The following is a 71,562-nucleotide window of genomic DNA, read 5'->3' as shown; positions in this document are numbered from 1 at the left end:
GGAGAAAGATCACTAGAGCTACTGAGTTTCATTTGGTTCTTATGTGGCCATTGATTGACTATTTGAAAACATTATTTTTTAAAGACTTCATTTTTAATTATACGTATATGTATATGTGTGTTTGAGCCTGTAAATGCAGGTGCCCAGAGGGGCCAGAAGAGGGCGTCAGATCCCCCTGGAGCTGGATTTACAGACAGTTGTGAGCTGCCTGATGTGGGGCCTGGAAGCAGAACTCAGGTTCTCTGAAAGACCAGAACATCCTGTGGTATTAACCGCGGAGCCACCTGTTTAGTTTCCGTGGGTTGAATCTTAAGAACGTTTTAATAGTGTGCCAAATGGCCCTGGAGTAACACTCTTCCCACACAAATGGGAGACTTTGATTGGTCCGTCTTCTCCACCAGAGCAGGTGCCAGTTTATGAATCCAACTCTCCCAGAATCCTCTGTTGAGGGTCCCTTGTTAGAGCTAGGCTTACGTTGTCTAACAGGGTGGCCAGCAGTCACGTGCAGCACAACACTCCTGCTACAGCAGGAGATAATACTAAATGCTAAACATCCATGCAAAATATGCTGCCAGGTCCTAGGTAGGGTGCCAGCAGGAAATAGGGGTTGAGCTAGTAAACCTCAAATGGGTTACTCAGTTCATCAACTATTTCTCAAGTTTACATGAAGTTCACAGCAGGAAGAAGTCACATCTTTTGGCCCGCAAGGTACCCCAGCATGGGATGCCGGGTGGTGGTCCTCGCCTGTAGGTTCCATAGGCTGATTCATATGGACCTCTTCTTGGGCACCAACCAAAGGATAAACTGAGTGAGTGAGTGAGTGAGTGAAGAGTGGGTGAAAACAAAGTGCCGGGTAGCCCTACCACCACCACGGACATGACTGCAGGCAGCTCTCATGGAAACACCGTTTACTGTGTGTGTGATTCAGGCTCAGTGTGCTTAGAACGATGGAGGGAAACAATCAAGCTCCCTCCTAGGATCTGCAGGGAAATCTCTCCTTGCTGTTTTCATACAAACCTGAAAATGATGTCATTTAAAAGCCTTCTTGTTAGTATGCCGATTTCTATGCAGTGAATTTCAGTTTCACTTTCTTATGATTTTTAACCAAATGTAAGGTTTTGTTTTTGTTTTTGTTGTTGTGGTGGTAGTGATGGTTTGAAGTAACTTATCCCTCTGATCTTGGCACTATAGTCCCTACTTTCTTTCTTTCTTTGGTTTTTAAGACAGGGTTTCTCTGTGTAGCCTTGACTGTCCCGGACTCACTTTGTAGACCAGGCTGGCCTCGAACTCACAGCGATCTGCCTGCCTCTGCCTCCCGAGTGCTGGGATTAAAGGCATGCACCACCACGTCCAGCTTCAGTACTTGTATTTCTTAGACAACATGGAGCCTTATTTTTCTTCTTAAAAGAATTATATTATTTATTTGGGGCGTGTGTGTGTATGAGTGTTTGTCTGTGTGTAATGTGTCTGTGGTGTATGTGTGTTTGTGATGTGTCTGTGTAACTGTGTGTTTATGTGTGTCTTTGTGTGTGTCTCTGTATATGTGTGTGTGCATATGTATGCAGGTGTCTGTAGTGTGTGTGTGTGTGTGTGTGTGTGTGTGTGTGTGTGTTTGCACGCACATTCGCAAACTGTGAGCCGTCGTAAACCTTTCCTCCCTTAAGCTACTTCTTGTCACCTGTCATTTGGTCTCAGCAACCAGAAAAGCAACCAACACACCAACCAGGGTCAATCCATGTTCATGGAGGCCAAGTGACACTTGAAGCGCTCTCTCCTGCTGCCAGCCCCGCCTTGGCTTATGGGTAAGCAGGGTTACCAGCCTGTGCCAGCATGCCAGAGCCTTGTCCATTCCCAGAACACATTTACTTGTTGGCATCATACACATTGACTGTGTATGGGCTGGGGGCCTGGCGGTGGGGGAGATGGCAGGTGTAAGCTGCTCCTCTGTGTGGGTGCTACTGATCTCTGCTTTAGGACTTTTCTTATCATCGTGTGCCAACTTGGCCTTTGTCCTAGCCCAGTGGTGCTGGCTCCTGGATTCCATATATAGAGCTAAGCCTTTTTGAGGGGAGAGGGTGGTGCCGTCCCTTGAGTACTTTTTGCTCTGAGGACAGAGTGTTGTGTCTCCTGAGAAACTGTCATTTCTTGTTCTCACGGTGTCAGAGGTGGGGGGAGGGACCATTTATGACTATCTCCTGAAATGAGTACAAAAGTACTGGACAAATCCGATCAGGAAGAAACCAGTTTGGTCAAGATTACTTCACTCTTCCTCCTTGCAGCAGGGGGAGGTGGGGCATACAGCTGTAACCCCAGCACTTGGCAGGTGGACTTCAGCCAGTCTGAGCTACCTGAGCCCCTGTCTCAAAACCAAACCAAACCAAACCAGAGTTCCAGCCCTCCAACAGTTTCCATTCTATTCTGCCCAGCAGTGTAATTAGTGCGGACCTGTCTTTGTGTTTCCTAGTCAACTGTAAGCTTGTGCTAAGTGAGTGTAGTTCTGTGTGGCTGTAACCTGGGAGCCCATACAGGAGGGTCGGTAATTAGGTGTCAACTGGAGGCATCCTGTGGATGCATTGTCCTAGTGAGGTCTCTTGTCTCCTCATCTTCCATGGCTTCTCTTCATCATCTCTCTTTGGCCACATCTGCCGGGCAGCGCACAGAGTGTCTGTGTGATTTGAGTGTATGCCCTCAGCACCCAGCTCACAGTGGGACTCTGGAATTGTTTGGGGGCTTGTGCGAGCTTTGTTAGACAGACGGCATCTGAAGTCTGCCCAAGGCAGCCAATGTGACAAGGGACAGCGTTAGCTTTTGACTCACTGTCTAACCTACTCCAAAGCCTGTTTTCTTTCTGAGTCTTGGTCACTTGTCTGATGTGTGTAGTTTGTAGTAGCTCTCTGTTGGAGAGCAGCATTGATGGGGAGACTAGAAAGCTGAGGAAAGGAAAAGATGAGGAAGCTGAGTGCTGGCAGAGGCTGACGAGAGGCGAGCTGCTGTAGCAGTGCCCTGGTCCTGGCCCCGTCCCCACCCTCAGTGTATGGACTTGCCCACAGACCCCATGAGGGAAAGGTCACATAGGGGCCGCTGAGAAAGCCTTTTGTTGCACTTCTATTCACTAAGAGAGCGACAGAGCTGAGACACTTTGCTGCTCACCCAGACATAAACATGGTGTCAACGTGGAGACTCCTGACTTTATTCTATGTGGTTAAGCATTTACTTAGAATGTTTGAGTCTGAAATGAGATTGGGGGAGGCGTGTATAACCCGAGCCTTCCTACAACCTGAGCTCTATTCCTTGAAAGACTGGTAGGAACAGGGGAGTTATGGGCACACCTTTGACCAGCTCCCTTCTGAAGGTGTGTGGTGCCCATTTGGGCAACTTTGTTTAACAACTTTTTAAAGTGGACAGCTTTACCAGGACATAGAGCATCTCTCCACTGTGGACACTTGAGCATGCTTTAGTATGTTCTTGCCGCTGTGTGACCATCAGCGCGGCTACTTTCAGGACAAAGTCATTGCCTTAAAAATCCCGTGTCCACTACCAGCCACTTCTGCTTTCTCGCCCACCTACCTACCTTCTGTCCCTTTCATAAACATGGATGTTTATAATATGGATGTTTACAATATGGATTTATATCATTCATGAAGCCTTCTTTCACTCAGCACACTGTTTTCGTTTTTTTTTTTTTTAAATGTTCTTTTAAGAACTTCATTAAGATTTTTCTTAAATATCATATATTGGTCATATTCTCTCCCCTACCCCAGCTTCCTCCAGGTCCTTCCCATCTCCCTGTCCACCCCCAAATATTTATTTTTAGTTCTCTATTTATTTGAAACAATTCAGTCATAGCATGGAGGCTAGAGAGGGTGTTGAGCCCCCTGCAGTCCGAGTTATAGGTGGCTGTGAGCCTCTGAACGTGGGGGTTGGGAACTGAACTCAGGTCCCTAGGAAAGGCAATGACTGCTCTTAAACAATGAGCTGTCCCTCCGGCCCCTAGAACAGTCTTTTCGGGATCCATGTGTATTCTAGCATGTATCAATACTTAGTTGATATTTTTTCTTGTAAAGCAATGTTCTATTGTGTGAATATATCTCACTTAATTTCTGCACATTTGAGGATGTTCCTCCCCTGCTTTTTGGATATTGTAATGCTGCTGTGACTTTGCAAGTTTTATGAGTGTTCGTGTGTGTTCTCACACTTGTGTGGGCATTCATGTGTATGTGCACAGGCGCACGGCTAGACCGGAAGTCAACGTTGGTGTCGCCCTCTCGCTCTCCGTCTTATTTTTGAGACAGCCTCTCACAGAACCTGGAGTTTCCCATTTCTGCTAGACTGGCTGGACAGGGAAAAACCCACGCACATTTGGCCTGCCTCAGCCGCCCCCACCCACCCACCCACCCCCAGGTGCTGGGATCACAGGTGTGTGCACTGTGTCAGGCTTGTTCTAGTGTGCTGAGAATCCACACTTAGGACTTTCACAAGCACTGTATCCACCAGGCCGTCTCCATAAAAACCCTTTTAAATTTTTGTGAGGTCATGGCTCTATCTCCCTTGGACATGTGCTAGATCGTGTGCTAACTGTCTTTTCAATATTTGAAGGAACTGTCAGCAGCATGCGTGGCCATACCATGCTCCAGCAGCAGCACGTGAAGGTTCTGATTTCTTGTCTTAATTAACATATGTTGGTTTTGTCTTTTGTTGTTTTGTTTTTTGAGACAGGGTTTCTCTGTGTAGCCCTGCCTGTCCTGGAACTCACACTGTAGACCAGGCTGGCCTTGAACTCACAGTGATCCGCCTGCCTCAGCTTCCCGAGTGCTGGGATTAGAGGCGTGCGCCACCACCACGCCAGGTTGTTTTTGTCTTTTTGATCATAGCCATTCCAGTGAGTGTTGGGTGAATTTTGTTGTGATCTTATTTTGCATTTTTCTGGGTCCAATAACATGAGCTTATTCAGCCTCGTGTGCTTTTTGGGCATGGATGGATCTTTGGAGAAATGTCTATTCACTTCCTTTACCTATTTTTAAATGAGCTTCTTTGTCTTTTTGTTATTAGCTTATGGTAGCTCTTTGCCTATTCTAAATAAAGCTATTAGCAGAAATATGCTTTACAAATATGTCTTCTCCCCATTTCATGGCCTGACTTTTTATTTAATTACTTGTTTGTATTTTCTGTTTTTTTTACCTTCAGCACAGGGCCTTATATTAGCACTGTGCTACTGCACCACAACCCATAGTGCTTATACTCTGTGTTTATGGGGAGGGTACACGCCACCTCACTTGCTTGGAGGTCAGAGGCCAGCTTGCAGGAGTTGTGCTATTGTCACTGTGCTATTGTCATTTCTGACTTTAGACTGTTGATTTTCGTCTGGTAAGCCCATGGGATGTCATATTTGGTCATGGTGCATAATACTTTTTATATTGGTTTGGCGTCATCTTAAAATATTTATTTATTTATTTATTTGTGTCTGTGTTACCATGAATGTCATGTGTGTGGAGGTCAAAGGACAACCTGAAGGTGTCCATTTTCCCCTTCCAACCTATGGGTCCTGGGGGACAAAAACAAAAACCCATATCAGCATGTTTTACCGATTCATTACCTTGCCAGTCCTCTCTGTTAGTTTGAGACATAAGGGTCTCATGTGGCTTAAACTGGCCTTGAATTCTTGATCTGCCTGGTTTGTTTGGGTTACTTTAAATTGTGATGATAAAATATCACAACCAAAGGCAACTTAAGGAAGAGTTTATTGTGGCTTATGGTTCTAGAGGGAGAGTCCATAATGGTGGGGCGCCATGGTAGCAGGCAGCCAGAGCAGGACACGGGCCAATCACGGGTGCCCAGAGCAGGACACGGGCTGATCACAGATGCCCGGGGCAGGACACGGGCTGATCACGGGGGGCGGGTAGGGGTGTGTGTGAGCTGCTGTGTGTGGGTGATGGGAACTGCGCTTGTGTCCTCTGGTAGAGCACCAAGTTATCCTACCTGCTGAACCATCTATCATTCCAGATTTCCTATTTCTTATTTTTGGAGCTCATTTCCCCTAGAAATGTGTCTATTACATGTAGGTTATTGAGTTAACTGGCAAACATTGTTCATAGCATTTCTTTATAATCCTTCCATTTATTTCTTGGCATTACCAGTGGCGTCTTCTCTGTTTTCCTGAGTTTGGTAAGTTTTTCTCTCTTCTTTGTCATTTAGCTACAAGTTTGTCAATGTTATTTATCTTTTTTGAAAAAAAAAAACCTATTAACTTTTGGATTTTGTTCATTTTATTTTTACATTTTTGTATTTTTTTAGTTTCTTGAAAATTTGATGTAATGAGTTTTGACCGTATTCCCTATTCACTCCCTCCCCCAACTCTTCCCAGATCCACTGCTTCCTTCCCTACCCACTCAACTTTGTTTCTTCTTCTTCTTCTCCTCCTCCTCTTCCTCCTCCTCCTCCTTCTTCCATTCATCAAGTCCAGTTTGTGCTGCCCCTGTGTTCATGGATGTGTAGTCCTCACTTGCAGCTTGCTGTTTTGTTTTGAGACAAGGTTTTACTATGCATGCTTGGCTTGCCTGGTATTTGCTGTTTTGCACAGAGTGTCCTTGAACTCCCAACCTGCAGACTTCCCTTTACAGACTGCATCAGAGAACTGAATACATAAAGGTGGCACACAGAGTTCCTGGCCCATTGGTCTCTCACCCCACTGTGATGGAGTTCATGCAGCATGCTGGTTCTAGGCCCAACACATAAGTTCTGGGGTCTTGTTGACTGAGTGTGAGTCTCCCTCTGCGACCAACAGCTATGAGACACTGAGCAATGTATTTAAGTCCTCTGAGCCCCATTTTCAACATGTGTAGACTAAGGTAGTCACTACATCATTGTGAGGGTTAATTAAGACTAAGGCATGTAGCCAGGTATGGTGGCGCACGCCTTTAATCCCAGCACTCGGGAGGCAGAGGCAGGTGGATCGCTGTGAGTTCGAGGCCAGCCTGACCTACAGAGTGAGTCCAGGACAGCCAAGGCTACACAGAGAAACCCTTCAAAAACCAAAAACCAAGCAACCAAACAAAAAAGATTAACAGGCTAAGTAATTAATATGGGCTAGCTGTTCCTAACTTAATGTCACTGTGAACAAACATAAACCAATGCCGAGTCGATGCCACAGGTAACTGTCCAGTCTGGAATTGTGACTCCATTCGTTTCCACATCTCTGTCACCACCCATGATGTCCACTTCACCACCTGGCTGAGACACATCTCCCACTGCAGCCTGATAGTCCTCTAGGGAACTTCAAAGACCTTGGCTTATTCAGTCGCTCATCCACATTGTAATCATGATGGAACAAAAGCAGGAAATGGATTTTCCTAAACAAATCTGAAACAAGCCGAGGGGGCAAGGTCCATAAATTATGAAAATGGCACTCATTTTTTTTTTTTTAATTCTCATTTACAGTTTCTAGCTCCCTTTATGAGAAGGATGGCAATGCCTTCTGAATTTAGCAGGCAGACGGTGTTGAAGTCCTGTCGTGTGAGGGAACGTGCCTGAGGGACCGTGCCTGGAGCAGTTCTGTGCTTTCAAGGAACTGCTCAAAAAACACACACAGTCTTATTCTCACCCTGCAGACAAACAATGGTCACACTGTTACAACAAGAAAATAAAAAAAAGTATCTGGATTGTTCCTTATTATGAAACCTTCAGATAGCCTCCTTTAAAATTAAAATGTGCCTGGGTTTTTTATGTGCACATATAGTCCTCCTCTCAGGGAAGCGGGGCATGTGATAGGGGATTGATGACTTTGAGGCCAGCCTGGGCTACATAGGGTATAGCCTTGTCTGAAAAGCCCAGTGACAAGCAAAAGAATCCATTAGTTATAAGTTAAAAACCGTCAGTTCCATGAGTCCTGGTATATGTATAAATATGGATTTTGGTTTTATGGATGGGATGAAATTTTCGAAAGATGAACTCAAGAGTAAATAGTTAAAAGTGCTGGGACCTGGACTCGGGTCTTCTGCAAGAGCGCGCGCTCTCTCTCTCTGAGCCGTCTCTCCAGCCTCCGGGATTTCATCTCCTAGTCATGCACTGTTACTACTGTTGTATTTAAGATGGCTGCTGCCTTAGCTGTGTTCACATTAGAAAGCTACTACCATGAAAACACCAAGCGTTCGTGAGTTAAATAAATCTTGACATAGGCTTAGATAAACAGCACACTCCATGGGAAGATTAATGCGCACTGTAATATGTTCACATTATATGCTTGATACTGTTTGTGGATTTTGGGTTTTTTTCGGTTTGGGTTTTTGTTGTTGTTTGTTTGAGACAGGGTTTCTCTGTGTAACAGCCCTGGTTGTCTTAGAACTTGCTCTGTAGACCAGGCTGGCCTCAAACTCACAGAGATCCACCTGCCTCTGCCTACCAAGTGCTGGGATTAAAAGCGTGTGCCACCACTGCTCGGCTATGGTTGGTGTTTTTGAAACAAGGCCTCATACTTTAGTTTAGGCCTTGGCACTCACTATATAGCCCAGGCTTGCCTAAAATTTATAGTAATCCTTTTGTCTTCCAAGTGCTAGGATTACAGGCTGGCACACATCTTACTTTGTGTAGCTAGTAGCTCATGCAGCCCAGTCTATCTTTGACTTCCTTTGAAGCCCAGGATGACTTTGAACTCCTGATCTTCTTGCCTTTACCTTCCAAGTACTTAGGTTCCAGGTATGTCCTGCTGTGTTCGCTAGAATTGGTCAGTTTGAATAAAGAGGTGTTACCTGGGAAGAGGGAACCTCCTCAGTGTAGGAGCTGCCTCCATCAGATTGGCCTGTGGGTGTGTCTGTGGGGGCGTGTTCTTCATTACTCACTGCCTTGTTACTTTTCTGTTGGTGTAAAGTGACATCACAACCAAGGCACCTTACAAAAGAAAGCATTTAATGGAAGGTTAGCTTACACTGTCAGAGGGTGACCAGCTCATGATCACGGCAGGGAGTGTGGCAGCGGGCAGGCCAGCTCTGAAGCAGTAGCCGAGAGCTCACACATGACCCACAAGCATGGGGGGGGGGGGGAGCGCTAAGTGGGCCTTTGAAACCTCCAAATCCACCCTGAAGTGACCACTACCTCCCAAGGCCACACGTAATCATTCCTAAATAGTTCCACCAACTGGGAACTGAGCGTTCAAATATGAGATGGCTGACACAATGATGTGGAAGGCCTGACCCGCTGTGGGTGGTCCTGCACTGTGTAAGAAAGCAGGCCGAGCAAGCGCACAAGCCATGAAGAGCAGGCCGGTGAGCAGCATCCCTCCGTGGTCTCAGCTTCCGTTTCTGCCTCCAGATCTACTTGGGTTCTCGCCCCGACCCATGTGTGGGCTGTGGTGTGGAAATGTCAGCCTATAATGTGTCCTTTCCTCCCCAAGTTCATCCTGGCCACGGTGTTTATCACGGCAACCGAAAACAAAGTGGAATGGCAACTGTGCCTGGCTGGGGTTCTAGTTTTTACATAAATGTACAGTGTGGTGTAGTAGTCTGGGAACAAAGACCCTCTAGGCCTTCGCTTGTTTGGGGTGCTAAGGATCTAAACCAGGGCTCTGATCCTGCTAGGCTGGCACTGTACCACTGGACTACACTCCTGGCCCCATTTAAAATTTTTAAGATGAAACACCTCAGACTGTACTTAATCCCAATAAATACTATATCCTATGCCAAGTGCTGTAATGGGGTGTTTGACAATCTAACCATCAGGATAAAACTATGGTGCCTTTGTTCATTCGGGCCTGTGGGAACTTCTGTGTATCCCACTGCCTTTCCAGTGAGCTATAATTAGCTTTGTGGCCAAATGTCATTAACACTAGTAACAAAGCTATGTGGCTGGCTTCAGTGCCAATGTTGGTATACAGGATACTGCCTCAGTGTTGTGGGTACCTGTGTGTGTGTGTGTGTGTGTGTGTGTGTGTGTATGAACAATGTCTTCCTCTTACACGTTAGTCATGCACTGATACAAACAGTAATTTTGGCAAAGCTTTGGGAATTCAAAATAGTACCAAGCAGGATGGTGAGGTGGCTTTGTCGATAAAGGCATTTGCCACCAAGCTTGGTGGCATGGCTTGGATCCTTGGAAACCTCATGGCGGAAGGAGAGACTTGATGGCTGCAAGCTGTCCTCCGGCCTCCACACATTTGTGCCCACCCCCCAAATAATTAAATATCATCAAGTATATTTCTAGAAATAGTATATTAGTCTTATATGTAAAATATGGAGTGGCTTGTATCACCATGGCTTCTAGGGGTGCTCTTACGTATTTCTATGAGTTTGCTCACACAGAAGGCTGCATGGAGTGGCAGAACAATGCCCGCGTGAGAAGTAACTTGTCTTTCTTTTTGTTGGTTTTTCGAGACAAGGTCTCTCTGTGTAGCCTTGGCTGTCCTGGACTCGCTTTGTAGGCCAGGCGACCCGCCTGCCTCTGCCTCCCCAGTGCTGGGATTAAAGGTGTGCCACCACACCCGGCAACTTCTGTTTCTTTTCTGTGACTTTTTTTTTTTTCTATCTTGTTTGACTCTACTACAGACAGCTTTGTTCAGAGCCAACACATGAGGATTTCACTTGTTTTTATTTTGCAGGCAGGCTATATGTGTCATCATAATTACTGCTTCTACATATTCTGTGAAAAGCTATTTGCTCTTACCACCTAAGTCTTTTATTTCTTAATGTCAGGGCTCTGCACATGCTGAGTAAACACATACACACACACACACACACACACACACACACACACACACCTCCCCCAATCCCCGCATCCCCCATTACACTCAGGTCCCACCTCAATTACCATTTTTTTTAAAAAGATGCACTTGTTTACGTTTACGTGTGTGGTGTTTTGCCTGTGTGTATGTCTTTTTACACTATGTGCTTGCTGTGGCCACAGAGACCAGAAGATTTTCTGGAGCTGGAGGTGCGGTTGTGAGCTTCTGTGTGGATGCTGGGAACTTAACCTTGGTCTTCTGCAAGGACAGCAGGTGCTCTTACCTGCTGAGTCATCCTTCTTGTATAGAAACAGATTCTGGGCTAGAGCGAGTGCCACCAAACCTGCTAACCTGAGTTTGATTCCCGGGACCCACATGGTGGAAGGAGATACTTAACCCCTATGGGTTGTCTTTTGACCTCCACATGCTCACCGAGGCACGGGAGACACACTAAATAAATATTGAAAAAAAAAAATGTTTCTGGATCCTATTTGTAGTTAAGAAACTTAAATTTGTTTAAAAAAAAAAAAAAAAAAAAAAAAGACCATGCTGGCCTTGAACTCAAGAGATCTGCCTATCTCTGCCTCCCAAGTGCCAGAACTAAAGGTGTATAACCACCACTGCCTGGCCTTAAAAGTAGTTTTTTAAAATGCTGGCTTAGTGACTAAGGAGTCCTTTGGTTTTCCTTCAGTTAGCCTAGGAGTGTGGTTTCATGTAATATTTAAATTTTATAATCTTAGATATGTTTTGGATTTTGATCATTTATTAAGTCACTAATGTTTCTCAGGATTGATCATTTTATCTAGAAACATTAAGACTTTCTTTTATGGGCTGTCGTGGTGGTGCACGCCTTTGATCCCAGCACTCGGGAGGCAGGGGCAGGCCAATCGTTGTGAGTTCGAGGCCAGCCTGGTCTACAAAGCGAGTCCACGACAGCCAAGGCTACACAGAGAGACTCTGTCTTGAAAAAAACAAAAAACAAAAAAGAAAAGAAAAAGAAAAAAAGTCTTTTATAAGATATGGATAGAATAGACTGAAAACACACTTGTCCTTCTTGTCTTTTGACCTCCAGCACCATGCACTTCATAAATCATATAATTCAGTCAGGTGAACTAAGGCACAATAGCCTCTAAGGGAAAACTTGAGGTCATAGCTTTGTCTGATGGTTGGTATTTGGGGATATGGGCTCATGTAGCTCTGGCTGAGCTTGAACTAGGCATGTAGTCAAAGATGACCCTGAACTCCAGACCCTCCATGCCACTACCTCCCCATGCTGGGATTACAGAGACACACCAGTAAACCCAGCTTCCCTACACCCATCCAGGGATTCGATCCAGGGCCTTGAGCAGGCGAGGCACGGACAGCCCCGCTGCTCTGTGCCGCCCCAGCTCAGAATGCTGTGTCAGGAAGACTGGCAGCTTCTCATCTCTTGACAGGCTGTGGTGCTCAGTCCCATATGTGCTCAGAGTGCCGTGTGCCACAAGGTGTCAAGACCCACCATGATTTCCCTTCGTCCTCCTCTGATTTCCTGACTCTGCTTCCAGAGGACCCTGGACGAGGTTCCGTCCCTTAGCCCGTGAGACAGAGCCCGTTCCACCAACCTCTTTGTCTTTCTGTTTCCCCCACTGCTTGTCTCTGCTTTTTAATGGGTGAGTCTATTTCAGCCTCAAGTTAATAAACAGAATAAAATGAAGGTCTAGTTCATGTGGGGGTTTTTGGTTGGTTGTTTGGTTGTTTGGAGAGAGGTTTTCCCTGTGTAGCACCGACTGTCGTGGACTCACTTTCTAGTCCAGGCTGGCCTCATACTCAGAGAGATCTGCCTACCTCTGCCTCCTAGAGTTCTGGGATTACAGGCCTGTTCTGACACACCCAGATGCATATTTCTTTTTTTAATCATATTTATAAATATTGTTTTTGTTAGTGACTGATTGGATGAGATAGAGTGTCCAATAATTCAAATTATCTAGACTCTATGATAAAGACAGGTGGGGGGGGGGGCGGGAGGTGGGAAGCAACATTTGCAAAAACTCACCATTTTCAAGAAATTAAAGGAATATCCTGTTTTTCTTTAAGACTTTTGAGGCAGTCTTACTCAGTAGATTAGACTGGCCTTGAGCTGTTGAGCCTCCTACTTCAGCCTCCCAAATTCAGGGAACAGTTAGAACTGTGTGCCACTGCGCCCAATGTCTCACAGTGTTATTTTTTTTAAAAGAATTTATTTTTTTAATTATTTATTACTTTTGTGTATCTGCATGTACTCCTGCATGCCAGAAAAGGCCATTAGATAACATTATAGATGGTTGTGAGCCACCATGTGGCTGGGAATTGAACAAGGTCCTCTCGAAGAGCAGACAGTGCTCTTAACCACTGAGCCATCTCTCCAGCCCCCACAGTGTCATTTTTTAGTACTTTCTATTTGCCAGAAATCTTCTTACTCGCTTAAATGCACCCCATACAAGGTAGGAATTTACTGTTTTTTGTATTTATATTAAGCGGTACAAGAGCATTGGGCACCCACACGATTCTCCAGAAGATGACTGGAAAGAGATCCGCTGATTTCCTTTTAGTCGTGATTAGAGTTTGGGTAGAATATTTCAGTTAGATTTCCTTCCTATGAAACGCCAGTGTTTCTCTCTCCTTTCTGTCATCTCTTTGTTGGAGTAGGTTTTGCACTAATTTTCGTAAGGCCACTGAGCGTTTCCGAGTGACAGCTGTGGCCCCTCCCTGCTCTCTGAGCCTTCAAACTCATTCCTGGTGTCCTCAGCAAATGACTGCCAAGGCCAAAGCCCATTGGCCAGTGCAAAGCCAGGAGCCTTGTAGGGTGGAGTCACGCTGTCCCTGGGGTTGGGGGCAAAGGTTGCTGAAGCCAGGCTGCGGTTACAGTTAGCCTGCGCATCCTGATTCGAGACTGGAAAGGTAGGGAAAACTTACTTATTTTCACTGAGGTGAGGAGGAGAGGGTTGTGTTTGGTTAAGGCAATTTAGCTCGGGTCTACAAAACGATCTGTTTTGTTTTAATTAAAAGCGGCATATAAGCCTATACGTTCGTAAGAATTTTAAACACTGCTCTACTTGCCTTACCAACTCTCTAGTTATAGGCCTCATTTTAAAGCCATCGTTGAGCCTTACAGGTCCTCACTTAATACACTTAAGGGGAAAAAAATCTACATCTTCACAAATTTATTTTAATAGCTTTGCAATTTAAACCATAGTTTAGTAAGGATTTGTCAATGATGTCTCATAGGCAGTCTTTAGAGAGGAAACTGTAACTAAAAGTCAACTAAGCATTAGGTGTATGATAATGTATAAACCCGGAGCAGTGGTAGTTCCTCTCGGATGTGCTTGAGTCACTTTTTCTCAAACTGAGTTAAGTTTAAGAAATGAAATGACTTAACGGTAGATGCTACGCTCCCTCCCTTATATGTGACACTTTGGTTCTACTTTGCACGCTCTGTTCTAATCCTAACTACAGCGACCAGACAGCAGAATGTCTTTTTCACCTTTCCACCTAAAAATGAAGCAATCTGAATAGCACCCAGAAACATCTTTCTGGCCACAGGGAGCCCTCCTCCATTGTGGTGGGGAGCGGTCACTGTGATCAGTAGGTGATGCTGTACCAGAGACGCCTGCCAGCCAGTCCACTGTAGTGTCAGCCTGTACACGTAGCTGTCCGCTGTAGTGTCGGCCTGTACACGTAGCTGTCTGCTGTAGTGTCGGCCTGTACACGTAGCTGTCTGCTGTAGTGTCGGCCTGTACACGTAGCTGTCTGCTGTAGTGTTAGCCTGTACACGTAGCTGTCTGCTGTAGTGTCGGCCTGTACACGTAGCTGTCCGCTGTAGTGTCGGCCTGTACACGTAGCTGTCTGCTGTAGTGTCGGCCTGTACACGTAGCTGTCCGCTGTAGTGTCGGCCTGTACACGTAGCTGTCTGCTGTAGTGTCGGCCTGTACACGTAGCTGTCCACTGTAGTGTTAGCCTGTACACGTAGCTGTCCGCTGTAGTGTCGGCCTGTACACGTAGCTGTCTGCTGTAGTGTCGGCCTGTACACGTAGCTGCTACACTGTCAGTACCGAAGGTAAACTCGTCTGCGACTTTTTTTCCCCATGGCTATATTGTTCTAAAAGTGGCTCAAGGTGGGTTGGTGTTTTCTAACAGGATAGGGAGTTTATTTAATGGCCAAGACATGGTACTGTTGGATCAGAGCATTGCAGCACAAAGCATTTAGTATTTGTTATTTTTGCCTGATTTGTCAAGGGAGTGTTAGTGTGCTTGTCACTAAGTTGTGTGTGTGTGTGTGTGTGTGTGTGTGTGTGTGTGTGTGTGTGTGTGTGTTCATGCCATGGTGCACATGTGTAGAGTTGGTTCTCTCCTGCCTTTGCGTGGGCTCTGGAGATCCAACCAGGGTGTCAGGGTTACTCAGCGAGTGCTTTGCTGACCGAGCCTTCTTTCTGGAGCCACATTACCCTTTTCTTAGTCCAATGTATTTATCAAAGAGGTTTTCACCTGAAATATCCTACTTTTTCTAGATTTGCCCAAAAGCTCCCACCCCGTCTTTTGTTTGTTTGTTTGTTTGTTTTTGATAAGTTCACATTCATTATTGCCTTCAGTGCGTGGTCTTCTGCCCTCACTGATCTTTTCGGGACTTGACTTCTAGGGGACAAGAGCAGTCACAGCGTTAACTATTTACCTGGCTTGGAGAACAATTACCAGCCACCTTCTTGCTGTTTCTCCACTTAACTCCACGCTGAGGTACAAAGGTTCAGAGGAACCTCGCAGATCAGGGGTCACACACGAATTGCTGCAATTTGGAGCTGAATTCTGCCGATATGACAGAATTTCACAGCTACAATGATTGCTCGATTCTGCTCCTGCACACAGGCCAGGCTGGGCGGTTAACAGTGTGATTTGTACAAGTCAGCCTTTGGCACCCAAGTTTAATAAGTAACTAGCTGGTGCCTTAGGTTTCACTGGTACAAGGTGCATGCTGTAATAAAAAGGGTCAGATGTCAATGTGCAAAGATGAAGGAGGTGAGGAGTGACAATCTCATAGCTACCACCCATGAAACTGAACATAAAGATTCAGTCATCTGTGATTAGCTCATATTTCTATAGTGTAAATTTTAACATATTCATTTTCTAGGTCTTTTTTTTTCAAGACAGGGCTTCTCTGTGTAACAGCTCTGTAGACTAGGCTGGCCTCGAACGCACAGAGATCCACCTGCCTCTGCCTCCCAAGGGCTGGGATTAAAGGCGTGTGCCGCCTCCACCACTACCCGGCATCATATGTCTTAAAGAGACATATCTGTTTGTAAAATGTTAGTAAGAAAGAGACGCCCGCTTATGTATTACGAGCCAAGAAGTAGAAAGTGGAGTTGAAGACTTCACGTAATCACTCGATCATCTCATGGGATCTTTTATTTCTCAAAAGCTTTCCAAAATGTGATGGCTTTAAAAAATTTTAAGGAATAAGAGGTGGTGACTCAGGCCTGTAAATTCTAGCACTCAGAAAGCTGAGGCATGAAGATTGCTGATTTGGGCTACACAGTGAGGCCCTGCCTTTAAAAAGGAGGGACGTGTTGTTTTGCCCTGGTCCTTAGCAGCTACAGCCCGTGACTGATCGGCTCTGTTGCTTTGGGCCTGTGACAGGGACACACATACATCTTGGTTCGCGGTAGAGCCAAGCTGTTTTCCTCATAACCAAGAAGAATAAAAATAGGGCCTGGGGTGCCGCCATCTCCGTCAAGACACTCTCAATCAATCACCTAAGATTTCCCATGAGCCCTCACCTCTTACCACTTCCCAAGCCTTTTGAACATGGGCCTTTGAAGAGACCCTGGAGACCTAAACTGTAGCAATCTCTCTCAATCTCTCTCTCTCTCTCTCTCTCTCTCTCTCTCTCTCTCTCTCTCTCTCTCTCGTCTTTCGAGACACCGTTGTCCTGGACTTGCTTTGTAGACCAGGCTGGCTGATCCTCCAGCCTCTGCCTCCCCAGTGCTGGGATTAAAGGCGTGCGCCACCATGTCTCTCTGTCTGTTTGTCTGTCTCTCTGTCTCTCTGTCTCAATGGGAATTTTCAAACTCTCCCAAACGACCAGTTGGACTCTCTCACAGAGCTACTAATTTAGCGCTCAAATTTCTCAGGCTCCCTGGGCTTGACTCTCAGCTTCACCGTGTTTGAGGTCAGCCTCTCTGTTTTTTGTGCTGTTTCCCCCACCCACCCATCTCTCAAATGAGTAGAATCATAGTTCTAGCTTCCTGAGATCATAGCAGCAATTACGTAAGATGCCGTCACTCAAGAGATGCTTAGCATGACGTCCGATGTACAGTGAGGATTCCAGGACTGAGCTGCTGTTGTCACCGGCTCCCAGCTGTGACTTGGCCTTGCCCACCTGAGCCTGGCTTCTCCTTGATCTCTTCCTTTCAGGAGGGGTAAGACAGAGGTGCGTGACTAGGTGAGGCAAACCACTCCGTGGCTGCTGTGACTGCTGTCATGTGGGGAAAGCTGTGGTAGGCAATAACTTCAAATCACCCAGTTTCCCGTGCAAGCTCTTTCCATGCTGCCAAGCAGTAAGCAACACTTGACGTTTAAAATAAGTTCATAATGATGCCTAATGGATAGGCTGCGCCCTATTCTTGGGATATACATTAGGTTGCTATGTTAACTGATCTCATATTTTGCAAAAAAAAAAAAAAAAAAAAAGAAAAAAGAAAAAAATGGCAGCTGTGAATATGTTACCTTGAATTCTTTATTCTCTTGAAATATAGTAGCTTTTGGATAAAAATATAATTTGAACTACCAATGTCAATAATAAAATTCAGTACTTAGCATTAAAAAAGTCACAATGACATCTCCCATTAATTTGAGTTAAACCAGCTCTGGGCCAGGACTGAGCACAAGCACTGGGTTCTAGATGTGAGTCGGACCAGATTCTGCCTTGGTAAAAGCTTTTCTTTAGCTGAGGATGACCAGTTACTTAAACCTCGTACCAGCATTCTACCATGTTTGCCCTTCAGCGCTCCAATTTCCTGCGGCTTGATCTAGGGTCACAAAGAATGCTAGGTGACACTGTGGGTCTGTGCCGGAGTTTCCCCACACTGCGTCATGGAGGAGGGAAGGTAAGGCTGCGTTCAGCCTGGCCAGGAAGGGCATCTGGGGGGATCTGGAGAGCCGGGGATGAAGGACCTGTGAGGGAGACTGGGCGAGACGAAGCTGCGTGAGGCCTGAGACTCCCCAGGTCGTATGAGGATGCTGACTTCATTCTAAAGACAGTGGCTGAGAACATGTAGAGCATCCAGCAAGAACGCTGAGAGGACCAAATGCTAAGACTTTAAAGGCCGCTGTGTTTGCCTTTGTCAGAGCTGGATTTGTTGTAGCAGGCAGGAGTGGAGGTGGTCCGGAGGCTACTGAAGCTTCTGGCTGGCTGTTTACAGTGTGCTTCCAAATGTGGGGTCCTTAACTAACGAAGTGAGGCTCACGTCCAAGATACATGTGAGAAAGCCGAGGCCTAGAGAGCCAGGAGCATGCTGGAGGTCAAGCGGCAACTAGAAACCTGATGTCCAACCCACGCAGTTTCCTGGCAGCTCTCAATCCATGCGCTTCCTCCTAGAGAGTGGGCAACTGATTTATTTTTAAGAAAGAACCTGTTTTCAATAGAAAGTATTCCTGCCAGGCCTGGGGACACACAGCAGTTATCTCGGTACTGGGAGCTGAGCCAAGAGGATCAGGCTTTCAAGGTCATCTTGAGCTTTGTAGTGAGTTTGAGGCTAACCTGGGCTACATAACACCCCGTCTTACAAAACGGAAGATATAAATGACTAATTCATTTTAATTAGCGTGTAAAGTAGAAGATTTCTTTTTTGTTTTTGTTTGTTTTTTTCGAGATAGGGTCTCTCTGTGTAGCCTTGGGTGTCCTGGACTCACTTTGTAGACCAGGCTGGTCTCGAACTCACAGCAATCCGCCTGCCTCTACCTCCCGAGTGCTGGGATTAAAGGTGTGCGCCACCACCCCCAGCTCGGCTTAGGGGTTTTATTTGGAGATTTTTGTAAGCAATCAGAATAGCAAATATTGAAGTATATGAAATAAACTCTCTTTAGATTCATTGTGGATAGTCAGATTTTCTGGAAATGTACAATTGAGACGGCCTATTATGCTTTAAGGAATTTTGCTACTTACATATCTCCTCAATGAACCTTCCTTCCCTCAGTACAGCATGAAACTGAGAATCCTGTCTTTCATTATGTATTAATAGTCGCTTTCAGGTTATGGGGTTTCTGTGTCTACTACTGAGACATTACATTGCTTAGGGAACTTTTTTTTTACTAGTATACACAATGGGAAACCTCAAAGTTCTGTGCAAATACTGGAGGCTTCATAAATATTTCCCGTCAAAGTTCTCCACTCAGCAAAGCTGAGTTCGCCTGCAAGTGTGGCGTAGGAATGTGCATCTTATTCTGTTGTCTTGACACTGCAGTTAACTTTAAATCACAGCTTAGAATTTTCACCTTACTTTCCAAGGCTTTATCAAACTGTGGCATTGGACTGGCTGTTACCCAGTTTGAGACAGTCTTTTTTTTTTTTTTTTCAGGGTTGGGTAAAGACTATGCACCGAGAGGCCATAGCTGCAGCTCTCTAACTTAAGGCCGTGCATGGCCTTTTTGCCCTATGAGGAAATTCTTGACGATAATGGTTTGACTCAGGCCTGGCTGAGGTTATCTCTTGTCTTCTGGTAAAGGCACAGATCCCACAGAACACCAGCCATTCCAACAGAGATGTGTTTAGTTGGCCTTAGAGGCCAGCTAACCCAGAAGATTGCACACTCTGCTCTGTGGCACTCTAAAGGCTCCACAGTGCCCCCATGAAGCCGCTGGCTCTTGTTTTCTTGGTTTTGTCTCTTTACCTGGCTAAATTTTCATGGAAGAATCCATGAAGCAAACCAAAAACAAACAACAGTGGCAAACCAGCTATTTAAAAACTGGTAATTCAACTATAGCTTGTATTTCAAATGAGTGAAGGGATTAGTGTAAAACCAAAGACCAAGGACTAAAGCATGGTGCCATGAGCCTGTATCCCCTGCACTCAAGAGGCAGAGGCAGGAGAATTACAAACTTCAGGCCATTCTGGGCCATTCTATATAGCATGCCTCTGTCTCAAAGGAAATGGTCATGAACATGAAGGTGTTAAAAGTCTAATCTTCTAGCAGCCATGGTGCCATACTGAATTTGAGAATGTGGACAGATGCCAGGCAGTGGTGGCGCACACCTTTAATCCCAGGCAGAGGCAGGAGGATCTCTGTGAGTTCAAAGCCAGTCTGGTCTACAAAGGGAGTCCAGGACAGCCAAAACTATGCAGAGAAACCCTGTCTTGAAAACAACAACAACAACAAAACAAAACACCCTAAGCCTGGATATATACACACACACACACTTTACTTTATTTTTATTTTTTATTTTGCATGGAGTGAATCTTAGAGCTGCTCCCAACAAAGCTGGGTGTGGTGGTGCATGACTTTAGTCCTAGCACTCTGGAGGCGGAGGTGGATCTCTGTGGTCTACAAAGTGATTGCCAGGACAGCCAAAGCTATTTAAAACAAAGCAAAACAAACACCGAAATATGGCTGCCATACTTGGTTTAAGTTTTTAAAGTATTACTGTTAGTGTGTGTGTGTGTGTGTGTGTGTGTGTGTTACTTTGTGGAATTCTCTCCTTCCATATCCATATAGGTTTCATAAATTGAATTCTGGCTGGCAGGCTTGTATCACCAGTCAGCAAAAACAATTACTAAAGAGCTACAGTGCAGACCCACATATTTACAAAACTGACTCCAGGACAGCCAAGGCTACACAGAGAAACCCTGTCTCGGAGAAAAAAAAAAGAATATGGATGCATAAACCACTTGGCTGTCCAGGTAGCTTGATCAGGCCTGTTGGTAGCTGTGGGCTTGGAAAGAGTACATTTCCAGAGATGGAATAAAGGCAGGACACACTGGAATACTTTAATGTATTTGTGTGTCTTGAACATTTTAGTTTGAACCTTACATTCTTTTTATTTGAAGAGTTTGTACTGTGGCTTCCAAGATTAACCTAAAACCTTGACTGATGGTTTTCATTTTTCATAATCCTCCTCTTGAAAAGAAAAACCCTTAAAGAAGAAATCTTGAGTTTGTTCTTAGGACAGAGTCTGTCATCCTAACAATTGCAGGTAGATCACTAAGCCCCCCCCCCCAAACTCCACCCCCACCCCGAGGTCTTGGGGACCTGCTCTGGATGCGAGCAGGCAAGAGTAATAATTTGTTAGTGACGTGCAACATAACTCTACAAACCATGCGGGAGGCCCCAAGCTAGCTGCTTTTCTCTGTATATAAGGAGGGGTAGGTCTTTTTGTGAGTTTCTGCAACTGTGTTCTTCCTGAGCAATATGCCTGTCTTTAAGTCATGGCTGTCCTAAAGGTCAAAACACACCAAATGGAAGCAATTGGTCATGTTTCTGTCACAATTCCCATTTCTTCAAGGGTAAGATAATGAGTTACAGTTCTTGGTTTCATGAGAACAAACTGGACTGGTGACAGGTCCTCAATTTCTAGGCACATGTGAAACTTCCATTGAAATAAAGCAATACAAAACATTTCTAACATTATCTTCAACCCTTTAGGATCTGCCTCAAAGGACACTTCAAGACTTGAACAAAAAGATTCCAAGCCAGGTGCCTGAATCTGCCTGCATCCTCTTCTTCTGCCAGCCATATAAAGAACCGGGACCAATCAAATTGGTGTCCTTTGGTGAGTGTACGTCCCAGAATCTCTTTCTCCCCTACTTAAGTAAGAACATAATTCCCCTTCCTGTTGAACAGGACATCTGTTAGATGATGCGTGCCTGCTGTGTGTTTACATGGTCAATTAGTGGCATATTACACACGATGATGACTCACTTGGAACCCACGCTACAAACCCTTATTTCTCTGTACACATTACATTTCCCCCCCTCAGACAGGGTTTCTCTGTGTAACAGCTCTGGCTGTCCTAGACTCACCTTGTAGATCAGGCTTGGTCTGAAAACTCACAGCGATCTGCCTACCTCTGCCTCCGAGTGCTGGGATTAAAGGCGGGCGTCACCACGCCTGGCTTAGCTTTGAACTCTTGATTGATCTTCTTGCCTCCATCCTGCAAGTACTGGGGTCACCGGTAGGCACCACCACAACCTGCAGTCATCTTTCAATGCACGGTATGCAAGGAAGGGTCCCTGTACAAGACAGATGGAAGACCCAGTGTGACGGTATTTGTGATTTGAGAGCCATCCTCGTTTTCTTTGTAAAATCTTGCCTCTTATGTAAAGCAAAAATAGACTTTCCGATCCATGGCACTTTGTCCTTTCTTTTGTAGCCAGCTTCCTTCATAAAGCGTGCCTTCCAACTTCATAAAATGCTCATTTCTCTGTAAAACTGAATACGATTCTGCTGAAAGGCACATTGTATCGCGTGTAAAGTCGTATATCAGACTGGCTTTGATTTTCTTATCCCTAATGATAAATAATGTTCAATGTATTTTCGTGTAGCTGTTGTACCTTGGAGAAATGTGTGTTCAAGTCCCCCACTGTTTGTTTATCAAGTGGCTTGCTGGCTTTGCAGTTGACCTTGTGAAATTTTTTGTTTGTTTGTTTGTTTGGTTGCTTGGTTTGTTTTTGTTTTTGTTTTTTGAGACAGGGTTTCTCTGTGTAGCCTTGGCTGTCCTGGACTCACTTTATAGACTCACAAAGATCTGCCTGCTGCTGCCTCCCAAGTGCTGGGATTACAGGTGTGCACCACCACACCCAGCTTTACTTTGTGACTCTTTATGGATTCTGGGCATTAGTTCTTCATCAGAGTATGATTTCCAAATATTTCTCTTCTGCACCACGGGATACCTTTTATCTCTGTTTATAGTGTTATTTGATTAACAAGATTTTAGTGTTTTTCTTTTGCACTACTGAGGATGAGAGGCAAGTGCTATGCCACTGAGTTACATCCCAGCTACATTTTACATTTTTAATTTTATTTATTTATCTTGTAGCTCAGGCTGGCCTTGACACCTGATCTTCCTGCCTCAGCCTCCAGAGAGCTGAGACCACAGGAGTGCACCACAGGCCTGGCTTAATTTTTTAATTTTAATAAAGTTCAGTTTATCTATTTTTCCTTTTGATAGCTATGATTTTGCATCAAAGCCAATGTCATGAAATTTTGCTTATTTTCTTTTTCAGTTTGGAGGCTTAGATTTAGACTTTTGGTCTGTGTTGAGTCAGTCAGGACCAGGATTCTTTGTAAACAAGTACTTTTTGATTCCATCAAGTCTTGAGGGAAGACATGTGTCAGCCAGAAGTAACGAAGATGCTGTTAATGTTCACACTCAACATTTGTTTGCACTATTTTTCTTGTAGGCTTCAGGTGTCATGCGACTAGCTTATAGTAGTAATATCAGTCAGCACTCACACACACACACACACACAAACACACACACATACACACACACACACATACACACACACATACACACACATACACACACATACACACACACATACACACACACACATACACACACACATACACACACACACGCACACACACACACGCACACACACACATACACACACACACGCACACACACACACACACACACACACACACACACACACACACACACACACACACACACAAGAACACCAGAAAATGGTAGTATTTAAGCATGTTTTATATGCATGTGTGTGACAAGGATTTGGCAGCGGTGGGGGGAGCGAGTGAGGATGCAGTAAGTGTGGTTGCGAGTAGAGAGCAGAAGTAGTTAGATGGCTGCACCATATGTACAAAAATCAATTGTTCTTCATGCGGCATCAGGGGAAATAAACTGGCCTGCCCACAATACTGTGGGCGAACTGTGTTTCCAGAATTTTCCCTAGTCATGTTTTATTGTGGACTTTATTTACTGTGTGTGCGTCCAACATAAAATGTGAAGTCTGTCCAGTGGCTTCCTGGCAGGATTCTGAGGAGGAAGAAACTCCTGGCTGTGTGCACTGCCCCTCCTAGTATCAAAGGTCAGCGGTGAGCTGGCTGCTCTCTGTTGGGCTTGAGATAACAGCAGGCCTGCGTTTATGCAACCCACAGTTCCAGGATTCTCTGTTGGGACAAGACTCAGTTAGACTTTCAACATCAGGACACTTGGCGTGTAGAATCAGTGTCCAAATTCCAAATCAGTTAGTGTTAAACCTGTTGACATTGTCTTTGGGGCAGAGTTCACTGGGCCCACCCCTCTGGCTCTCACTGGGGTTCATTCACTGGGCCCATCCCTCTGGCTCTCACTGGGGTTCATTCACTGGGCCCACCCCTCTGGCTCTCACTGGGGCTCATTCACTGGGCCTCCCCCTCCCCCCCAGCTCTCACTGGGGTTCGTTCACTGCCCCCCCCTCCGGCCCTCACTGGGGTTTGTCTAAAAGGGACTAACTGTGTTGGCCATGGTGGCTTCTCATTTTTGCTTTGCCATAAATTCGGGTTTGGAAAAAGAAGAAGTAACTAAGTGAATTACATTTTCTGGTTTTGGATGGCATAAGATAGACTGTGCTTTCTAAAAATAATTTGTGAGACTAGCATGGTGCATTTCCCTTGAAAAATCTTTTCACATATAATTAACTCAGAGCACCTAGTGTGTCCATGTGATCCTGAGACTTAATAATTAGCTTGGATCGGGGTGTTTTTATTCACGTGTTAGGGTTTCAACTGAAATACTAACTCCAAGTACACATGGTGAAAGTGGGAGAGAGCGTGAGAAATAACGTCATCTCAACTCCGTCACCCGTTTCTAGAGTTTAGCGTTCCTGACACATTTCTTGACAATCAAGGTATCATATTTTCTCTTTACTTCGACCCAATATATTAACTGTGTATTTCAAGAAATCCCTTAATATCATTTTGCTTTCTAGAACTATTAATGTAGCCAGTTGTCAATCCAAGCAACTTTTACAGCCTAAGTAAGTTGTATAGACTGGAAAATGGCTCCCCTAGGCCCCCCCCCAAATCTCTTCCCCTTTCTCCTCCTCTTAGTAACTTTCGTTTCCTCAGAAGTAAACTGAAACCAGTTTTTTGTTCCAAATAACAACACTCATTTCACCTTCAAAACTCACTCATAGGTAAACAAGCACTTTAGTGTTCATAGCCATGCCCTCGTCCCTTTCCTGACCACGGCCCGTGTATGACTACACGCTAGGAAATTATTTGAACAAGCACTAAAAGCAAGCAGCAATCAGATAGCCACATAGCCTGATTCCCTGTCACTCTGGGTACGTATTAACCAAGTCAGAGATAGCAAATGAGACTGTAAGTTGAGAGAAGAAAAAAAAATATTAACGAGAAAAGTTAAGCAAGGGCACACGAGGAAGGAAGTGTGCACGAGAAAGCAGTTGTTCCACTGTGTGTTCCCCCAGCTTTGCCTCATGTGTCCTCTCCTGTATGGAAAGAGGGTCATGTGACTGGTGGGGCTTGGGGGTGGCACACTGAGGACCTTGGGCTATGTGTGTTCGTACACAGAGACGTCTGTGAGCTTCTGAGATGCATGCCTGGAATCAGATTGGCCTGTGAGCTACTCTCAGCACAATCCCCCACTGGTTAGCGGGAAACTCCCCAGAAGCGGCAATATTCCAAGGAAGGCTGCTCCGAGCCGTTGTCAGGCCGTCCCGGCTTCTCACGGCATGCGCCACCACTACCCCGGCCCCTTTTTCTTCTTCTTACAGAGACTATAGTTGTGGTGCTCTAGAATACAGTAATAGCATTTGAAAATAGATTTATTTTATGAGTATGAGTCTTATGCCTGAGAGAGAGAGAGAGAGCGCATGTGCGTGCGTGTGGACACGTGTGTCTGGCACCATGTGCATCATGGGGCATTGGGTCTCCTAGAAATGGAGTACTGGATGCCTTTGAGCCACCAGTGGGTGTTGGGAACAAAACCTGGGTTTTCTGCAAGAGCGGCAAGTGTCCTTAACCACTGAGCCATCTCTCTAGCCCCCTCAAAAAAAATGTTTTTAATTTTAAAAATGTATTTATTTTATATGTGGAAGAGTTTTGCCTGAATGCATGTGTATGTACACTGCATGCATGCCTAGCACCCACAGGGGTCAGAAGAGATCATCGAATCTTCTGGAACTGGAGTTACAGAGCTGTGAGCGGATGTGTGCTTACTGGGGCTTGAACCTGGGTCCTCTTCAAAAGCAATAAATAAATGCTCCCAACTGCCAAGCAGCAAATAAGTGCTCTTAACTGCTGAGCCATTTATCCAGCCTGAGAAAATATTTTTAACTTCAAAAATACCTCACACTAAGTTTAAACACTTTACTTTTTTGTTGTTGAGAATTTCTCATACACCCACTGTATTTACATTAATTTTACCTATTCCTTCCCGCCTCAGACAGACCCATGTCCCCATGGCCTCTTCTCTAGTCACTGTTATTACGTGTAAGACCTACTAAGCCACGCAGTGTTGCTCAGTGTGCATGTGTTTAGGTCAGGCCACTTGGGACTGGCTAGCCTATTGGTGTTACTTTGTCCCTGAAACACAACAACAACAACAACAACAACACAACAACAACCGATTCCCTGTCTTTCGGCAGCCGTTGATTACCATTGGTTGCCCGTCTTCTGGTGTGGGACTTTGTGAAAGCCCTCATCCACACTGGCATGTTGACTGGGGTTTTCACTGTGTAGGTCTTGGTTAGGCAACCATATTGCTGAGACTTCCCAGGCGCAGGACTTCCCAGGTGTGTTAGGACAGCGCTATGCAGCAGCACACATCCTGGTCTTCCTTTGTGGCAGTTTCTCTGAGCCGTACGTGTCAGAATAAGTGATGTAACCCCGCCATCAGCTACTCTCTGCATTTTGGCCAGTTACAGGTCTCTGCAACAGTCTCCATCTGCTGTTTAAAAATTTTTTTTCAGCCAGGTGGTGGTGGCGCACTCCTTTACTCCCAGCACTCGGGAGGCAGAGGCAGGCGGATCGTTGTAAATTCAAGGCCAGTCTGGTCTACAAAGTTAGTCCAGGACAGCCAAGGCTACACAGAGAAACCTTGTCTCAAAAAACAAAAAAAAATTTTTTTCACTTTAACAACACACACACACACACACACACACACACACACACATCCCTGGCTTAGTCCCCTTCACGTGACAAGATTCTCTTTCACTGTGACACTTGCCTTCAGGTCCTTGAAATGCGAGGGCACCCACATTCAACAGGATCTCTGTCACCCCGGCTCCAATGGGAACAGGTCTTGTTCCATAGTTATAACTGAACTGACTAATGCTAGCCAAACAAAGTCAGGTCACACCTAACACTGCAGCTAGTGCTTGGCCGTGTCCACCTAGTCCGGGGCCTCCGATTCAGGCCAGGTCGTTGGTTGTGTTTCTTACGAAGAGGCCTGTGGGATTCTTGTAAACAGCTAGTTCATCTGTCCTACCACAGGGCCACACTAGGGTCACAGGGCTGGGACGATGCTCCATGTTTTTACTGTGTAGCCACTGTGTGCAGCCCAGTAATGCAGATGGAAGGAGGATAGACTGCCATCTACACGCCCCCCTCCCCTCCCCCCCAGAGACTGCATCAGCTGGTGTTAGAAGTTCTTTTTCAGCATCTCTTGAAAAAGTAATTCAAAAAACTTTAAAAGTATTCATTTTTTTTCTTTTGTGTGTGTTCTTTCTTTAAATACATTTTGTACACCAGTTTTAGAATTTAAAAAAATTATTGATTTTTATTTTATGTACATTGGTGCTCTGCCTGCATGTGTGATGGTGTCAGGTCCCCTAGCACAGGAGTTACAGACAGCTGTGAGCTGCCATGTGGGTGCTGGGAATGGAACCCAGGTCCTCTGGAAGAGTAGCCAGTGCTCTTAACTGCTCAGCCATCTCTCCAATCCCTAGTTTTAGAATTTTTAAAACAACATCTGAATCTATTACTTTATTTTTTTTAAGATTTATTTATTTATTATGTATACAGTATCTGCCTGCATGTGTGCCTGCATGCCAGAAGATGGCACCAGATCTCATTATGGATGGTTGTGAGCTGCCATGTGGCTGCTGGGAATTGAACTCAGTGCTCTTAACCTCTGAGCCATCTCTCTATCACCGAGTCTATTACTTTCATACTGTGTTTTCATTTTAAATATAAAATGATATTACCACCAAAAACTAGGCATCTTTATTAAATTATAATCCCCAACTCAGTTGTTTAAGCTCAGTATTAGAGTATTTGCTTGCCATATTTAAGAGCCCAGCTTCACTGCCAAAACCATGAAAAAAATTTTTTTTTCCAAATTAAAAGTGATTATATGGGTACCTTTGTTTCACAAGGGTGGAGCAAGGCTATAAATGCATGTACCTCACAGCCCAGGTGTGCAGCTCCAATCCACACTCTAGGGTGTGCCTCTGATATTCCCATTCTGAAAGTCAGGTCATAGATATGGATTCCATTTAAGTCGGATGGGTGACAACTGTGTCACAGCACTCAGGAAGTAGAAGAAAGTAGATCAAGAGTTCAAGACCACCCCCGGGTATATAGCGAGTTCAAGGCCAGCTTTGAGACCCTCCCATTAAAAAATAAAAAAATGTAGTCGGTGTGGTAGCACACGCCTTTAATCCCAGCACTGGGGAGGCAGAGGCAGGTGGATCTCTGAGTTTGAGGCCAGCCTGGTCTACAAAGCGAGTCCAGGACAGCCAGGGCTGTTACACAGAGAAATCCTGTCTCAAAAAACAAAAAGCCCAAAACAAAACAAAAAAGTTAACTCCATGGGCTGTTCATATTAATACAGTTTGGCTATGTTTACTACTTTACACAGCGCTAGAAGTAGCTATGGCATACTGAGTAGAACTCTACAGGCTAGAAAGCAAAGTGGTCTGAGGACTAATTTCCCAAATACTTTATCATAAAGCTGTGGGTTTATTTTCCTTCATCTGTGTTGATCTAGGCCCATTCCCTACTGACCATGATTGTATTACATTCACACTGGCCGGGACTGACACCATATGTGAGAAAGCAGCAAAGAAAGCATACCCTGGTGAGGGAGCGTGGGCTTTGCTCTCAGATCCATGCCTCACTCCTTGGTCAGGTTACTTGACTCTCTCAGCCTCAATCGTCCATCTTGCAAAAAGGGAGCAATAATAGCTCATGCTTATCAGACTCGGCTTGGGTGTAGGCACGTGGCACACACTGTCTCCCTCACGGCGTGAGACGTCGATCATTGTGGGCACTGATCATTTTTTAGGTGCGAGTAATGAGGAACCAAGACCCTGGAGAAGTTAACAATGTCATACAGCAATGCTGTTGGGGGGCGGGGGAGGTCTCAAACCCAGGGAATCGGGGTTTCTAGAGTTTGCAGGACCAGGGCTGTCAAACATTTTGGCTCTGCAAACCTTACAGTCTCCACTTCTGTGATTTAACTAACTCTACCTTGGTTGCTTAAAAACAGCTATAAATAGTACTAATGCCACTGTTTCTGGCCATGTTGCAGCAAAATGGTAAAAAAAAAAATAGCCAGAAACACAAAGCTGCCTTCCTGGCCCTGGTTTGCTGGCTTCTCTGGAGCACACTTTTTAACACCCACTCACAGGAACGTCATAAGAAATGAGGAACTGGGACTGGAGAGATGGCTCAGAGGTTAAGGGCACTGACTGCTCTTCCAGAGGTCCTGAGTTCAATTCCCAGCAACCACATGGTGGCTCACAACCATCTATAATGTGATCTGATGCCCTCTTCTGGCTGGCAGGTGTATATGCAGGCAGAACACTGTATAAATAATAATAAATAAATAAATCTAAAAAAAAAAAAAGAAAGAAAGAAATGAGGAACTGGGCTGGAGAGATGACTCAGAGGTTAAGAGCACTGGCTTTTCTAGATCCCAGCAACCACATGGTGGCTCACAACCGTCTATATTAAGATCTGGTGCCCTCTTCTGGCCTGCTGGCTCACATGCAGGCAGAATACTGTATGAATAATAAATAAGTAAATCTTTAAAAAAAAAAAAAAAAAAAAAAGTAAGGAACTTCCATGAGACGTCTTGTACACAGGAATTCAAGAGCTGTAAGCTGGCTAGCCAGAGCGCTTGGTCAGTCTGCTGTTAGGATGATTCCTGCAAGCGGTTATTTCCTGGCCATCTCCTTGCTTGCAAACCTGTAAAGCCATCTTCTCTCTTCTGTTGCTGCCTCTGCACGTAAGCTAACACGCCATGCAGCCTCTTCTCCAGGAATGCTAGCTGTGTGGACGGAAGGAAGCACAGTCCCCTGAGGGTTTCTCACAGGACTGAGCGATCTTGTCATAAAATGGGATTTGCTTTTCGTGACTTTAACGAATTGCATAAAGTCCTTACAAGTACATTTATAGTGATGTAGTCTTTGATGACATAGGTAGTTCTGAGGATAAGGAAGACGTCTGCCTTCACAATCAGCCGGAGGTACTGAGGGTTCCAGTCCTTTCTATGTGCTATAGCCGGGTTATTCCTTGGGTTTGACTTGTGGCTTACTGTTGGATATCTATGCTATTAAGCTGGCCTTAGCTTACAGCACAATGAATGTTTGCTCAGTGGATACGTGTGACCTCCTGGTCCTGAGTACCGGTACGCCTTTGTGGCTTCCACCTCACCCTGCTGCATGGTCCCCAGTAAGGCACTTTGTTCAAAAACAGATATTTTACTGATACTGGTTAGCTTGTTAAGATGGAAATCATAATCCTTATTTTCTTTATTAATACTGTCCAGATTATTCCTTTAACAAACATGTGTTGTCTTTTCCATTCCAAACTTTGAGAGTCAGGAACAAGCCTAGACTCTGTCCTCTTGGTGTTGATGTTAAACAGTTGGGGAAAAAATGATGGTAGCTGTACCTTGTCTGAAAGGGTACCGATTATGGTGAGCTATAGATTTAGTCTGTCTGACACTAACCATGGCTGGCAAGACAGACGCCCTAGGATTTATCTTGTGCCTCCCATTCTGAGGCTCCAGATCTCCCATTCTAAAGTTCTGGGTCTTCCATTCTGAGGTTCTAGGTCTCCCATTCTAAGGCTCATTCTAAGGCTCTAGATCTCCCTGAGGCTCTAGGTGTCTCATTCTCAGGCTCCAGATCTCCCATTCTAAGGTTCTGGGTCTCCCATTCTGAGGTTCTAGGTCTCCCATTCTAAGGCTCTAGGTTTCTCATTCTAAGGTTCTATGTCTCTCGTTCTGAGGTTCTGGGTCTCTCATTCTAAGACTCATTCTGAGGCTCTAGATATCCCATTCTGAGGCTCTAAGTCTCTCATTCTGAGGCTCTAGGTCTCTCATTCTGAGGCTCTAGGTCTCTCATTCTGAGGCTCTAGGTCTCTCATTCTGAGGCTCTAGATCTCCCATCTTCTTATAAATGCTACTCAATGTCCTGGTGCTCAGCACAGTACCAATGTGCAAGAACAACTCCTTTTTTCACTTGAAGATTCATCAGAGACTTTCTAGCCATGCCCCAAACTTCATGGCCTTTTGTTTCCTATTGTCCTCACACAAAATAAGGGGTGTACTTCAAGCCAGTCACTATCCAGCTTGGTTTCCTTCCTGAGCCTCTTCTGTCCCTTTTTTGGTTGGTTGGTTTAGGTTTTGGTTTTGTGGGGTTTTGTTTTGTTTTTAGAGACAGGGTTTCTCTGTGTCACCTTGACTATCCTGGACTTGCTATGTAGACCAGGCTGGCCTCGAACTCACAGCGATCCACCTGCCTCTACCTCCCAAGTGCTGGGATTAAAGGTGTGCACCACCACCACCCAGCTCTTCTGTCCCTTTTTTAATCTCCGGCATTTCAGACAGTTTAGATAATTCTAACATGTTGCAAATGCTCATCTTTGCTGATGATGTTCCTTCTGCTCTTTCCTCTTTCTTGCTAGACTGAACATAAAGCCTGTGCAGTTGTCACCATTGCATGGCCAAGCACTGAACACAGCCTAGTCTACAGCAAGTGCCCAGTTAGCGAGTGAGGGAGTGGGTGTGTAAATACTGTTTTCACATCTGCCTCACTAGTCCTTGCCTTTGGAGTACAGAGGTCAACCTTAGTACCAATGATCTGACTGTGTTCCAAGACCACATTTTTAGTCAATGTTCATAGTATACCTTAAAAATGTGTGACTCTTGGTTTACATTCAGAATTTTAGACACACCAAGATGGGAAAGACGTTTTCTTAAAAAGTGCCAAATATAAATAGCCAAAACACCAAGAATGTAACATTTATATAATTCCTGGTTGTTTCATGGTTCTTCTTGCTATAGGTAAGTTCATTGTATATATGTGTAATAATATCAATGTATATGTAAAAAATAAAGATATTTTTTAAAAAGGAAAAAATAAAATAAGATATAACTTTCTTACAGTAAAAAAAAAAAAAGTATGACTCTTAAGTGAGGCTTATTATGTTATTACAGAAGTCAGTAGTAAAAGTTGAAAGTGACCCAAGTCTCGAAAACCTGATGTCAGTGGCTCTTGTATGTGCTGGAAGCAGAAGTTCTCAGTTTAAATGAGACACCATGGTGTTAGCGGGGCAGGTCTCATTTGCAGCCTGTCCGTCAGCCTGTGGTGGCAGGTTAGTCAGACCACAAAATGTGATTGTGGTATATGATGGCAATTGTTGCACTTGAAACATAAAACTGATAGCATTTCAGCCACATTATTCAGTAAATAGTCTGGTACCACAGACACTGGCTGACCTGTCCCCTTGAACAACACTGCACATGGCTCAGGCTTAGCATCCTGGAAACAGGAACCAGGTTAAGGGTGGAGCGGTTGGCCTGGTTGGGTGGTATGTGCCTATTATAGAGGCAGGAATGTAAGTGAGTTCTAGGCCAGCTTGGACCACAAACCCCTTTAGTCTCAAGGGGAACTGGGGGGTGAGGAAGAGTTCAAAAGAAAGAATAAAAGGCACCAGGCTTACATTGAGGGTGGACAGGATGGAATAACAACTTCTTCTGTTTACATGGGTACAGCCTCAGCTGCTCCAGCAGATCCCTTTCTCCGTTCTCCACAAAGAGACACACTGTGTGTTCCCTACTCCGCACGCTGTCTGAAGACACTTCTGGTTGTCATAACACTGTAGCGGCTCGTGTTTGTGCATCTAGTGGGTAGAGGGCAGGAATTTTTTTCCCCTAAACTTTCTACCATGCCAAGGGCACCCCCTCATGACAGCCGAAATGTTGACAGAGCTACAGAAGGTTCAGAATCCTTCATTAAATGATACCTCATGCCGGGCGTGGTAGTGCATGCCTTTAATCCCAGCACTGTGAGTTCAAGGCCAGCCTGGTCTACAAAGCGAGTCTAGGACAGCCAAGGCTACATAAAGAAACCCTGTCTCGGGGGGGGGGGGGGGAGGAAACACCTCAGGTCCTTGTGCCGCTCAGGGTCTTGGTACTGTGTAAAATGAGATCATGTGTGTGGGGGAAAGGTCCTCCAAAATGCAAAACACGCCGTCTCTTCAAGCTATACCATTTGACAGAGGCTGCGGCAGCTTCCTTCCCACTTCTGGCATCTGCCTGCCCATCAGACCTTGTGTTCTTCTTGCCAGATCTCTCAATGGCTCACGTCAGTAGAGCCAAAATAAGGAGGGAAATGCTAAATCCCTCCAACTATTTCCTGTGACTGGAGCACATTAGCTCTGGAGGCACATGTGTGCTGCACTTGGTTGTTGGGTTTGTTTGATTTTTAGCATCACCCAATGAAGTTGTTAAGAATGACTGTTGGGGGCTAGAGAGATGGCTCAGAGGGTAAGGACACTGACTGCTCCTCCAGAGGTCCTGAGTTCAATTCCCAGCAACCACATGGTGGCTCACAACCATCTAGAATGTGATCTGATACACTCTTCCCATCTGCAGGTAGGCACGCAGGCAGAACACTGTATACATAATAATAAATAGATATTAAAAAAAATAAATGTTAGGTGTGTGCTGCTCAGAAAGGGAGCGAGGTAATAGATTCCTAGCATGTAGTCATGCGTTGTCAAACCCTGGAGCAGATAACCCCTCTGCTTCGCCTACTCTCTGGCAAGTAGCCTCATCCGTCTTGGGACATACAGCTGGTGTCCCTGGGAACCCACAGCAAAATGTCTTCTGTTCAGGATTGTGTTGATAGAAGTGCCTGGGAAAACCGAGCCTCTTGGCTTTGCTTCTGTTTATCAAACACAGCCAACCATTGAATGATGCCCTTTGCCATAACAGAATCTGTTACCAGCATCAACACAGCTGAACCCTCACGAACTTTTCCTCAGTCGGGGGCCCAGCTAAAGGTATAGGCCAGAATGTCATGGTCCCCTGTGTCTTCATCCTTTTAGGACTCTGCTTACAGCAAGGAGATTCACAAAAAGAAGTTGGTTTTTTTGTTTGTTTGTTTGTTTTAATGTGCCCAGAGGGCAATTAGTGGAAGGGGGGGGCAGTTGCAGGATGAGAATGAGCCCCGTTCCCCCCAGCTCCCCCACCCCCACCCCGTGCCCCCTTACTGTTTAGGTCTGTGGGTAAGTTCCTAGTTCTGTGACCTGGTTTTGAGTGGGACTCCTTTGACCCTTTCAGTCTTAGGGCTGACAGACATGCCTTGATGCCAGAACCAAGAGTGGGAGAGGCCCCTCCCTCATGTTTACTTGAGTGGGTGGTGGCAGTGCCTTGGCACTGGACGAAAAGCTAAATGCCGCATGCTAGAGACCCAGTGCAGCCGCTAAGCTCACTTTCCTGGTTTCCTCCTCACTTCTCGTGAGCTCGCTCTTCACACAGAGTTTTTCTGTAAGCCATGAGGTCATTCGCAACTTCAGTGACAAAGCTCTCCCTAACATTTGAATTCTGGTCTTAAAGTAACTCCCCTCCCATGCACACCTTTTTTTCTTTTCTCTTCTTCCTTTCCAACTCCATACCCTAACCCTCAGCACTCCTTCTCTGTCATGTAAATTGACTTAGAACTCTGAGCAGTTCTCCTTCCTCAGACTCCTGAGTGCTGGGTTTATAGGCATGATCCACTTAATCCACTTAAGTGATACTCTTTAAAACAACAATAGCAGCTGCTAACCTTTCTAGTGTGTGAGTCAGTTGTCTTCAAATGTCACTAAAACCTCTCAGGTAGCTGCTGTCTAAACCACCTGAGTGCTGAGTGTGGGAATGCAAGTCAAAATTCATGGGACAGAGCGTGCGCTCTCTCTCTCTCTCTCTCTCTCTCTCTCTCTCTCTCTCTCTCTCTCTCTCTCTCTCTCTCTCTCTCACACACACACACACACACACACACACACACACAGAGCACCATATACACACACTTCACAGAGCTATGAACCAAAATTAACTGGCAATCCACGTAATTCTAGAATAAAGTCATACTAGCTTTTGGTCACAGATAAAGACTGGGTTTTTGGTTTGGTTTGGTTTTTCGAGACAGGGTTTCTCTATCCTGGATTCTGTCCTTGGCTGTCCTGGATTCACTTTGTAGACCAGGATGGCTTTGAACTCACAGTAATCTGTCTCCCGAGTGCTGGGATTACAGACGTGCCCACCATACCCAGCTCAAAGACTGGTTTTTAAGCACTGGAAATAGTTCTAAATATATTGGCAACCTTTGCTGGACCAGTTAAAAGCTAAAGTCTGGATGAAAGATACTCTGAACCAGACTAAAAACAGAATTTGTGTCTGAGGATCTGTGCTGTGAGTCTAGCTTGTAAGTGCAAATGTGACCCAGAACAAAAGTTCTCCCAGAGTCCAGAGTGGCAACAGCTTATTTTTGAATGTTTCATGCAGTTGCATATGCCAAGCCGTACAAATGAGTTCCTTCAAATAAATACCCTGCCATGCTCACTTGACTAGCAACCAGCAAGGAGGAGCTACGTGTTTTCATCCTGCTCCAAGGGACCGTGTGTTGGGAGGGTTCTGCCTCTCCAGGAATCTGGCATCCACCAGGATGCTTGGAGCATTTGCATCCAGTGTGGCGAGTCTTTTCTAGTTCTTTCTGGAACACCCTCTGCAAAGTGCTCTAGCCCAGGGTTAGATGAGGAACAAATTCACACTTGGATGCCCGAGCCACATAACCGGGGGAGAATGACACAGCTGGCAAGCTTACCTGTAGTGAATGGCATCCGGGAAGCAGTCTCCACCAGAACTCACAGGCTCAGCTTCTCACATTGACTGGTTTAAAGCTGCCTTTTGCTTGCTTTCCTGTAAACACAAGAATCTTCTAGAGGGCCAGGATTCTTGCCTTAAGTTCAAGTTCAATTTTCTCATGGCGACATTCCTCAGTTCCTGACTTTGAGGCTCTGACCTAGGAGCCCTACGCCTACCATTTTACTTAATGCTTGCCCTCAGAGGACAATCATTTGGAGCAGCTGGGGCCGGTGTGAACTCTGAGCCAGGCTGACACAGTTTCTGATGATCCTACTTAATTGCACTGTGCCTTTAGCCTTAAGGTAGGGACCCTAATACTATCCCCTGCAGACGTGAGGACTGGAGCGAGGTGGGAGACATCCAGATACGCGGGGCGCAGCGGGGCACAGCACCGCCTGCTTCATAACCGGCTTTCGAGATGATGACTGTAAAAGCGCTTACAGGGTATCCCCTGCCGTTCGCTGCCAGAGGGGTCAAGGTCGACCTTGTTCTGAAACCTGAGTTGCTCTGCCTGGTCGGCTGAAAAATTGTCTCCTGCCATGTAAGTGAACTTGAGAAAGTCTGTGCTATTTACCTAGATAGACGTTTGGTTTACTTGTAGCCTAGGATCAACCCTGTCCACACCTCTGCCTTACTCAGGGTTTTTGTCATTGTTCAGGATTTGGCATTCGTCTCACACACTGCCCTGCACGGTGAGCTGTCGTGTGTCCCTGCCCTTGCCTTTCTAAAGAGAGTATTCTAGGTTATTTGTGTTGTTTTGCTTTAAGACAGGCTCGTCTAGAAGGCGTGATCCTCTTCCTTACCCTCCTGGGTGCTGAGGTTGTAGGTGTGGGCTGCCACACCCACTCCAAGGCTAATTTTTAATCCCTTTCTTTTTTCCTTGAGATAGTTTCTCCTTGCTGCACTCGCTGGCTGTCCTGGAACTCACAGAGGTCGGCCTGCCTCTGCCTCCCAAATGCCGAGGCTAGAGGAGGGCTCCGCCACTGCCCGGCTAATCTCTCCTCTTCATGGTGCTAGGAAGTGAATTCCAGGCCTTGCACCAGCTGGGCTCCTGCTCCACCACTGGAATACTTTCCTTAGATTTCTGTCTTGTTTTCCCAGGATAAAGGCTAGCTGGGAACTTGACACGTTGCTGGGCATGAGCTTCCACTGCCAGTCCTTCTGCTTCCGCTTCCCTAACGCTGGGATGGCAGGCTTGTGATGTCACACTGGCCTTCAAGGCTAGTTTTCTATTTATTTATTTGTTTGCTTATTTATGTGAGAGTGTGTGTGTGTGTGGGGTGTGTTTCTGTGTGTGTCTGCTGAGAGTGAGGGTGTGTGTGTGTGTATGTCTGAGTGTCTATATGTCTGTGTGTGTTTGTGTGAGTGAGTTTATGTGTGTCTGAATATCTGTGTGTGTTTATGTGAGTATATGTGTGTCTGAGTATCTGTGTGTGTGTTTGTGTGTATGTTTCTATGAGTGAGTATACATGTGTCTGAGTGTGTGTCTGTGTGTCTGAGTGTCTGTATTTGTGTGAGTGTGTGTGTCTGTGTCTGAGTATCAGTGCATGTGTTTGTGTGTGTCTGTGTATGGTTTTGTTTGTTTGTTTGGGTTTTGTTTATTTGTTTGTTTTCCGAGACAGGCTTTCTCTGTGTAGACTTGGCTGTCCTGGACTCCCTTTGTAGACCAGGCTGGCATCTGTATATGTCTTCATGTGTGTGTTTGGGTGAGTGAGTGTATATACACATACAAGTGAGCACACCAGAAGCAGGTGTGGGCTTCCTTGGAGCTGAAGTTACAAATGTTCACAGGGCACGCAGCCTGTGTGTTTGTCTGGGTCAGAGCTCCCGCTCATGTGACTGGGCAACAGGCACATTCCACCACTGGGCCATCTCTGCAGCTCCCCTGGACTAATTTTTTTCTTTCTTCCCCTCCCTTCATGAAGGCTATTTATTTTTCCTTTTTAAAATATTATTTAATTAAAATATAATTATACCAATTTTCCTCTTTCTTTTTCTCCTTTTAATCTCTCCCATGTACCCTGCCCTCCTTGTTTTCCCTCAAACTCATGACCTAATTTTGAAAAGCAAAATTTTGAAGTGGCTGGCTGTTGTTGACCTTGAGGACTGTACCCTTGCTAGAAACAAATGGTTAAGAATTAAAGCTTGACCCTTGTAAAGCAGTTCCTGGTCAGTAAGCAGGAGGGCAGAGTACCTTAGACTTCAGCTTCCTTGTGTCTCAGCACAATTCACCTAGCTGGGATGTGGGAGCCTCATGGACAAGGACAACCTGCAGCTGGCACAGGACACGCCGGTAGGGGTTACTCAAAATATGTTGGAGTGGGTGGGTAGGTAGGTGGATGCATAGGTGGATGGGTGGGTGGGTGAGTGGGTGGGTGGGTGGGTGGGTGGATGGGTGGGTGGATGGGTCCGTAGATGAACAATAAAAACCTCCTTTATCTTTTAAACTATCATTCACACATGAGTGTTGGAAGCCGAGCTATCCCACCGCCTTTCACCAGATAACTCTTCTTCCGGATTTTATAAATACTACCACTGCAGCGCAGGCTAAGATGGGAGACCGAGGGGTGGGAGCGGGGGGGACGGAACTATGGAAATATATTACATGTGTGTGTGAAACTATCAGGGAGTGATGATGCATGCCTGAAAGACCAGCACTTAGGAGCCTGAGCGAGGTGATTGCCATGATTTGGAGGCTAACCTGAGACAGGCCAAGCTGTTCAGAGAAAAGAGAAACCGAAAGGCTGCATACTAAATGAGTTGTGGCTAGGGAGAGGGTGCAAAGTGCTTACTCTGGACGCTTGAGGGCCTGGTTTGGATACCAGCACCCACCTCAGCAGCTGGGCCCAGCAAAGCACTGGCCACGGCCTCACATCAGCAGCTGGGCCCAGCAAAGCACTGGCCACGGCCTCACATCAGCAGCTGGGCCCAGCAAAGCACTGGCCACGGCCTCACATCAGCAGCTGCGCACAGCAAAGCACTGGCCACGGCCTCACATCAGCAGCTGGGCCCAGCAAAGCACTGGCCACGGCCTCACATCAGCAGCTGGGCCCAGCAAAGCACTGGCCACGGCCTCACATCAGCAGCTGCGCACAGCAAAGCACTGGCCACGGCCTCACATCAGCAGCTGGGCCCAGCAAAGCACTGGCCACGGCCTCACATCAGCAGCTGGGCACAGCAAAGCACTGGCCACGGCCTCACATCAGCAGCTGGGCCCAGCAAAGCACTGGCCACGGCCTCACATCAGCAGCTGGGCCCAGCAAAGCACTGGCCACGGCCTCACATCAGCAGCTGGGCACAGCAATGCACTGGCCACAGCCTCAATGGTAGAGGGTGGGATTTGGTGGGCAGAGAATGGTAGATCCCTGCCACTTAGTAGCCAGCCTGCCTAGCCAAACCAGCAAGCTCCAGGTTCAGTAAGCAATCCTGCCTCAAAAACTATGGTGCCAAACAATGGGAGGAAGGACACCCAACATTGAACCTCCGGCTTCTACACCCACCCATACACATGCACACAAGCATGCACATGCAGAAAGCCAATACGTTAGAATTCCTGCAAGGGTCCTGAAATTAAGCCGCCGTTAATCAACCTGGGAAACAGGAGAGAAGGAAAGTGAATAGACTTAGGGAGCCGCGCCTACATTACTCAGCTTTGCTAAGCTGCCACACTCTGACCGTTCCATATACATATACAGTAATGGGCTCTGTACACCAAAACCAGGGACCAGGTTAGAGAGAGAGCACCGTAGGCTGTGTGGGCCATACTGCCTGCATTCCAACTACTCGGCTCTGCAGCGCTCCACGACAGCCATCAGCAGTACTTTCTCCCCACCCCCACCCCACATTAAGGACATGGTTTTATGAATAAGACCTTATCCTAAACAAATGGCTGACCATATTTGGTCCATGGCTGGAATTCGCTGAGCCCCATCTAAAGCAGGAAGAGTCGTCCCAAGTCCAATCTGCTATAGGGTTGGAGAGAAGCGAAATGTTAGCCCCGTAGTGGCCTTTTTTGAGGCATTAAAAGTAAATGATTACCTTTTATTATGTCTAAACTTTTGGCCTCACAATTTACAGATCAGTATTTTGTATACCTTATTTAGCTGTGGCTGATAAGAGAATGGAGAGTGTAGACTATAAGATTTTCATAAATGTGCTGAACTGACCCAGCATCTCACGTCATCTGCCTGTCTGTTGTTTTCAATGCTGAGGATCAAACCCAAGACCTTGTGCGTTATAGGCAAGTATGACATTTTCAAAGGTCTGACATTTGGGAGGCTGGAGAGATGGCTTAGTGGGTAAGAGGGCTTACTGCTCTTGTAGAGGATCCAAGTTCGGTTCACAGCACCCCCATCAATGTAGAGGATCCAGGTTCAGTTCACAGCAGCCCCATCAGTGTAGAGGATCCAGGTTCAGTTCACAGCACCCCCATCAGACTTCTCACAACGTCCTGTTACTCAAGTTTCAGAGGATCTGATGCCCTGGTCTGCTCTCCACAGGCACCCACATGCACATACACACAGACACATACATACGTACACACATAAATAGAAAATACAATAAACACATTTTTAAAGGCATGTCATTGTTTAAGGGCCTCTATCAAAATCCCAGTTTTATTTTATTTTTCCCTTTCTTTTTGCCTCTCTGAAACAGCTCAAGTTTTAAAGGGTGTATGTGTGCGCGCACTAAGGTGTAAGTTCTATTCCTGTGACTGTCTATCAGTGACATGCTTTCCCTGTTTTAACACACAGAATCTCCCTTGGTGGTACCTATGTTTATGTATGTATTTGGCGTCCTCCATTGCAAGTCACTGGTTTTGAACAGTCTCCTAAGCTACACATGGTCATCTTCCATTTGGAAGGAGAGAGGTTCTCACACTCAAGTCTGGCATTGAGGTTAGAGGAGCCAGTGTGTCATTCCTAGTGACTCTGAGAAAGCCCTTACGACGAGGAGCTGTGGCCAAGCTAACTTGCAAGCACTGGAGCAAGATCAATAAATAGAAGGAAGCCTTATCCAAAGATACTTTTGTTGTTGTTTTTGGTTTGGTTTGGTTTGTTTTGGTTTTGGTTTTTCAAGACAGGGTCTCTCTGTGTAGCCTTGGCTATCCTGGACTCGCTTTGTAGACCACAGCGATCCACCTGCCTCTGCCTCCCAAGTGCTGGGATTAAAGGCGTGCACCACCATGCCCAGATCATTTTAAATTTTTTTATTACATTTATTTGTATAGCTAGGGAAGCTGGGCATGTGTGTGTGGAAATCAAAGAACAACTTGCAGGGTTTGTCTTCTCCACCATATGGGTCCCAAGGTCAGGCTTGGTGGCAAGTGCCTTTACTAACTGAACTGTCTCACCCGTCCCCCAAAGATTTTTTTTTTCTAACTGAGAAAAATCTGTCTTTAAAATCACTGTAAAACTCAAACAATTGGCATGAGTTGTCACCACAATTTGAATCAAAGATTATATTGCATTTCTTGAGCTATTGCAGTGTTCGAGGCATAGGTCAAAGCTTCTTGTTCAAGCTGGGCATGGTAGTGCATAGCTAGCTATATGTAATCTCAGCTCTGGGAAGGCTAAGGCAGGGGGAACGTGAGTTCAAAGCCAGCCTGGACTCATGTGGGAGCATCTATGTCTGTTACTTTTTTTGTTCCTGTGATAAGATAACATTACCAACACAACTTGTTTTTAAAAGGTTTATTTGGCTAATGGTTCCAGAGGGTTAGAATTCAAGATGGCCAGAACAGTGTAGCAGCCAGCAGCAGCCCAGCAGGCTGGAACAGCCAACTGAGAGCTCACATCTGGAGCCACAAGCACTAAGCAAAGAGGCTGCAAGTAGGGCAAGGCCTTCTGCTCTCTAACTGACACACTTCCTCCAGCACGGCCGCACCTCCCAAACTGCCCCAAACACACCACCAACTGGGGACCAAGACTATGAGGACAGTTCTCACTCAAACCACCAAAGCATCTTGTACTTATTAGCTCATTTGTTGTGCTAAAATTGATACTATTATTAGGATTCCCATTTACAGGAAGGGAAACTGATTCATATAATGGCTGAAATACCATGAAATATGAGATATAATATGAAATATGCACCACACTACAGATAGGATATTGAGGTTTATTATATGAGCATGGGGAGAAAAAAAGGGAGAGGCAGAGAGAGAGGGGGAGGGAGAAATAGAAACAATAAAAAGAGAGAGAGGTAAGAAAATGGAGAAGGGGGCAGGAGAGATGGCTCGGAGGTTAAGAGCACTGTCTGATCTTCCCAAGGTCCTGAGTTCAATTCTCAGCAACCACATGGTGGCTCACAACCATCTATCATGTGATCTGATGTCCTCTTCAGGTGTGCAGGTGTGCATAAAGACCACTGCATAAATAATTAATAAATCTTAAAAAAGAATAAAAGGAAAGGAAAATGGAGGACGGAGAGCAACAGAGAAGAAGAGAAGAGGGAAGGGCGAGGGGGTGTGCCCTTTTACCCTGGGCAGAGCCACGCCCAGTGGCAAGTAGGCAATGATATCACTTAACGGTGTTTAAGTGCCCTCCTCCTAATCCTGCAATCAGGAAGGGTTGGTTAGGACCTGGACAGTCATGCGGCCTGGCTACAGGGCCTGCCTCTAACTAAACGCCCAACTGCTCTTGCAAATGAGCCAGAAGAACGTGCTGGCACTGTGTGGCAGATCCACGTCTCCGTCTTGTGTGTCGGTGTGAAGTTGAAGGTTCTTTCACTCTTTTTGAGACAGGCTTTCGCTCTGTGAGTTGACTCAAAACCCACAGCCCTCTTGCCTCTGCCTTGTGAGCCCTGGAACTACGGGTGTGTAACACTGTACCTAGCTCTTCTTTTTCTTTCTCTCCTGTTTGTGGTACTGGGTGTTGAACCCAGGGCCTCACATGCTCGCTAGGCAAGCACTGTCCAATGGCCAGTACATCCTCAGACACCTTAATACTTAATAGTTCTTGACTTTTTCCTGAATTATCTCGTGCACAATTTTAAGAGTAAATTGTGGTGTGCTCCTGCTTCTAGTTAAATGATGGAACCTTGGCCGTTGTTGAAGTGGCATTTTACAAAGAGTGAGAATGTGTCGGGGTGTTTCTAAAACATGGAGCCACAGAAAGGAAGAAGCCACACCTGAGACAGTAGCCCACAAAATAGAAAAAAAAAAGGTGAAGAAAGCTTTATTTATGATGGCAATCGTTGGATGGACACTTAGTCGTCGGTCTTGTTTCTTTCTTGTTGGTATTTTATTTTATGTGTAGAGATGTTTTGCCTGCGTGTATGAATGTTTGCACCACATAACCATCTAGTGCCTGCAGAGGCCAAAAGCAGGTTTCAGATCTCCTGGAGCTGGAATCACAGACAGTTGTGAGCTACCACGTGAGTACTGACAATCAAATCTGAATCCTCTAGGAGAGCAGCTTCCAACTGCTAAGCCATCTCTCCAACCCACTTCCTGATTTTCTGTAGATTTCGTTTATCCAATAATGAGATGGATTTCGTCTTTTAAAAATTCATTCAGATGCTGGCCTGTGGCAGCGCACGCCTTTAAAATCCCAGCTCTCAGGAGGCAGAGCCTGGCAGATCTCTGAGTTTGAGGCCAGCCTGGTCCACAGAGTGAGACCAGGACAGCCAAGGCTGCTACACAGAAAAATCCTGTTTGGGGGGGGGGGGTGAGGGAGAGAAGAAGAAGGAGGAGGAGGGGGAGGGGAAGAAGGAAGGAAGAAAAGAAAGAAAAGAAAAGAAGTTATTCAGGGGCTGGAGAGATGACTCGCGGATTAAGAGCACTGTTTGCTCTTGCCAGAGGTCCAGAGTTGAATTCCCAGCAACCACATGGTAGCTCACAACCATCTATAATGAGATCTGGTGCCCTCTTCTGGTGGGCAAGCATACATGCAGGCAGAGCACTATATATAATAAATAAATCTTATTTTTTAAAAAAAAGGTTATTCAGAACTTTGCATTATACAAGCATTACTTGTACACACACACACACACACACACACACACACACACACACACACACACACACACACACACACACACACACACACACACACACACACACACACACACACACACACACACACCTAACCTGCTAGAGAGTTTTTCTGTGTGGCCCTGGCTGTTCTGGAACTCTCTTTGTAGACCATGTTGGCCTCAAACTCACAGAGATCTGTCTGCCTCTGCCTCCTGAGTGCTGGGATTAGAGGAGTGTGCCACCATGCCTGGCCTGTTCGCAACTTTTAATGGAATCGTTATGCTATGCTCTCTAAATAAACCACTGCCACCCATGGCTACTTAATTTAAATCAGAGTTTTAATTAATTAATTATTATTATTATTTTTTTTTTTTTTTTTTTGCCCCCTATTTAAGCTCTATTAGTCTCAGATGGCTAACAACATCTGTCCTTTCATCTCCCCTGAAATTGTATCAAGCCAGGTGTGGTGACTGGCACCTATATTCCCAGAACTTGGCAGGGGTGGGGTGGTGGGAGGGAAGGGGTAGGGTGAGGCAGGAGTTTGTCCTGAGTTCAAGGCCACACTAAGCTACTTACCAAGTCCTGGCCTTTAACCAACAAAATAAACAAAGGGTTGGGCTGTTGGTGGCTTCTATCTGTAGTCCCAGCACTCAGCAGGCTGGGCTCGAGCAACTGCCGTGGACCCCAGCCACAGAATGAGTTCCAGGTCATTTTAGGGCGAGTGAGTGAGAGCCTGCCTAAATTAGTAAATGTTGCTTTGCACAGCACAGTTCTGAAGAAAACCGAGGTTCCTGTAAGAACTAGGGCAATTTGCACAAGTTCTGAGTCTCTCTCCCCACAAGTAAGCTGAGATTAGTGTCGGTGAGTGTGCTCAAAGGCCGAGAAGGTAAACTAAGAACACAGGTGCTATTTCTTTGAACCCTATGGTGCCTTTTCCCCTAGAGAACTTGCTTCACAGCCTCCCGAATTAACCTGTCTGTTCATGGACTGAGTCCAAATCTGTGAAAGGTTCACAAGATTTTGCCTGGATAAATTGTAAAAAATCTGACTAGCCGCCACTAGGACAACTCCGCAGCAGCTGAGACATCCCATTTCCTGTTGAAAACTTAAGCACGGCAGCTCAAAATCCACCTTGTAGGAAAACGCCTCTTTGAAGTCTGCTCTAACAATCACACTGCTCTGGGTCTGGAGGCGTAGCTCAGTGGTAGACCACTTGCCTAGCATGTACCCCACGACCTGCCTGTTCACACACATGCATCACCACTGAGTGTGATCAGAAACAAAGTAGGCGAGGTCAGGACGAAGTCCCCGCAGGGCTCCCCACCTCACACTCCTCCTTTCTCTTTTGCAGGTTTCCACCAGCTGTGCATGCCTCTGACATTATGACCGCAGAAGATTCCACCACAGCCATGAACAGCGATCCAACAGTGGGGTCCTCCGCCAAGGTGCCAGAGGGCGTGGCGGGCGCGCCCAACGAGGCTGCGCTCTTGGCGCTGATGGAGCGCACGGGCTACAGCATGGTGCAGGAGAACGGGCAGCGCAAGTACGGTGGACCCCCGCCCGGCTGGGAGGGCCCGCACCCCCAGCGCGGCTGTGAGGTCTTCGTGGGCAAGATCCCGCGCGACGTGTATGAAGACGAGCTGGTGCCTGTGTTCGAGACCGTAGGCCGCATCTACGAGCTACGCCTCATGATGGACTTCGATGGCAAGAACCGAGGCTATGCCTTCGTCATGTACTGCCACAAGCACGAGGCCAAGCGAGCTGTTCGTGAGCTCAACAACTACGAGATCCGCCCGGGCCGCCTGCTGGGGGTGTGCTGCAGCGTGGACAACTGCCGCCTCTTCATTGGCGGCATCCCCAAGATGAAGAAGCGCGGAGAGATCCTGGAGGAGATCGCCAAGGTCACCGAGGGCGTACTCAATGTGATCGTGTACGCCAGTGCGGCGGACAAGATGAAAAACCGAGGCTTCGCCTTCGTGGAGTATGAGAGCCATCGTGCTGCGGCAATGGCACGTCGCAAGCTCATGCCGGGTCGTATCCAACTGTGGGGCCACCAGATCGCTGTGGACTGGGCCGAGCCCGAGATCGATGTGGACGAGGATGTAATGCAGACAGTGAAAATACTCTACGTGCGCAACCTCATGATCGAGACCACGGAGGAGACCATCAAGAGGAGCTTCGGCCAGTTCAACCCGGGATGCGTGGAAAGGGTAAAGAAGATCCGTGACTACGCCTTCGTGCACTTCACTAGCCGCGAGGACGCCGTGCACGCCATGAACAACCTCAATGGCACGGAGTTGGAGGGCTCCTGCCTGGAGGTCACGCTGGCCAAGCCTGTGGACAAAGAGCAGTACTCGCGCTACCAGAAGGCAGCCAAGGGCGGTGGTGGCTCGACTGAGGTGGCAGCGCAGCAACCCAGCTATGTGTACTCCTGTGATCCCTACACGTTGACTTATTATGGCTACCCCTACAACGCGCTCATCGGGCCCAACAGGGACTACTTCGTAAAAAGTTAGTGGAGACTCTTCTCTTGAGGGGCCCCTGGGTGTCCAGACCCTAGGCAGGGACGTCAGATAAAGCAAGGCTGCAGCTTGCTAGGCTCTTCCTAGCAAGGTTGAGTCTCTGAGTGCTGACTCAAAGTCACTGTTGCAGTACTGAGAGAGACACTCCTTTGGGTGCGCAGTCACATCATTGGGACCATTTGTCCCTTGCAAGGGCCTAACCCATGCTGGTTCCGGTCTGCCTATCCCTTGGAGGTTGTGTTAAAATCTGATTCTGAGCCCTAACATGGCGGTGGCTGGCCCTGCAATCCCAGCATTCGAAAGGGTGGGGCAAGAGGATTCCTAGTTTGAGGTCAGCCTGGCTTACCGCTTCTGAAGTTAAGTCTTAAGGTGTTGGTTGGCCCAGCCATGGTTCCTTATAGTCACTGAGACTATAAAACCAAGCATGACGATAGAAAACATAGCATAGGTTCAAAGGCCACAGCCCTGTTCCCTGGGTCTGAATTAATATCCTCTGCTTTTTTTTTCTTAAGCACTGAAAGGGATGGATATATATCCCTTAACAGATCAAAATTTTTTAAACCCTAAAACTGAAGTTGCAATTACAATCCTTGGAGCTCACCTCACAGCGAGCAGGCAGATTAGAATGACAAATTAGACCAAAATGGCTTGTCAGAAGCATCCCTGTGGTCCGTCACTGTTGCTGGCTCACCCTTCGTTGTGTTGTTGTTGTTGTTATTAAGCAGGCAGCGTAAGAGGCCGAGGGCGAGGCGCGGCTGGAAACAGAACCCCAGGGCCCAGGGGTTCCTACCTCGGAGGATACTCTGCTGGCCGTGGCATATATAGCCGATACCACGAAGGCAAAGGAAAACAGCAGGAAAAAGGATACGAACTTGTGCCGAATTTGGAAATCTCTGCTGTCAATCCAGTTGCCATTAAACCTGGCACAGGTCAGTGAAAACAGAGCAAACGCATCATTTGGTCCAAAACCTCAACCCTCTCTTTGAAGTGAATCCTAGTCTTCATGGCTCTTAAATCTGTCCTACACACAGGTTCTCTCCCCTGCTGCTAAAAGACACCTCCCAGCCCCCCCACCCCTGTACCACCTTCTTAGGGGGGACATATCTTCACCCCCGCCCCTGCACTACCTTCTTAGGGAACATCTCCCCACCCCCCACCCCTGTACCACCTTCTTAGAGGACATCTCCTCACCCCCCCCCACCCCTACACCACCTTCTTAGGGGACATCTCCTTACCCTCCACCCCTGCCTCCCCTTCTTAGGGGACGTCTCCTCACCCCCACCCCTGCACCCCCTTCTTAGGGGACGTCTCCTCACCCCCACCCCTGCACCACCTTCTTAGAGGACGTCTCCTCACCCCCACCCCTGCACCACCTTCTTAGGGGATGTCTTCCCACCTCCACCCCTGCACCACCTTCTTATGGGATCAAACTAATTCTGGCCACGCTCACCTTAGAATGTCAGGGAGTTTTTCAGACATGTGTCACCACCAGTCTTCTGGCCATTTCTCTGTCTGTGACCAGGTAAGGCAGGGTCAGGAGTGGGGGTGAGGCAAAGATGAGACAAGAATGAAGTTCCCTGGTTCTTCCGTCATCCAGAATGTCTTTCCCTTGTGAAGGTAGGTAAGCCCTCCATCACAGAGCTGCGTGCCAGCTGTGCGGCAGCGGAGGGGCCTGGGTATTGCCAGTTTTGAGAAAAAGTGGAAACTTCTTTTCCAGAGCAAACAGTGTCAGTTTTCCTGTGGTTATCTGAGAGGTGAGGCTTCTACAACAGGGTCCTGTGTTTGGTGAGTTTGGCAGACTCACTCTCTGCAGCTTCTCCACACGCTAACCTCCGAAGCCATGGAGAAAGTCCTGTAGCTAGCTGGAATGGTTCTCTCTCAGGCCTTGGCCTCCCTGAGGGTAGGAAAGGGAACTTTTGACGGTCACCTGCTCTTCTGCTTCTTGCACCCTTCTTCCCCTAGATAAGAGGCAAGGAGTTGGCACATGGGGATTTGGAACATAGGTTTAAAGCGCTGAAGGAATTCAGTGCCGTCTTCACTTTAGGTGAGTGGCCAAGCCACTGTTTATGTTATGGCCATCCTGTCTCTTTGCCTTTGATCATAGCCATCTTAGTAGAAGAAACGTGCTTATAGCTGCAGAGAAAACATACATGAAAGGACTCTGAGTGTGTACATTCTGTGTTCTGCCTATCCTTTCAGCACACACAGCATGCACACACACACACACACAGCATGCACACACACACACACACACACACACACACACACACACCATGCACACACACACACACACACACAAGCTCCCAAACCGGGTCCAGCATCTCTTCTTTTGATCTCTTGATATTGCACACTGGTGTTCGGTAACTCTATCTGTTTGAATCTCTGCTTGAGGCCGTTCCTTTGGACTCTACTCACAGAAATTATTTGAGTTGGCAGGTTCTAGTGAAAGCCCAGTCACACCCTGCTTCACTGCTATAAGTGGATGTTAGCACGTCGGAGGCTTTTCCGTTTTCCACTCAGTCCTGCTCCACCCCCACCCCTCCGGTTGCATCAGTAATGCTACCAAGAAGTACAAAGGTGGGGAGGGTGTACGCACGTCTCCAAGCTGTCAGAACGACACCTTAGCTCAGCCTGCTTCTTAAGGCCTTGTAAGCATGCGAAGGGCTTTGTCTGTGGCGAGTAATGAAAGTGAGGATCAGGAGAGTTCACACTCACACTTGTTGGGAAATGTCAGTGCAGAAACCTCACTCAGAATGCTCCTCTGTGGAGGAGCTCTGTCCCGGTGTGGTGCCAACCCAGCCGAGCAGAGCCCTGTGAATGTGCAGAGCTACGTGACTACTAACCTGGGATTCTGCCAGTGATGCACCTGTCTTGTCCCCGCTTCTTTCGCAGTGGCCATCCCTGCCATCGGTGCCCAGTACTCCATGTTCCAGGCAGCCCCAGCCCCTAAAATAATTGAAGATGGCAAGATCCACACGATGGAACACATGATCAGCCCCATTGCCGTACAGCCTGACCCTGCCGCTGCCGCCGCCGCCGCTGCCGCCGCCGCCGCCGCTGTCATTCCTACTGTATCTACACCGCCACCTTTCCAGGTAGAGTTCTTGCCCAGTGGCCAGTAATTTACGTATGGAGCCCCTCAGAGTTCTTGCTGTGGCTACTGTCATCTCTGCGTGGAGCCTCTCTCAATCATAGCCTCCTTTAGTATTCAGCACTGAGAATATACTCCGTAGGATGATATTTAAAAATACGAGGGTTTTTAAATTTGATTTTTCCCAGGGTAAGGGATCAAACCTAGGGTGTTATACATGTCAGGCAAGTGTCTCCCCGCCCCCAACACACACACTGCAGTGCCCTCCTAGCTCTTAAAAAATATTTAATGTGAAATAGCAAGAAAAAAATGTTTAGCTCTATGAAGATTTTTAAAAGTTTATTATTGTTAAAAGTACATATATATCTATATGGGACTAGTATGGCTCAGCAGGTAAAGACGCTTGCTTCCAAACCTCATGACCTGAGTTCAATCCCCAGGACCCACACGGTGGGAGAGAGCCAACTCGGACCTCCCTCCATCCGTGCACTGTGACACACAGCTAACCTCTGACCCCGTGTGCACACACATATACACGCCCAAAAGGGGCTGTGTGGGCATGTAATTCATAGGAAAGATTTTTAAAAATGGACGAGTGGGCATGTAATTCATTTTTTAAAATGGAGGAGATATAGAAAATCTTCCTCTCCTCCATCCGTGACTCACACTATGATTGCCCTCTCTTTCCACATTGATCCTACCGTGTTTGCCCTTCCACCCTCCCACCTACCTAGAGAGCCTCTCCTGTGCCTCTCATTAATACCTTATTCTGAGGCGTATGTCTGCCGGTGTCTCCTTTCTTGGAAGGCTGCCCTCCAGACCTAAGCACCCTCCTTGTGTAGCCCGTGGCGGGGCATCTGTTGAGCAGGGAGGAAAAAATAATCTTAAAACTATTTCTCTCTGAGTGAGTGAGTGATAAGTACAAATGCCCCAGGCCTCTCAACCCATTGGACAAGAATTAACAGGATGTGCATTTTGAAAAGCAGAAGTTCCTGTCTGTGCTAGAGTCCTGAAGGTTGCATGTTATTTGAGCTGGGCTGTCCTGTTGTGTACAAGTGTCTCGGTGATTTTCCAATGGCCAGGCATACGATTTGTCATAGCTAGTCACTTGCCCTTTCCTACTCTAAACTAAGTCTTGAGTGCTTCACTTAGAAGGGGTTAAACCAATTGGGATTATTCATGCACCAGCATGTTACTATGTGATTTTTTTTTTTTTTTTTTAAGTTCAATTTAGGGCCTTCTTTTTTGTTATCTTTTGGTTTTGAGATAAGGTCTAGGTATGTAGTCCAAACACAACCCACAACTCAAAACCTCTTAAAAATAATTTTTAAAAACATCACACTCTGTATAATATTCAATTTTAGAAGGTTGGAGAGATGGCTCAACAGTTTGGAGTATGTAATGCTCTTTCAGAGGACCCAGGTTTAGTTCTTCAGTTCCCAGAACCCACAACTGCCTGCAACTCCAGCTCCAGGTTGGGACAGGGTGTCACTTATAGCCTTGGATGGCCTGAAATTCCCAAGAATCTTCCTGCCTTTACCTCCTGAATGCTGGATTAAACACATGTGCTACCACCAGATGGCCTTGACTAAAGATTTGATGACTTGATAAAATCATACAAATAAGGCTGTAAGAACAGTGCCTGAAAGACCATGTGTGTCATCATCACTGTAGTAGCATTTTTTTTTTCAGTAATTTTTTTATTTGCTCATTTTTACGTCCCAGTTGCTACCCCACTCCCTCTTATCCTCCCCGTCCCACCCGCCCATCCCCTTTCCCCCAGACCCCCTTCCCCTCTTCTTACCCCCACCCCCAGGGACCAACCCACCCTGGCACATCAAGTTGCATCAGGACTAAACACCTCCTCTTTCACTGAAGCAGGACAAGGCAACCCTGCTAGGGAAACAGGATCCAGAGAGAGCCAGCAGAGTTCAAGTCAGAGATGGCCCCCTGCTCCAATTGTTAGCGCACCCACTTAAGGACCAAGCAGCCCATCAGTTGCATACGTGTAGGGGGCCTAGGACCAGCCCATGCATGCTCTTTGGTTGGTGATTCAGTCTCTATGATTCCCCATGGGCCCAGGTTAGTTGGCTGTGTAGATCTTCTTGTGTTGTCCTTGGCCCCTCCAGCTCCCTCAGTCCTTCCCCTAACTCTTGCACCTAAAATGTTTGGCTGTGGGTCTCTGCATCTGTTTCCATTATCTGCTGGGTGGAGCCTCTCGGATGACAGTTACGCTAGGCTCCTGTCTGTAGGGGTAGCAGAGCATCATTAACAGTGTCAGGGGTTAGCTCTCTCCCATGGGGTGGGTCTCAAGTTGAGCCAGTCAATGGTTGGCCGTTCCCTCAATCTCTGTTCCATCTTTTATCCCTGCATATCTTGTAGGCAGGACAAATTTTGGATCAGAGCTTTGGTGGGTGTGCCTCTTCCCCCACCGGAAGGCCTGCCTGGCTACAGGATATGGCCACTTCAGTCTCAGTATCCCCGATGCTAGGAGTCTCCACTAGTGTCCCCCATATCTTCCAAGGATCCTCCTCCATCCCAGGTCTCCAGCTTGTCCCCGAGATATCTCAACACCACTTTCGCCTCTCACTCCCAGCCCTCTCACACCCCCCATCCCTGCTCTCCCCACACCTGATCCCCCCCATCCCCCTCTCCACCTGCTCTCTCAACTAGTTCCCTCTCTCCCTCCACTTCCAATGTCTTTTATTTCCTCTTCTTAGTAGGATTCAGACATCCTCCCTTGAGCCTCCTTGTTACTTAGCTTCTCTGGGTCTGTGTATTGCAGCATGGTTATCCTGTACTACATGGCTAATATCCACTTAGGAGTGAGTTTATATACCATGCTTGTCTTTCTGGGTCTGGGTTACCTCACTCAGGATGACCTTTCCTAGTTCCATCCATTTGCCTGCAAATGTCATGATGCTCTAGTTTTCAATAGCTGAGTAGTATTCCATTGTATAAATGTACCACAGTTTCTTTATCCATTCTTCAGTTGAGGGACATCTGGGTTGTTTCCAGTTTCTGGCTATTACATATAAAGTGGCTGTGAACATAGTTGAGCAAATGTCCCTGTGGTTTGGTGAAGCATATTTTGGGTATATGCCCAGGAGTGGTAAAGCTGGGTCTTGAGGTAGAACTATTCCCAATTTCTTTTTCTTTCTTTCTTTCTTTTTTTTTTTTTTTTTTTTTTTTTTTTTTTGAGACAGAGTTTCTCTGTGTAGCCTTGGCTGTCCTGGACTCACTCTGTAGACTAGGCTGGCCTCAAACTCACAGTGATCCACCTGTCTCTGCCTCCCGAGTGCTGAGATTAAAGGGGCCGTGCACCACCACGATGCCCAGCTTCCCAATTTTCTGAGAAACTGCCATAGTTATTTTTATTACGTTAGAAAAAAGGTTCTTAAGTTGGAAGTCATTTTGAACATAGTTTTTGTGAGTCTGATTTCTAGGTTTTGTGATAGACATAACTGAATCTTTTACTAGAATCTGAGAGTCCCAGTGTTTGGGAAGTAGAGGCGTGAAGATGAAGGCTTGAGAATTATCATTGAGATGTAGTTCATTGGTGGCCAGACTGTCCCAAAACAATGGGAAAAAATATCTAGGAGGCAGCCATACCTGGGAACACAGGCCTGTAATTCTAGTTACTTGGGAGGCCAAAGCAGGGGCGTGGGAAGTTCAAGGCTTGTATGGCAGAGAGCGATATTATCTCTGTTTGATGATGGTGGGGATGGTGGTGATGATGATGATGATGATGATGGTGGTGGTGGTGGTGGTGATGATGATGGTGGTGGTGATGATGGTGGTGGTGATGATTATGGTGATGGTGATGGTGGTGATGGTGATGATGATGGTGGTGATGGTGATGATTATGGTGATGGTGATGATGGTGGTGGTGATGGTGATGATGATGGTGGTGATGGTGATGATGATGATGGTGGTGATGATAATGCAGCACAGGAGCTGCAGGTCATTTGTCAATTATGTCTGAGGTGTCCTAGGTTCAAATCCTCAACACTGAAAGGGGAAAACAATCTTGCTTTTCAAATGTAAATTTTCATTTCATATATCCCCGTTTACATAGTCTGAAGACAGTAGAGTAAGGTGCAGAGAAGACACCACCGTTCTGTAAAACATAAGGCACATCGAATACTTTATTCACGGTGTGTTGTTTTATTTTTACCCCAAATCCAGAACTAAATCCATGGTTCTTAGAGAATCACAATCCTGCCCTTAGCCTTCCCACCCCCCACCATTTGGAAACTTGGTGCACTGCGCTTTCAGACAGAAAAGCAGACACATTCCAGGACATATTAGACTTAGTGTTCTCAGGACAGGTTCCCAGCTCCCTCACTATCCGTCTCCGCATCAAGCATTCAAGAGTGAAGTGGGTTTTTTTGGTTTTGTTTGTTTGTTTTTCTCTGTCTAACCTCTTCCTCCTGCAGCGACTGTCTCTCAGCTTTCCGCCTCCTCCTTACCTAGACCTCTCCTCCCTCCCGGCTGTGGGCTGCACATTACTCCATAGATGAGGAACCTGTTCGCTTAGGAAGGGCTTTGTTTGTCTCGCAGGGCCGTCCGATAACTCCTGTGTACACCGTGGCACCAAACGTTCAGCGAATCCCTGCCGCTGGCATCTACGGGGCCAGCTACGTCCCCTTTGCTGCTCCGGCCACCGCCACGATCGCCACACTACAGAAGAACGCTGCTGCGGCCGCCGTGTACGGGGGCTACGCCGGCTACATACCTCAGGCCTTCCCCGCCGCCCTCCAGGTGCCCATCCATGACGTCTACCAGACTTACTGAGACCAGGGACCGAGGCAAGCCACCAAACACCGCTGAAGGAACACTTTATTATTTATGAAGAAAGAACGTGTCAGATCGGCACACCTGCAAAGTCTGCAAGTGAAGAATGTTATCAAATATATCACATTGAGATATTTTATATCTATGAAGTTTTCACCAGTTTTTGGTTTAAAAAAAAAAAAAGACTTTTCGACTTAGCAGGCCCATGTTCATACATTTCTAAGAGACTTGCGATGCCTCACGCCTTAATACCATCTTTTAAAATTTGTACAGAGGTTTGGTTTTGTTTTTTTAAGGATATATTTTCAGTATGAAGGTTATTTTCTTAACTTCTGCACTCCAGAGTTTTCTATTTTGTAGGACCTTTCAGAATATATCAGCTATATTTAAAAAAAAAAAAAAAAAAAAAAGCACACCCGAGCATCTAAGGAACTATTGTGAAAACTATATTCACTATTTAAAGACACAAACTGTAGTGCTTTGAAATTGCTACATAAAACATTATTTTATTTTCAAGGTGATGCTGGAAAGTGCAATTTAAAAACGAGTAAAAAATTCTCTGCTGTATTTCCACTGGCATTAAGGGTTGACGATATTGCTGTGTATTCTCATCATGTTTCTGGGTGGGTTTTTTGGGGGGGCAGGAGGTGGTTTGGTTGGCGGGTTTTTGTTGCTGTTGTGGTTTTGTTTTGTTTTGTTCTTAGGCCAAAATGGAATTCCTCACACCCAAAGTCCGAACACTGGGCTGCCGTCACAAGCACTCATTAGTTTGGGCTCGCTCTCTAAAGTCTTTAGTGTTAACTATGCACACCCCCACCCCTCCCCTATCGACACTGAAGTTCGGCATATCTTTTTTTTAAAAAATGGATAATTCTGATAGAGAAGACAACTGATGCCTTTTATACTACTTCCTGGGATTGTTTTGGGGTCTTTTTTACTTTACTTTATATTGCTTTTTTCGGGGAGGCATTGCCTTCTCTCTCTGTTTTCAGTAGCAGAGTACGCACAGGACAAGGTTTTAACATGTTTGTCTGAAGCGTCTTTGCATGGCTATTTAATTGTTCAGTATGAAACTTTTAACTTTCTAATGCTTTGGTTTTTAAAGTCTTGAGTTTTTGGAGACCAAGAATGTATGTGATTATAGACAAGAGCTTCAAGACTTGTCCGCAGGGAGTTAAGGCGCGTCTAGCTGCCGTCTGTTCCCCACAGAACGCCTGCTGTCGTCAGGGATGCTGGGAGCTCTGTGTTTGTGGAACATGGCTTCCCTCCACTGCGCTGCATTTGGTAGGTGAACGTGGGGCGCACACGGCAGTAGGAGTGAAGGGGGAGTTTGTAAATAACTTCTGGCGCTCGCTTGTAGTCCTTTTGTGTTGCCAAAGTTCACGACCTGTAGTGTAAATGCGAGACGTTGCGGTTTTATTTCAATGTTATTAAAAGTGTGTGTGTGTTTCTTTTTTAGGAAGTAAATACACAGATGCAGTGTTTTGTGCCTGTTTAAAGGCTTTTCTTTGGCAGAGTGAATGTAAAATACAGTAACATGTTAATATCGCCGTCTGGTTTTATGAATTACATCAACTTGCATCTTTTTAAAAGGCTCAGTCGAGGACGCGAGGTGTGCAATAATGTAACAGATACACAGTCATATTTTATGTCATCACAGCCCAACAGAATCGTCCCACCAGAGTTTTGCTGTCTGGCTTAACTCTATTATGTGGACTAATACTGGGACCATGCCCTAGCAGTGCTCTTACATAGTTTAATTTTTTTCTCTTTTTTTAAATTAAGAGATTCCCAGGTGTCATCTTCTTCCCCCCCCCCCCCCTTTATCTTGATGGGATGAATTTTTATATATAAAGGACTATTTATTTAACTATTCTATAATGTTATCAAGTGCCAGCTAAGGCCTCTTAAGCATCCCTCTCCATCCTTGCTGAACAGCATGAAGTCGCTGCGCCATGCTCTGAGGATGCACCCACACGGGCATGCTGGGATGAGTGACCCCATAAACGGCAACTTGTATCAGGTTTTTAATCCCTTGACTTGTGTGAAAAGAAAAAGCACTTTGCTTCCTGCCAAGGACTGACACGGAGGTCCTCAGATGAAACACTGACCCCATGTTCTTACTGTATTTTACAAGTGCCTAGAAAATATTTGCAAAAAATAATAATAATAACAATGCTAATAATAATAAAAGGAAGAAGTGCTCTAAGTCAACATGGCAACCACCTTAAAAACAAGCCTTGGTGGCAGCCAGTAAAGCAACAGCGGCCCCGCTGTCTGTGGTCTTGCCTGTTTCTACTGTTTCACAACCATTTCATGTACACTACTGAGGTAAGTTTATAACTTGAAATGTGAACTTTTTTTGTTTTTTGTTTTTTTTAGGATTAAGAACAAACTAATATAAATGTTTTTAAAAGTTTTAGAGTGTGGGTTTTAGACATGCTACTAGTTTAGTTTTTAGCTTTGTATTTGAAACGCTTTTTAGATCTCGCTGAGTTTACAGTACATTCTTAAAGTGTATGTGGTAAATAAAGCTTTCTTTAAAGCAATTTCAAGACTTTCTTTTTCTTTAAAAAAATGAAATGAGCAATTTTTTTTTTTTTTTTTTTTTTTTTTTTTTTTTGCAATAGTGGAGGGATTGACAAGTTCAGTCTTTGCAGTTGGGGCACTGGGCGTGTGTTGTGTGTCTTTGGCCATGGGAGGTGGTTACAGCGCTGAGTGTCCATCAATATCCTCAGAACTTCATCTCAGTGCCCTCAGACACCGCCCAGCATTTGGGTTCAGGCGAGATGTGACAAAGCCTGTCACGGCCATCAGTGGTGACACTTCCCCCTCAGAAGGAGACACTAAGGCAGCTGTGATGTCTAATTGTCCAGTGAGCTCACGAAAATACTGGTGACCTCCACATTGGACACTGCATTGAAAGCAAAGCCTTCAGTTTCTCCTTTTTTCCAATGCTCAGGAATGTTATAAGAACACTTCTGAGAGTGTCACTAAAATCAGACAGTGTCTTGCCAACAAAGCCTAGCAAGTGACTGGAACCAAAGTGACAAGTTGTAACTTAGAACTTCCTGGTTCTGCTGGTTTTTAATTGTGGTTGTTTTTTGTTTGTTTTAACTTACTTTTATTTTTATTTTATGTGCATCGATGTTTTGCCTGCGTGAATGTCTGTATGAGGGTGTTGGATCCTGATGTTATAGACAGTTTAAGCTGCCGTGTGGTTGCTGGGAATTGAACCCAGGCCCTCTGGAAGAGCAGTCAGTCCTCTTAACAGTGAAGGCATCTCTCCAGTCCAGGGGGGAGGGGGCTCAAGGGGGCGGGGACGTGAGAGAAGGTCCTGCTGTGTGCATCCCAGGCTTGTCTCAAACTCACCGGAGTTCTTCTACCTTAGCCTCCCAAGTGCTGGACCAGGATGCCAGGTTTGGATTTTTGACCTTCTTTAGGGTCATGACCTCCCGCCACACATTTCCGGGGATCTCACCCTTCCTGTGTAATGTGTGAAATGAGTAGAACTTGCAGGACTGAAGAAGGGTTGGGCACTTCTCGAGAAAACAGACCAGCAGACAACAAGGAGTTCTGGTTTTGTGGGTTTTTTTTTTTTTTTTTTGGTTTTTCGAGACAAGGTTTCTCTGTGTAGCCCTGGCTGTCCTGGACTCACTTTGTAGACCAGGCTGGCCTCGAACTCACAGCGATCCGCCTGCCTCTGCCTCCCGAGTGCTGGGATTAAACCTGGGTCTTTTCAAACAACAAGAAGTGCCCTTAATCACTAAGCCAACTCTCCAGCCCTTCCTTCTACACACACACACACACACACACACACACCCCACACACACCCCACACACACACCCCCCCACACACACACACACATGCACACGCACATGCATACACACACCCTGGCTGGTTGTGTGTCAACTTGACATAAGCTAGAGTCATCAAGGAGGAAGGAGCTTCAGTTGAGGAGGTGCCTCCATGAGATCCAGCTGTAAAGAATTTTCTCAGTTAGTGATCAATGGGGGAGGGCCCAGCCCATGGTTCTATAAGAAAGCAGGCTGAGCAAGCCATAAGGAGCAAGCCAGTAAGCAGCACCCCTCCATGGCCTCTACGTCAGCTCCTGCCTCCAGGATCCTGTCCTGCTTGAGTTCCTGCCCTGATTCCCTTCAGTGATGAACAGCGATGTGGAAGTGTGAGCCAGATAAACTCTTTTCTCCCTAACTTGCTTTTTGGTCATGGTGTTTCATCACAGCAATAGAAACCTTAACTAAGACTATACATATATATACACATATGTATATACATACATACATACACACATACACACATGCATGTGCGTATATGTACATATGTATGTTTTGTGTGTGTGTATCAATCAACCCAGGTTCATTAATATATATATGTATACACACACACACACACACACACACACACACACACACACACGTAATTAAATTGAAAACAAAACAAAACAGGACTTTTAAGGTCCTCTGGTTGGGCTTTGGCTTCTCTGCCTAAACATCCTGCTGAGTCTGTTTAGTGTTGCCTGTACATATATATATTTTCAGGGCTGACCACTTGGCATTGGAAAACCAATTTAAGAGCTCATCCCCGGGGAAGACTAACTCTACTTTCGTCAGCAGTCATTAATGGCCTGTAACTCTTCTTTTAGGGATGGGGGTCCCCTGAGATCTCCCCTTCCACACTGGCGTGTCTGTTAGCGTTGCCATTGTTGGGGGGAAGGGGTCTTGTTTAAGCAGCCATAATGTTGAGGTCTCATTGGTGAAACTGTCATTTTTAGGATACTTCCTGCTCCTGTGCCTCATGTAAGTTTTCATTATACAGTTCTAGCTGGCCCGAAATTCACTCTGATAGACCATGCTGGCCTCAAACTTGCAGCAATCCTTCTGCCTCTGTCTCCTGAATGCTAAGATTACAGGCATAAGCACCATGCCTGACTCCCAACTGCTGTTTCTTTAAAAAACAAAACAAAAAACCCCTTTGCTTGTTTTAGACAGGCTCTTGTGTAGCCAAAGCTGGGCTCGAATCCCTGACGCTCTTCCTCCTGAGCCTCTAGGAACAGCTCAGAAATGCAGAGCAGCGCTTCTCCTAACTGCAGGCTTGATCCATAGCAGCTGCAGCCTTGTGCCTTTACCCCGGTGAGGCTGCCCTTCCAAGGGGGTGAACACAGGAAGGGAAGCACATTCATCAAGCATAGATGGTGAGTCCCCAGGCTCCAGTGGCCTTTGTGATGAGCAGTGAGGGAGGTGGGACAGGCAGTGACTCGCTGGGTCTCAGAGCTAGACCCCACTCCAGGCCCAGGATCTCTCAGAGAGCAACACTAGAACAAGTCCATCTGGTCTACTGGGAAAACAAAAGCTTGTCTGGTTTGCCTTTTTTTGGGTTCCCATGTGGGGCTTAGGGAGTGGGGATCGAGGATGGGATGTTTAGAGGTTCCTGTTTCTCTAGAAAACAACAGTATTAAGGCAGACTGGTAAAAACTGTTTACAAGATTCAAGGAACTGTAGCCACAAGCCGTCCCAAAGGTTATGGCAGAGACTCGCCACAGTACAGCAGGAAATCAGCTAATACTCCCATGTGTTTGATTATTTGATAATAGGGATCAAACCCAGGGCCACGCAGACACTGAGCATACCTAGTAACCCAGTTTTCAACTATGTCCTGATTGGTTGTTGTTTTGCTCTGTTTCAGTATTTTTGGGGGGAGGGTTCTTTTGGTTGTATTGTTGTTGTTACTCTATTTGGGTATTTGTGGAGTCGGGGGGATCGGGTGGTGGAGATGTTGCTTGAGACAAGAGTCTGGAAAGATAGACAGACCAAGCTGACCTGCATGCGCCTAGCCTGGCCTCAGACTTCCTGTCCTCCTGGCTCCAGTCGGCTGCTTCTCTCTGGTTCTGGCCCTTGGGGCTGGAGAGATGGTTCAGCAACTAAGAGCTCTTGCTGTTCCTCCAGAGGACGCAAGTTCAGTTTCCAGCAACCATGTTTGGTGGGTCACAAGTGCCTGTAACGCCAGCTCTCAGGGATCAAGTGTTTCTGATCTCCGAGGACACCCACAGAAGGTGACAGACATTCATACAGGCACGTAGAGCTGGAGTGACAGTTCAGTAGTTAGGAACATAAATAAATATTTTTAAAAGAATAGATACTCCATAAATATCTCAAACAATGCACACAAGTACTTACTTAAAGGCCGGGATACTTAGCATTGTCTAGTTTTTTCTTGTATATAACCTCACCTGCTGCATAATAATATTTTCCGGACACTCAGATTTTCTATAAAAAAAAAAAATTTTTTTTTTTTTATGGGGAGGTGAGGGATGGAGTTAGAGACAGGGTTCTCTGTAGCCCCAGCTATCCTAGAGCTTGCTCTATAGACCAGGCTGGCCTCAAACTCAGAGACCTATCTACCTCTGCCTCCTGACTGCTGGGATGAAAGGCTTGTGCCACCACCGCCCGCCTTTATATGTTTATGATGACAGGAAGAAGGGTGACATTTCTGGCATGGCTAGTTCTGTAAAATGACATCTTAAAATTTATTTTAATTTGTTTTCTGTCTATGGATGTTTTGCTTTTGTATGTGTCTGTGTACCACTCTCATGCCTGGTGTGCCTGTGGAGTATAGAAAAGGATGTCAAGTCCCCTGGAGCTAAAGTTACTGGCAATGTGAGCTGCTGTGTGGGTGCTGGGAATTGAACCCAGGTCCTCTGGAAGAACAGCCAGTTCTCTAAACTGCTGAGCCATCTCTGTAGCCTGAAATGACTGTTAAAAAAAAAAACAAAAAAAACCCTTACTTTTATTATGTGTGCATGAGTGTTGTGTGTACGTCTGCACACCGTATGCTGGTGCCGGAGGAGACTGAAGGAGGGCATTCGATCCCCTGGAACAGGAGTTAGAGATGGTTGTAAGCTCCATACGGGAGCTAGGAAGTGAACCTGGAGCCTATGGAAACAGCAGCAAGTGCTCTTATCTGCTGAAATCCCAACCCACAGCCTCCCTGAAATGACATTTTGACACTGTCACCTCTTCAGCTCTTTCAGGGATCACCACATAAAAGGACACAGGCATCCGGGCGTGATGGCACACACCTTTAATTCCAGCTTCAGGAGGCAGGCAGGCAGATCTCTGTGAGTTCGAAGGCCAGCCTGGTCTACAAAGAGAGTTCCAGGACAGCCAAGGGTACACAGAGTTATCCTGCCTCAGTGGGGGAGAGAGAAGATAGGTCCTGTTTCTGAGCCCCAAAGCCAAAGGGAAGTTCAGGTTTAAGAAGGAAAAGGATTTCTGACATTTACAGACTGCTTTCTTTCAAGGCCAAGGTCTAAGGCAGAGGTTCTCAGACTATGGGTCACGACCCCTCTGGCAAACACCTATCTCTTTTACATTACAACTCATAACAGTAGCAAAATTATAATTATGAAGTAACAAAAACAATCATATGGTTGGAGTTTATGGTTCCCACAACATGGGGGTATTAAAGGGTCCCAGCATTAGGTTGAGAACCCCTTGTTCAGCACACAGGAGCCTTTCCTCTCTACTGCACCCTATTCTTGCTAAGTGCACAGAGCTGCTCCGTTCTCTCACTCCCCACACTACTGAGCATAAAAAGCAATTTCTCAGACACTTCTCTCTATAAGCAAGCCGAGTGTCCTACAGCTTAGGTTTCTAATCAGAATGCCTGGGAAACCCCCAGCTTTGCTTCTTACTAGTCACATGACCTTGAAAAAAAAAAAAACCCTTCCAGTCATGTGATCTTGGGGGGGGGGTAGGTCATCTGACCTCATAAGGATATAAATAGTTTGTGAATCTTAAAAGCCTGATATAGTGTGGCATATTTTCATGTGACTTTCTGTCCTTGACCCCACCTGTCCCATGCCCACACCATGCACATACCAGCACCCCCCCAGTACTAGGCATTAAACCTACGGCTTCACACACTAAGCAAGGGTTAGCAACTGAATTCTGTTAAGACAGTTTCTAGGTTGCACAGGCTGGCCTTCAGCTTGCTCAGTATTCCAGACAGGCCTTAGATTTTCAATCCCCCCTGCCTTGGCCTCCCCGTGTTCCTCTGTATGTAATCCCTCAAGCCTTACCATTTGAAGCTTGAATTGTGTTTCTTGATTTTTGTTTTGTTTGTTTGTTTGTTTGTTTGTTTGTTTGTTTTGCTAGGGCCTTGGCGAAGCTCTGAAAATACTCCCATTACTGAGTTACACCCTCGGCCTGAGCCTCTTATTCTTTTATTCATCATTTACTCAGTAAACATTTATTGATTTGTGTTAGCACAGAAGGAAAGACAGGAGTCAACAAGATCGACCACCGGCCCTCCCAGCACCCCCAGGAACTCTGCGGGCAGGGGCGCCTGCACCCCCAGGAACTCTGCGGCCTGGGGCACCTGCACCCCCAGGCTTGGACAGGAAGCAGATCTGCTGGCAATGTACCGGATGAGCAGGTGCTCTCGCGAGAGTAGGTCGCTCTCTCTGAGGAGAAGAAAGGGAGTGAGGCCCACCCTCTTCCTTAAACACTGAATGGAGACCACCTCCTGCATTCACTAGGAGGCTGGGGTCCAGTAATACAGCGGGAGGAAGGACAAGTCATTCCTTCTTCTTCAGGATTTAAAACAACAACAACAAAAAAAAAAAAAAAAAAAGAGAGAGAGAGAGAGAGAAAAGAGCCGGCGTGGTGGCGCACACCTTTAACCCAAGCACTCAGGAGGCAGAGGCAGGCAGATCACTGAGTTTGAGGCCAGCCTGGTCTATAAAGGGAGTCCAGGACCGCCAAGGCTACACAGAGAAACCCTGTCTCGAAAAACAAAACAAAATGGTGGCCTTTGCGTCAGGCATGGTGGTGCAAGTCTGTAATGGCAAGAGTGCAAGGTCAGTCAGCAGTGAGTTCAAGGTCAGCCTGTAATGTAGTGAGATCCTGTCTCACTCTATCCCCCCACCTGAGGGGGTGGGGCGGACGCAGGATTTACCCGCAGTGGTGAGCCTGCGGGGGGAGGGGGCGGAAGCAGGATTTACCCGCAGTGGTGAGCCTGCAGGTGTGTCTTTTTAGCGTGGTACACCGAGGCATTCTCCTTGGAAGGATCTTACTGTTTGCTGCTTCGGGGCCCCGGTGGAACACCAGCCATGGAGTTTTGAAGAAGGACCAAGGCTCTGGGAGTCCTGGTCCTGGTCCAACCTCTAGGATCTTCCATCTTCTCTCTGGGGTATATGGCAGCTGCTTGCACCCGCCAGGGCATCCCCACTCCCCGTCGACACATGTGCTCCCAGCCCCAACCGCGGCCTTTGCAGCAGTGCAGACCTTGCCCCTCAACATGGAGGAGTCTGGAGACCCACAGGCCTCCCCAGGACTGTTTCATGAGATCTCCACCACACACTCCTGCCCGTACTTGAGAGCAGTGCTAGATCCTGTATTTGCAAGAAATGCCTTTTCCAATCTAATTTTTAGCCACCCTTATTTCTTGGCTTGCCCTACTTTGTCAAAAAAAAAAAAAAAAAAAAAAAAAAGTCTTTATTACTGATTAACCAACCATGAGACTTGAATAGGCCTTAGTCATTCTGAGGCAGGAAGGACGTGTCTCAAGCCTAATTGTTCTTGAAAGGTTAGTACTGGAGGTACAGGAGTCAATACATGTTGAACTCTGGGATCATAACACAAGGTCATGCCAGACTTAGTGGCAAGCACCTTACTTCCCGAACAATCTCGCTGGTCCTGTTTATTAAAACTTTTGACTAAGAAATAACATATCCAGAGGTTGGAGAGATGGCTCAGTGGTTAAGAGCACTGGCTGCTCTCCCAAAGGTCTTGAGTTCAATTCCCAGAAAACCACATGGTGGTTCATAACCATCTATAATGAGATCTGGTGCCCTCTTCTGGCCTGCAGGTGTACATGCAGGCAGAATACTGTATAAATAATAATTTAAAAAAGAAAAGAGAGAGCACTGGTTGTTCTTTCAGAGGACCTAGGTTCAATTCCCACATGGCAGCTCACAACCATCTATAACTCTAATTCCAGAGACTCTGATGCCCTTCTTTGGGCACTTGATGTACACATACAGATATACATGCAGGTAAAATACTCATACAACATAAAATAATATTGGAAATATTTTTTTTTTTTTTTTGAGATAGGGTTTCTCTGTTGCAGCCTTGACTGTTCTGGACTTGCTTTGTAGACCAGGATAACCTCAAACTCACGGAGAGCTGCCTGCCTCTGCCTCCCTAAGTGCTGGGATTAAAGGCGTGCGCCACTGTAGCACACTATAAAATATTGTTTTAAGTCCAAAGTATATGCAGCTTAATTGACTTCCACAAACTAAGCACTCGTGCAACCAGAAGGGTTTCTTTCTGGCTCATACTTGGTTTTAAATACATATTTCCAATTTCTGATTAGTGAGGGAAATGCTGTGCTTTCTACAAAAACTCCTTTCTGTTTTGGGGGGTTTTGTTTGCTTTGGTTTGGTTTTTGGAGGCAGGGTCTCTCTGTGTAGCTTTGGCTGTCCTAGACTGGCTTTGTAGACCAGGTTGGCCTCGAACTCACAGCGATCCACCTGCCTCTGCCTCCTGAGTGCTAGGATTAAAGGCGTGTGCCACCACGCCAAGCTTAAGAATCCCTTTCATGGGCAAAGTAAGGGGTTTCATATATAAGACCCCAAACCTTTCTCTGCTACTTTTCCCTTTCACTCCTAATGTGTCATGCCTGGTTGGTGAATTTGGGGGTACCCTAATGTGCCTTTCCCATCAGTGTGACAAAAATGCACAGTCTAAACGACTTAAGAAAAGGAAGGCTTATTTCGGGTCACAGCCCATCATGATGTTGACAGTGTGGTGTCAAGTTATGAGGCAGCAGTCAGGAAGGAGAGAGACAGAGACAGGGAGACAGACAGAGACAGAGAGACAGAAACAGACAGAGAGACAAACAAAGGCGTCCACAGAGGGCAGGCCTTCCCTCTTCAGTTAAACCCTTCTGGAAATACCCTCACTGACACACCCGGGAGTGTGTATCCGTGTGATTATAAATGTCAAGCTGACGATGAGGATTAACCTGTCAGTGGGCATCCTTGCTCAACATGTCCCTCTTCCCTTGAGAGGAACCTTAACAATGGGTTGCTTTTCCTCTGCTCCCCTTCTTGAGACTTCTAAGTCCTGCATTTCCTGTGACGATGTGAAGCAACTCTGTCCACTCTGGGGCTCACCTCCCTCTTCCATCTCAGTCCTCCAACCTCTTCCAATCCCCACCATGAGCAATAAACTCCTGACTTCAACTTCTATTTTCTTTGTCTTTTTTTAGATTTATTTATTTCTTATTATGTATACAGTGCTCTGCCTGCATGTTCACCTGCAGGCTAGAAGAGGGCATCAGATCACTTTACAGTTGGCTGTGATCCACCATGAGGTTGCTAGGAATTGAACTCAGGACCTCTGGAAGAGCAGGCAGTGCTCTTAACCTCTGAGCCATCTCTCCAGCCCTCAGCCTCTATTTCCTATGGAAGTAAAATTAACATAAATTTTACTGTTTTAATTGAAAGCACAGTTTAGTTATTTTTATTTATTATTGTGTATAATTATCATCACCATATACTTCCAGAATATTTTCATCATCTTGTCCCCCTAAAAACCCACACTCCTTAAGCACTCACTCCTAGGTCCTCTATCCATGGCTGCTGGTGCCTGCTTATCTGTGTTCTGTCTCTGTAGACTTGACTATCAGGACACTCACATAAGTAGATTAAATATGCAATAATAAGAAATTAGCCAGGCATGGTGGCGCACACCTGTAAGCCCAGCACTTGCTTGAGGAGGCAGAGGCAGGCAGATCGCTGTGAGTTCGAGGCCAGCCTGGCATCATGCCGAGAATCCATGCTTGATTTTAAGATCATATTTTACTCTAAGAGTTTCACAGTTCAACCTTTACACTTAGGTCTTGATCTACTGGGTCTTATTTTATTTTATTGTTGTTTACAAAGCAAATGGAACCCAGCATCTTATACATGCTAACCAAGTCCTGAACCATTGAACCATATTGCCAGCCCCTATTTGAACTAGTTTTTGCATATGGTGTGAGGTTGGTGCCTGTTTCCTCCTGTTTTCGGTTGCTAATAACATGGTATCGCAGACTAGATAAATTATAAAGAGGTTTATTTTGGCGCACAGTTCTGGCCCACGGTGAAGGAGCCAAACTTCCCCCATGGGCATCACATAACAGGAAGTACACATGTCTGTCCTCTGGATTTTCTTACAAAGCCACCAGGATTCAGTCACGGGAGGGGTGGGGAGGCTCGCCCTAGAGATCATATCTAACCCTAATCACACCTCAAATGCCCCGCCCCCCCCGCCGCTTCCTTCTTTACAGTGTAGGGAGACTGAGTTTCCACCTCACAATGGGATTAAACGCCAGCCTGTGCTGTGGTGACCGCAAACCAAGTTCAGACATCAGTAGGTGTCAGTTTCCTGCTTGGAGAGCTCTCATTGCCTCCGTGCATTTCGCTGAAGATTACCCTTTGCCCCCTGAATGGTCTTGCCACCCTCTCCTGCGATGGAATGACCACAGACGCGGGCTTGGCTCTGTCCGTTGGCCTCTGCATAGCTCTGTCTTTGTCACCAGCAGCCTTGCTCACAACTATGACACCAGGAAGACAGAGTTCTGTAACCGCCCTTTTACAGAACTATACGAAGTGCCCTGCAAGCCCACGAGGATTTTAGGACCAGCTCTCTCGTCTCTGTAGAGAAGGCTATTAAGATTTTCCTAAGTGTGCGCTCCCTCCGTAGAAGGCGTTGGTGAGGCTTGCCGCTCTAGTTGGCAATATCAACCGTGCGCTGTGGCCGTGCCAGCACTGTCCTGGGTATTCTGTTCTTCCTGGTGTGGTTATAAATGCAATTGCAAACTTCAGTTTTGACTCATCCATTCCGAAAGTAGAGAAAGGCCTCTGGTTCCCGTGCACTTTGGTGTCCGTTTTAAAGTTCTTGCTTATTTGTCAGCTTACTCGAAAGGAAAATGAGATGATGTTTATTGGCCCCGTAGAGAAACCACCTCTGTCTATACACACGCGCATTAGGGGGATGAAGATGTGTCATGAGAGAGACTGGACAGGAAGCATGCGCACAGGGGTGCAGGGGGTGGGGCAAGAGTGGAATGCTGGAGGACGCCCGTGATTAGGTGACCAGCCCTGCGGGCTCTTGAGGAGCCACTGTCAGATAAGTGGGAGAAGAAAAAAATTTTTTTAACTACTTACTGGTCCACTGTCCTAGGAAGTTTCTGTCCATTTGTTTTGTTGGTTTTATTTGAGGTGAAGCGGTAGGACACTTGCCCAGCATGTGGGAGGCACCGGGCTCCAGCCCCTGCACTACAGGGAGAAACCTTCGCGGAGTCAAAAAAGTTACCCACGGGGCCAACTCCGCCCTCCTGCATTTCACCTATCAGCGGCTGTCTGACCTTTGACAAAACAGTTTACTTCTGAAAACAAACAAACAAACAAACAAAAACAAACAAGCAAACAAACAAAAAAGGCTGGAGATCAGCAAATTAGATGTTTTTGGCTTGTTTGTTTGTTTTTCCTGTGGGTTTTAGGGCTAGAACCCAGGGCCTCGTGCACGCTGAGCAGGGCAGCCGGTATTGAGCCACTGAACCCCAGAGCCAACCCCACCCCGCTGCCTGCTGGTAACGGTTTAACAAGCGGCCTTCACAGGATTCCTTAGCATCTGTTCATTTCTGTGGTGCAAACGTGTCCTTGTGACACATTCCAGGTTTCCAAACCGCCTTCACCAACTGAGCGTAGCGCTAAGTCATGCGCAGTGGTCCATCCCGGCACAGGACTTCTACCAAGCAGATGAAAATGACTTTAGCATCGTAGATCACACTGGTGAATTTTAAGTATTTATTGGCTCATCTTAAATATTTTTTATTTAACTTAAAATTTATACAGCTTGCTTAAAAATTATTTTGATTTATGTCTGTATGTTGTCTGTGTGTGTGGATATGTGGACATGTGCTCTCAGAAGCCAGGAGAGGGTGTCAGATCCACTGGAACTGGAGGTACCCAAATGCTGAGGACTGAGCTCCAGCCTCGGCCAGAGCGGCAAACAGTCTTACGTACTGAGCCGCCCACCTCTCCAGCCTTAGGCCTTGGTTCTTAGTCATTGATATATTCTGAAAGCTCAACCACCGTTTTTCGGGAAGCAGCCTGCGCCAGCAGCCAACTGGGAGCTGGGGCTCTGTTAAGGACGAGGGTCGCCACCACGTCAGATCGAGCTCTCCGAGAGTGCCTGCCTGAGAATTCAGGCCGGGAAGTCCTCGACTCAGTCTCTTTCCCAGTAGAGTGGGGTGATTATGGTCATCTTTCTGGGTGCGTATGAAGACAGAAGAGACGTGTACAGAAGCTCATGCAGAGTAGGTGCAGAATGGGTGCCCCAAAGTGCTAGTTTAGGTGGCTGGTGGCCCACGCCTTTAATCCCAGCACTCAAGAGGCAGAGGCAGGCGATCACTGTGAATTCAAGGCCAGCCTGGTCTGCAAAGCAAGTCCAGGATAGTCAAGGCTACACAGAGAAACCCTGTGTTGAACCCCCCCTCTCCAAAAGTGCTAGTTTATAGCTATTAGTTTGCCACTGTGATAGGAATGCAGGGAACAGGGACAGGGACCTCACTTCACACCAGGGGCTAGTGAGGTGTCTCCATGCACAAAAGTGCTCGAGTTAATTCCTAGAATCCATGTGAATGGAACAAACTGACTCCTACACACAGACATACACATGCAAAATACGCTTTTTTTTTTTCTTTTAATAAAAAGGAAAAAGAGGGTTGGGGAGATGGCTCAGAGGGTAAGAGCACTGCTAGCTCTTCCAAAACGTCCTGAGTTCAATTCCCAGCAACCATATGGTGGCTCACTACCATCTATGATGAGACCTAGTGCCCTCTTCTGGCATGCAGGTGTACATGCAGGCAAAACACTGTATACATAATAATTTTTTTTTTAAGGAATAAAGACAAAATTAATGTATAAAAGAATCCAATTGGTACAAGACCCGGACCCGCCCCCTCCTCCTCTGAACTGCATATAACAAGTGAATTGTGTGTGACAGAAGCCCCAATACACAAACATGGGAGAGGTGGTTGCTAAGCAAATGGCCTATACCAGTTCCGGAGCCTCCTGGGGTAGGAGGGGTCTCTTGACTATACATGGTTTTATGCGCACTAGCCCACTCTCGTTCTCAGGAATGCTTTGCCCTTCTCGATCAATGGCGTCTCTTTCTGCAACCTTGCCTTGCATGTCTGGTACAGCTTTTTGTCCTGGAGCAGAAGAACCTGGAAACTTTCAGGTCCTGTGTCCTTGGCCCATCCCCGCCCCCACCCCCACCTCACCCCTACCCTGCCTATAGCACCATAGCTTTATTCATGACTTTAGTCTTTCAGTGTTGGGAGATGAGAGGGTGGTTGGGCGTCACCCAGTGTCCGGCAGGTATGGCATTTGTTTGAGGACAAGATGCAAATAAGTTTCACTGATACGCTTTGCATGGGCAGAACTCTGGAAACCTCACTCCTCATGGCTGTGGGAGGAGAAGCAGACTCCCTACAACCCCAGAAACAGGGAAATCAGCCCAGGTTCCTGTGAGCCCTTTCCTGGCTCCCCTAGTGTGTCCTCAAACAGATTGCTCAGAAACTTGACAATTTGACCTTTAAATGTCAACTATGTTACCTAAAGGGAGGCAGGGTTTCCTGGGAGCGCCACACACAGTATCCGGCAGCCTCTGAGGCAGGGAGCTATCTGCAGAAAAGAATATTTAGTGGGACAGATGGAAGGAGGACCTGGCGAAGGGCCTGACTATCACGTATGGGGTTGGTGGACACTGGGGAGAGAGGAAATGGCAGCAGGGAGAGGGAAGGGGCTAAGAAACATGACCCCTGTTCTACCCTACCCCTCAGAGCTGTGCAGCCTCTGATTCCACAGCATTTTGTGAGAAAACTCACATCCTTTTCACTCTTCCGTGTCCTCCACCGCAAAACGCCGGGGATGTGGCAAACCAGGAAGTAAGCATGCGGTGCCTGGCACCCGATCCAACCTCAACTCGTTTGTCAACATTTCCCAGCCTCCTTGCAGAGGCCTGTGGAAAGAGGAGTCCAGCAACCAATCCTCTTGCCCTGGGGAGCCCAGGTCTCGTGTCCCCACCCATCCCACCCCCTCACTGCCCACAGCGTACAGGCCACTCATGAAACACCAACTGCCTCCCGCCAATCGTGTTTTAGACACAGACGGCCGGTATGCACACAACGCTGGTGGCATAGGATCATACTTATAGGAGGGTTAGGTAAATGTGTTGGAAACCTGGCTTCTTGCTTAGCTAGAGGGTACCTAGACAAGTCACCTGCCTTCCATTTCTTGTCTGTGAATCAGAGATCACGGTACCTACCCTGCAAGGCTGTTATGGGGAGAATCGTACAGGAAAAGCATTGCCTAGTACCAGGTAGCATGGTAGCTTAATGATTTAGCAGTTGAGTAACTGCAGGTATTACATCGGCCTGTGTGACCTTGGGCAGGCTATTTCATCTCTCTGGGTCTTAGTTCCCTCCTTTGTATACCTTGGGCCAGATGGCCATGAAGGTATCCGGTTCTAACCTTCTGTTATTCTATGGCAAACAAGATCTTTGCCTCACTCTGCCTCTGCCTATCTACATAGAGATTAGGCCGTTTGCTTTTGCAATGCTCAGATGGCAAAGACCTTCGACAGCTGAGAAAGCTCAGGCACTCCCACCCCTTGAACTGAGTTCCAAAGCTGTGGGACAAAGGGCACAGGACTAGAAAAGAAGTCACCGGGTGGCAAGACCTGGGTGTGGTAAAAACTGCCACCAAGGTGAGGACTTACGGAGAGGCCGATGGCTGTTGAGGATCCAGAACAGTTCCTGAGTAAAGCTTGGGGAGATGAGACAGAGCCCCTCTTTCAGCAGACATTTTTTTTTCCCTGAACACTGGCTGAATGAGGCAAAGGCTTTTTCTTAAAAGGAAGGAGACCCTGTAAATGATCTAAAGTAAGAGAAGGGCAGTTAGAGAAAACACTTAGGTCTCCTGGCTGCGGGAGATGAAGGGGTAGGTGGGAGGCTGGTGGAAGGAGTTATCCATGTCGTCATGATGTCCCTCACTCAGTAATGACCTACAGGCTGAGTACCACACGTAGACCTTAGCCAAAGGCCTCAGGAGCTTCTCTCTGACCTAAGGAAGATAGGAGGCACTCTTGGCTGACTTACCACCGAATTTCTTCCTTTTCTTTTGGATGCAGGGTCTTACTATGCAGCTCAGGCTGTCCTGGAACTCACTATGTAGACAAGGCAGCCTTTCATTCACACAGATCCATCTGCCTCTGTC

The 71,562-nt window shown here is 46.4% G+C and overlaps 1 protein-coding gene across 2 annotated transcripts; it reads left to right on the top strand.

The window, feature by feature from the left end:
* Window positions 1-21,383: 21,383 nt before the first annotated feature.
* Rbm47 (RNA binding motif protein 47) lies at window positions 21,384-54,368 on the top strand. Of its 2 annotated transcripts, none has more exons than XM_051164813.1 (5): window positions 21,384-21,475; window positions 45,148-46,307; window positions 47,041-47,247; window positions 49,211-49,413; window positions 53,973-54,368. In XM_051164813.1, exons 2-5 carry the CDS (start codon window positions 45,179-45,181, stop codon window positions 54,204-54,206), a joined length of 1,773 nt encoding a protein of 590 aa, XP_051020770.1. In that variant the 5' UTR covers window positions 21,384-21,475; window positions 45,148-45,178; the 3' UTR covers window positions 54,207-54,368. The 2 variants fall into 2 exon arrangements, with proteins under 2 accessions (XP_051020770.1, XP_051020771.1); XM_051164814.1 differs by lacking the exon at window positions 21,384-21,475 and adding an exon at window positions 43,079-43,195.
* Window positions 54,369-71,562: the final 17,194 nt, after the last annotated feature.

Source organism: Acomys russatus, chromosome 22 (assembly GCF_903995435.1).
Source record: "Acomys russatus chromosome 22, mAcoRus1.1, whole genome shotgun sequence".
Classification (NCBI taxonomy): Eukaryota; Metazoa; Chordata; class Mammalia; order Rodentia; family Muridae; genus Acomys; species Acomys russatus.
Note: the sequence above shows the minus strand (reverse complement) of the source record. Positions and strands in the feature narration are given on the sequence as shown.

What these genes read in the sequence shown, in the direction of transcription:
- Rbm47 (XM_051164813.1), top strand. Translation starts at nt 45,179, where the DNA reads ATGACCGCAGAAGATTCCACCACAGCCATGAACAGCGATCCAACAGTG. An exon ending in CAGGGACTACTTCGTAAAAA is followed by an intron (nt 46,308 to 47,040) that starts GTTAGTGGAGAC and finishes GTTGTTATTAAG; the next exon opens with CAGGCAGCGTAAGAGGCCGA. An exon ending in TGCCATTAAACCTGGCACAG is followed by an intron (nt 47,248 to 49,210) that starts GTCAGTGAAAAC and finishes CTTCTTTCGCAG; the next exon opens with TGGCCATCCCTGCCATCGGT.